At 36.9% G+C, this 72,089-nt stretch overlaps 1 pseudogene; it reads left to right on the forward strand.

Annotated features, from left to right (window-relative positions):
* Positions 1 to 29,826: 29,826 nt before the first annotated feature.
* Positions 29,827 to 30,291, forward strand: LOC147365544 (serine/arginine-rich splicing factor 3 pseudogene; annotated as a pseudogene).
* The last annotated feature ends 41,798 nt before the right edge of the window (positions 30,292 to 72,089 follow it).

Here is a 72,089-nt window from a genome sequence, read left to right on the forward strand (position 1 = left end):
GATTGCTTAAACACATAGTCCCATATGTTGAAATTTCTATATTCCTAAACACTGGCAATTTTTTTTCTGTGTGTCATTATAGGATTAATAATAGCACAAAATACTAAAACAATGTTGTAAATTTTAACACTTCATTATTTAGTAATAAAATCAGTTGCAAATTTTTCATACCAATTTAGAGTATTGAGTAAAAGATGCCTTGCTCACTTGAAAATTCCCACCAATAAGAGCAATGCTTGACTTTGAAAAGGTGCTGAATAAGGAATCAATACATTACATTTGCCTTGATGAATTAAGACGTTATTTTTTGTGTGCAGTAGCTGTAAGTAATTGATTGTCATGTTGCATATGCAGTTGTTCTGTTCCATTACTTATCTCCTATTCTCATACTTATGGCCAGTATCTTCTCTTCCTTAATATTTTCTCTCTCATTCAAAACATAACATTCTTATACCTCAGTTAATAATTATTACCTAAGCTTCTTGGTTTAATATCACTTTCTATGGAGAAGTATGCTTGCTGTATGAATTCTTTTTTTTTTTTTTTATGTATGTATGCATTTTATTTTATTTTTTTTCTTTCTTTCTTTTTTTTTTTTAAACTTTACAATATTGTATTAGTTTTGCCAAATATCGAAATGAATCCGCCACAAGTATACCCGCGTTCCCCATCCTGAACCCTCCTCCCTCCTCCCTCCCCTACCCTCCCTCTGGGTCATCCCAGTGCACCAGCCCCAAGCATCCAGTACTGTGCATCGAACCTGGACTGGCGACTCGTTTCATACATGATATTATACGTGTTTCAATGCTATTCTCCCAAATCTCCCCACCCTCTCCCTCTCGCACAGAGTCCATAAGACTGATCTAAACATTGGTGTCTCTTTTGCTGTCTCGTACACAGGGTTATTGTTACCATCTTTCTAAATTCCATATATATGTGTTAGTATACTGTATTGGTGTTTTTCTTTCTGGCTTACTTCACTCTGTATAATAGGTTCCAGTTTTATCCATCTCATTAGAACTGATTCTAATGTATTCTTTTTAATGGCTGAGTAATACTCCATTGTGTATATGTACCACTGCTTTCTTATCCATTCATCTGCTGATGTGCATCTAGGTTGCTTCCATGTCCTGGCTATTATTAACATTGCTGCGATGAACATTGGGGTACACGTGTCTCTTTCCCTTCTGGTTTCCTCAGTGTGTATGCCCAGCAGTGGGATTGCTGGATCATAAGGCAGTTCTATTTCCAGTTTTTTAAGGAATCTCCACACTGTTCTCCATAGTGGCTGTACTAGTTTGCATTCCCACCAACAGTGTATGAATTCTTTAAACCAACTACTTATGATGGACGATCTGTGGATCTTCTGACTATGGAAAAACCTGGAAAAAGGTTTGCTGCTGATAAAACTATAAAGTAATATTTGTAACAGAAAAAGAACATGAATGGAGAAAAAGAGTAAGCTGTAGTGATATAATTATTCAGGCCACCAAGCATCTCTATTTTAGAAGGAACACTTGCTATCACATTTTTAGAGTGTGCATTTTAAGAAAATGATAAGCAACATCTAAGAACAATGTTACTATGTCATGAATTGTTTAATTTGTATCCTGATCTCTGTGGTAGGCATGTTTTGAGAAGCATACCCAAAGATTAGTACTCTAATTTTAGAAAAAAAAATAATACCTGGTTTTGTTTATTAATGTGAATATTCACATGCTTTTCCTTCAGTTTTGAAAGCTTTCACTTAGCTTCACAAAACATCTCCACAACAAAATATTAGCTTCCATCTTCAAACAAAGGCTTTGATTTTCTGTCTCAGCACTGTTCCTTGATTTCATGGTATTCTAGAATTCATTCCAACTCTCTTTTCCATAACTCTACTAGCCCCACACAACTGCTATTTTCCAATAAGTTCCCATAATTCATCACTTCTACTCTCTTGAGATGTGTATGGCATAAGCCCACTTACAGGAGGAAGCATCACTAAGAACAAAACTAGTGGAGGTGATGGAATTCCAGTTGAGATATTCAAATCCTTAAAGATTTGTTAAGTCTGTTAAAGTGCTGAACTCAATAAGCCAGAAAATTTGGAAAACTCAGCATGGGCCACAGACTGAAAAAGGTCAGTTTTCATTCCAATCCCAAAGAAAGCACTGCAAAAGAATGTTCAAACTACCATATAATTGCACTCAGTCCACACACTAGCAAAGTAATGCTCAACATTCTCCAAGCCAGACTTCAACAATATGTGAACTGTGAAATTCCAGATGTTCAAACTGCATTTAGAAAAGGCAGAGCAACCAGAGATAAAATTGCCAACATCCATTGGATCATTGACAAAGCAAGAAGTTCCAGAAAAACCTCTACTTCTGCTTTATTGACTATGCTAAATGCTTTGTGTGGATCACAACAAACTGTGGAAAATTATTAAAGAGATGGGAATATCAGACCATCTGACCTGCCTCCTGAGAAATCTGTATGCAGCTCAAGAAGCAACATTTAGAAATGGAAATGGAACAACAAAGTGGTTCCAAATCAAGAAAGGAGTACTTCAAGGTTGTATATTGTCACCTGCTTATTTAACTTATATGCACAGTACATCATGCTAAATGCCAGGCTGCATGAAGCACAAGATGGAATGAGGATTGTGGGGAGAAATATCAGTAACCTCAGATATGCAGATGACACCACCCTTATGGGAGAAAGTGAAGAACTAAAGAGACTCTTGATGAAAGTGAAAGAAGAAAGTGAAAAAAAAAAAAAAAACTTTAAGTTCAGCATTCAGAAAACTAAGATCATGATATCTGGTCCCATCACTATATGGCAAATAGATGGGGAAACAATGGAAACAAAGGGTGACTCTGTTTTTCTTTTTTAGGGGGCTCCAAAATCACTGCAGATGGTTACTGCAGCCATGAAATTTAAAAAACAAAACAAACAAAAAAACCAAAAACAAAAAAACACCTTGCTCCTTGGAAAAAAATCTATGGCCAACCTAGACAGCATATTAAAAAGCAGAGTTATCACTTTACCAGCAAAGGTCCATCTAGTCAAGGCTTTGGTTTTTCCAGTAGTCATGTATGGATGTTGGACTATAAAGAAAGCTGAGCATGAAAGAATTGATGCTTTTGAACTTTGGTGCTGGAAAAGACTCTTGAGAATCCCTTGGACTGCAAGGAGATCCCACCAGTCCATCCTAAAGGTAATCAGTCCTGAATATTCATTGGAAAGACTAATGCTGAAGCTGAAGCTCCAATACTTTGGCCACCTGATGCAAAGAACTGACTCATTTGAAAAGACCTTGATATTGGGAAAGATTGAAGATGGAAGGAGAAGGGGCAACAGAGGATGGTTGGATGGCATCACTGACTCGATAGACATGAATTTGAGTAAGCTTTGTGAGTTGGCTGATGGACAGTTGATGATGGACTGGAATGCTGCAGTCCATGGAGTTGCAAAGAGTCAGACATGACTGTGAGACTGAACTGAACTCTCTTGAGACAATTTCCCTCCTTCTGGCTTTCTGACACCAGTCAAACAAAGGCATAACCCTGGTTTAATCCTCTCCTACATCCAAAACTGGCACTATAAAGCCATTTGTTTTCTCGTGATTTGTGTCAATGTAAATCTATCTTCTATAATTTTTAAGTGGTTCAGAAAATTTCTATGTGTCATTTTTGCTTCCTTGCTTATTATCCACAGAAGAACACTTGAAGATTGGCCATATCTTCTTCATATCTTCTCTACTATTTGTTACCCCTCACCCAGAAAATGTCTTATAATGGGATACATTGTAGAATCATAAACATTATATGTGTGTGAGTATATACATACATATATATATATATATATATATATATATATATATATATATATAACAGGAGTAAAAATAGAAATAAAATCTCAAAGTACCCCTTAGGTCCACTCAGGCTTAGTTATGAATATCCATAATATTTATTATATTTAACATTATGCTAAATTGTGATAAATAAAAAATAATAAATGTAGATTATCAAATTGAGGAAAATACTATGTAACACCAGAATTTAATTCTTGTAAATATTTTAAGTGAAGTAGCTACTAGTAATGATCTATGGCAATTTTACAGTTAAAGTTGCATATGGAACTGATTTTATTAGAATATTTAATATATAATTCTTCTTTTCATAAAACTAACTCTAAAGTTAACTCAGAATTCCTGTGATAAATTGAATTTGACTATTTTACATAAGTAAAGAATTTGAAGCATTTATTGACACAAAGATGTTAGCTATTCAAAAATACCATATGTAAAATTGATAGCTAACGGGAATTTGCTCTATGGCTCAGAAAATTCAAACAGGGGCACTTGTATCAAACTATAGGGGTAGGATGGGGAGGGAGATAGGAGGGGATTTCAAAGGGAGAGGATATATGTAGAGCCTGGTGGGCTGCAGTCCATGGGGTCGCTAGGAGTCAGACACGACTAGGCGACTTCACTTCCACTTTTCACTTTCATACATTGGAGAAGGAAATGGCAAACCACTCCTGTGTTCTTGCCTGGAGAATCCCAGGGATGGGGGAGCCTGGTGGGTTGCCATCTCTGGGGTTGCACAGAGTCGGACACAACTGAAGTGACTTAGTAGCAGCATGGCTGATTCATACTGAGGTTTAACAGAAAACAGCAAAATTCTGCAAAACAATTATTCTTCACTACAAGATCAGATCAGATCAGTCCCTCAGTCCTGTCCAACTCTTTGCAACCCCATGAATCGCAGCATGCCAGGCCTTCCTGTACATCACCAACTCCCGGAGTTCACTCAGACTCACGTCCATCGAGTCAGTGATGCCATCCAGCTGTCTCATCCTCTGTCGTCCCCTTCTCCTCCTGCCCCCAATCCCTCCCAGCATCAGAGTCTTTTCCAATGAGTTAACTCTTCGCATGAGGTGGACAAAGTACTGGAGTTTCAGCTTTAGCATCATTCCTTCCAAAGAAATCCCAGGGCTGATCTCCTTCAGAATGGGCTGGTTGGATCTCCTTGCAGTCCAAGGGACTCTCAAGAGTCTTCTCCAACACCACAGTTCAAAAGCATCAATTCTGTGGCGCTCAGCCTTCTTCACAGTCCAGCTCTCACATCCATACATGACCACAGGAAAAACCATAGCCTTAACTAGATGAAACTTTGTTGACAAAGTAATGTCTCTGCCTTTGAATATGCTATCTAGGTTGGTCATAACTTTCCTTCTAAGGAGTAAGCGTCTTTTAATTTCATGGCTGCAGTCACCATCTGTAGTGATTTTGGAGACCAGAAAAATAAAGTCTGACATTGTTTCCACTGTTTTCCCATCTATTTCCCATGAAGTGATGGGACTGGATGCCATGATCTTCGTTTTCTGAATGTTGAGCTTTAAGCCAACTTTTTCACTCTCGACTTTCACTTTCTTCAAGAGGCTTTTTACAATACAAGATACATAAAATAATACAGTTGATTTGATCATAATAATATTCCAAAGAAAATTATGATAGCTTAATTTAGGTCAGGAAGTAACAGTTTGAACTGGACATGGAATAACAGACTGCTTCCAAATAGGAAAAGGAGTACATCAAGTCTGTTTATTTAATTTATATGCAGAGTACATCATGAGAAATGCTGGGCTGGAAAAACACAAGCTGGAATCAAGATTGCTGGGAGAAATATCAATAACCTCAGATATGCAGATGACACCACCCTTATGGCAGAAAGTGAAGAGGAACTAAAAATCCTCTTGATGAAAGTGAAAGAGGAGAGTGAAAAAGTTGGCTTAAAGCTCAATATCCAGAAAACGAAGATCATGGCATCTGGTCCCATCACTTCATTGCAAATAGATGGGGAAACAGTGGAAACAGTGGCTGACTTTATTTGTCTGGGCTCCAAAATCACTGCAGATGGCTATTCCAGCAATGAAATTAATAGACGCTTACTCCTTGGAAGGAAGGTTATCACCAACCTAGACACCATATTAAAAAGCAGAGACATTACTTTGTCAACAATGGTCCGTCTAGTCAAGGCTATAGTTTTTCCAGTAGTCATATATGAATGTGAGAGTTGGACTATAAAGAAAGCTGCACACTAAAGAATTGATGCTTTTGAACTGTGGTGTTGGAGAAGACTCTTGAGAGTCCCTTGGACTGCAAGGAGATCCAACCAGTCCATCGTAAAGGAGATCAGTTCTAGGTGTCCATTGGAAGGACTGATGTTGAAGCTGAAACTCCAATACTTTGGCCACCTCATGCGAAGAGTTGACTCATTGGAAAAGACCCTAATGCTGGGAGGGATTGAAGGCAGGAGGAGAAGGGGATGACAGAGACTGAGATGGCTGGATGGCATCACTGACTCGATGGACATGAGTTTCCGTAAACTCCGGGAGTTGGTGATGGACAGGGAGGCCTGGCGAGCTGCCATTCATGGGGTCGCAAATAGTCGGACACGACTAAGTTACTGAACTAAAGTGAACTGAAGTTTAAAAATGTACAGCTGCATAATAAGTAAAAGAAGAAGAAACCTATACATAAAGTGTTGAACTGGAATGTTAATAAGTGTGATACTTTCTAATAGAAATGCTGTAATTTTGTAAATGTTGAGTGTTAAAGAAAATTCATGGAGATGGTTTTAATGTGTAAACATTTTGTAAATGTGGTACAAATCAGTGCTCTATAAAAATTTTTGATTTCCAAGTTTAATAGGAAATTAAAAATGTTCCAGTTGAGTTAAATCACTCAGTAGTGTCTGCCTCTTTGTGAACCCATGGACTGCAGCATACCAGGCTTCCCTGTCCACCACCAACTGCTGGAGCTTGCTCAAACTCATGTCAGTCACATCGGTGATGCCTTCCAACTATCTCATCCTCTGTCGTCCCCTTCTCCCCCCACCTTCAATCTTTCTCAGCATCAGGGTCTTTTCAGTGAGTCAGCTCATCTCAGGTTGCCAAAGTATTGTTTCAGCTTCAGCATCAGTCCTTCCAATGAATATTCAGGCTTCATCTCCTTTAATATGGATTGGTTGGATCTCCCTGCTGTCCAAGGGACTCTCCAGAGTATTCTCCAACACCACAGTTCAAAAACATCAATTCTTTGGTTCTCAGCTTTCTTTATACCCCAGCTCTCACATCCATACATGACTACTGGAAAAACCATAGCTTTGACTAGATGGACCTTTGTTGGTAAAGTAATAGTTCTGATTTTTAGTATGCTGTCTAGATTGTCCATAGCTCTTCTTCCAAGGAGCGAGTGTCCTTTAATTTCATGGCTGTGGTCACCATCTGCAGTGATTTTGGAGACCAAAAAAATAAATCTCTCACTGTTTCCATTGTTCCCCTGTTTGCCATGAAGTGATTGGAATGGATGCCATGATCTTAGTGTTTTGAATGTTGAGTTTTAAGCCAATTCCCTCACTCTTCTCTCTCATTTTCATCAAGATATTCTTTAGTTCTCCTTTACTTTCTACCATAAGAGTGGTGTCATCTACGTATATGAAGTTATTTATATTTCTCACAACAAACTTAATTCCAGCTTGTGCTTCATCCATTCCAGCATTTTGCATTATGTACTCTGCATATAAGTTAAATAAACAGGGTGACTATATATATATATATATATATATATATATATATATATATATATATATACCCTTGACATACTCCTTCCCCAATTTGGAACCAGTCCATTGTTCCATGCCCGGTTCTAACTGTTGCTTCTTGATCTGCATACAGATTTCTCAGGAGGCAGGTAAGGTGGTCTTGTATTCCCATCTCTTGAAGAATTTTCCACCATATGTTGTGATCCACACAATCAAAGGCTTTGGCAAAATCAATAAAGCAGAAGTGAATGTTTTTCTAGACCTCTTTTGATTTTCCTGTGATCCAATGGAAAATTTTGATTTCCAGTTTCATTGGAGAGTAAAAGGGTTTATTGATATTCAAAAAATTACTACTATTCAACTTTACCAAGAATTGTTCATAATGGAAATTGAATTTAAACAAATTTTGAAGGCACTATAATTCCTGTCTCCTTCATTTGTTTGGGTCAAATCATTCAATATTTTTGTGATTACCTTTCATGATCAATAAAATAAGAATAGAATGATGTTATCTGGATCTTCTTGAATGTCTCATGATAGTGTCATGCAAAATACTGAAGACAATTTGAGCTTTAGGAAAACCAAGGGTTTGCTTTCTTTCCATACTGTAAATTGTTTGGAAAATTTGTTAGATTGGAATATTGAAAATATAATATTCTCAGTGCACATGCATCAAAATTTGTGTTATTTCAATACACCTTAAATCTTTTCTTTGTCACATCAAAATTTGGGGGAATTTCTTTAGAAATTGTCAACAACAGATGCTAAAATTGCTAAACGATCTGTGAAAATCATCACAATGCTTGTGGAAAAGTGAAGTTTTTTTTTGTTGTTTGTTTTTAACTATAAGATTCTTCTCATCTCCTATCTGGTAGTGTAACTTGTTTATGCAAATTATCATCAGTGCCACAATTGGCATAGCATAAAATTATTCTGAAATTATTCTTGAATGAAAAGACAAGGTCAGTAAGTGAGTAAGAACAGAGGGAGAGAGCAAGAAAGAGAGCAAGCTGGCCAGCTACTGTTGAATAACAAATAATTTCCAAACTTACCAACTTAAAAGACAAGCATCTTGCTCACAGGTCTTCAGATCAAAGGGACTTGTTATATATAGGCTTTCCTTGTCTAAGATTAGCATGTCTTTGCTCCTAGATTTAGCTAGGGTGAAAATATACATCATGAGTCTTTTATGTTCAGTTGTCTGTGATTCGTGTCATAAAAATCGCAACACATAAGAGAGTAAATGGAACATACAATACATCTTAGATTCAGAATTAGCCCAGTGTTAATTTCTGTACATGTTCCTTAGGGCAGAGTAAGTCTTATGAAGGACAGAAAGTCAAATGCTAAGAAAGTATGTTCTACAATTATGAAAAACAGTAAGAATTCTGGGTGGGAGATTTGGTAGAGTTAATTTACTGTTTCATAGATTCTGAACATGAGACTAAGAGTGATAAAAACACATTACTACTGATATTATTGTTATTACTACCACTTCTAATATTCTTTCTACTGAAAATGGCAGTGGCAAGAAGCATGTATGTACGAGTAATGAGGGATGACTAGCAAAAAAGTTGGATATATATATATTTTTCCTTCTATGCTGATTATAAAATTAAAAATTCTGTCATAAAACATATTTAATTGAACAAAGTTATAGAGGGCAAGTGTCAAGTTTGGCCTTTGTCCTTCATTTTGAAATCATACAAAAAGAAATTTGATCAGAAAATGTATCAAGAGCTTCCTTAGTCTAGGATATTATTTTTGAAAGTGTTTGGTATGAAAATCCTCCCTTTCCAAACCAGACTGTGTACTTTCTTGAATAATCTCCAAAGAGTGGACTCTTGATGAACATGTCCAGATGTTCTTAACATGAAAGGCATCATGCAGGGGGTTAGTAGGATGAAGGTTGGGTTTATAGCCTCTAAGAGAAAGGTCAGGTCCTTCTGAGGAATGTTTCCAGTAGTCCTTAACTACTTGCTAAAGTGTGAACTAGAGATATCCTTCCCCCAGATTCAGGTAAAAAGTAGTTTATTAAGCTATGTATTCAGTCAGTTCAGTTCAGTTCAGTCCCTCAATCATGTCCGACTCTTTGCGATCTCATGGACTGCAGCATGCCAGGCTTTCCTGTCCATCACCAGCTCCCAGAGTTTACTCAAACTCATGTCCATTGAGTCGGTGATGCCATCCAACCACCTTATCCTCAATCATCTCCTTCTTCTCCCACCTTCAATCTTTCCCAGCATCAGGGTCTTTTCTAATCAGTCAGTTCTTCACATCAGGTGGCCAAAATAATGCTTCAGTATTAGTACTACCAATGAATCCTTTAGGATGGACTGGTTGGATATCCTTGCAGTCCAAGGGACTCTCAAGAGTCTTTTCCACACCACATAACTTTAGTATTAAAGTGGAAAACCAAGAAAATCTTGACACATTTTCTACAGCTACTGGTCATCCATCTAGATTTTTACCCTCTTCAAGGTTCAATACTATATAAATGCTTTTCTGTGACACACTACATCATATACTCAAAGGCTATTTCATCTTCTATTAAGTTTTTCTTGTTTTTTGAAATAAATACATGTTTTAATTTTTTATGCTTATTTGGATGAACAGATATCCTGTTACTTATGTGGTAGGTATGTTTTACTTGGATAAACATAGATAAATGTTCTTTAAATGAATAGACTGGTATCCTGTTAGTTGTGAAGAGTCTCATTGGATATCTTCTTCAATCCAATGAAACTATTCTTATCTAAGTGATTATCTTCATGAAGTTAAGCTGGGACTGTTTAATGTCAACAGAATGTTTTGTTCCACATGTCTACCTAGATTTAACTGTTCCTATGAACGAGTCCCCTTCACAATCACAGCCTTGCCTGGCACAGGCATTTTATAACTCATTGAAGTTATGAGATATAATGTGCAAGGCCACGAATGAGACATGGTGAAGAGTTCTGATAAAACGTGGTATCCAGGAGAAGAAAAGACAATCCACTTCAGTATTCTTGTCTCAAGAACCCCATGAACAGTATGAAAAGGCAAAAAGATATGACACCAGAAGATAAGACCTCCTGGCTGTAATATGCCCAATACACTACTGAGGAAGACTGGAAGACAGGAAGAATGGAGGACAATTACTAACAGTTCCAGAAAGAATGAAGTGGCTGGGCCAAAGCAGAAATGACACTCAGTTGTGGATGTGTCTGGTGATGAAAGTAAAGTCTGATGCTATAAAGAACAATGTTGCATTGAAACATGGAAAGTTAGGTGCATGAGTTAAGGTAAATAGTAATGGACAAACAGGAGACTTTGAAACTGAATATCATCATAGAAATCAATAAACTAAAGTCATTTGGAATAGGAAAATTTAGTTCATACAACCATTTTACCTACTACTGTGAGCAAGAATCCCTTAGAAAGAATGGAGTAGCTCTCATAGTCAACAAGAGTCCAAAATGCAGTACTTGGGTGCTGTCTCAAAAATGACAGTATTATCTCTGTTGATTTCCAGGGCAAACATCACAGTAATCCAAGTCTGTGCCCCAACCACTGATGCACAAGGAGCTCAAGCTGACTGGTTCTATGAAGACATACAACACCTTATAGACTAAGACCAAAAACAGACGTCCTTTTCATCAAAGGGGACCAGAATGCAAAAGCAGGAATTCAAGAGTCACCCAGAATAGCAGTCATGTTTGTCCTTGGAGAGGGCTAAATGAAGCAGGCCAAATGCTAACAGAGTTGTGTCAAGACAACAAGCTGATCATAGCAAACACAATGTCCCAGCAACCAAACAGATGACTCTACAGTGACCATCATATATGGTTAATATTGAAATCACATTGATTATGTTCTTTGAAGCCAAAGATGGAAAATCTCTCTACTATTAGTACAAACAATACCTGGCACTGACTGTGGCTTAGGTCATGAACTCCTTATTGCAAAATTCAGGCTGCAATTGAAGACAGTATGGAAAACCACTAGGCCATTCAGATATGACCTAAAGTAAATCCTTTATAATTAGTAGTGGAGGTGACAAATAGATTTAAGGGATTACATCTGGTAGACAGAGTACATGAAGAACCATGGAAAGCAATTTATAACATTGCACAGGAGACCAAAATCATCCCCAAGAAAAAGAAATGCAAGAAGGCAAAGTGACTGTCTAAGGAGGCTTTACAAAAAGCTGACATAAGAAGAGATGTGAAAGACAAAGGATAAGGGAAAGATACATTCAGCTGAATTAAGAATTTCAGAGAATAGCAAGGAGAAATAAGACCTTCTTAAATGAACAGTGCAAAGAAACAGGCTAGTGGTAAAGAAACTGCCTGTCAATGTAGGAAACTCAGGGATGTGCGTTCAATTCCTGGGTTGGGAAGGTCCCCTGGAGTAGGAAATGGTAACCCATTCCAGTATTCTTGTTTGGAAAATTCCACAGACAGAAAGGATTCTGGCAAGCTACAGTCCATTGGGTCTCAAGAACTGGACATGACTGAGTGACTGAGTGCACACACACATACACACACACACGTAAATAAATAGAGGAAAACAATAGAATGGAAAGGACTAGAGATCTCTTCAAGAAAATTGGAGATATCAAGGGAACACTTCATCCAAGAATCGGCATGATAAAAGACAGAACCAGTAAGGACCTAAAAAATGCAGAAGAGGTTAGTTAAGAAGAGGTGCCTAGAATACACAGAAGAACTATACAGAAAAGGTCATAAAGACCTGGATAACCACAACAGTATGTTCATTCACCCAGAGCTCAACATCCTGGAATGTGAAGTAAAGTGGGCCTTAGGAATTATTTCTGTGAACAAAGCTAGTGGAGGTGATGGGATTCCAGCTGAACTATTTAAAATCCTAAAAGATGATGCTGTTAAAGTGATGCACTCAAAATGTCAGCAAATATGGAAAATTCAGCAGTGGCCATAGAACTGAAAAAGGTCAGTTTTCATTCCAGTCCCAAATAAGGATAATGCCAAAGAATGTTCAAACTATGGCACAATCACACTCATTTAACATGCCAGAAAAATTATGATCAAAATCTTTCAATCTACAGAAGTATGTGAACTGAGAAATCCCAGATTTACAAGCTGAGTTTAGAAAAGACAGAGGAGCCAGAGATGAAATTGCCAACAATTGTCAATCATGGATAAAGCAAAGGAATTCCAGAAAAAAAAAAAAATTACTTCTGTTTCATTGACTATGTTAAAGTCTTGATCACAGTGTTGATTAAAGTGTTGATCACAGCAAACTGTGGAAAATTCTTAAGTTGGGAATACCAGGCCACCTTACCTGTCTCCTGAGCAACGTGTATGAACCTGCTTCTTGCGGTCAACAAACAACAGTTAGAACCAGACATGGAACAATACACTCTTCAAAATTGGAAAAATATAATGACAATGCTGTTTATCATGACCCTGCTTACTTAACTTGTATGCAGAATACATCATACAAAATGCTGTGCTGGATAAATCGCAAGCTGTACTCCAGATTGTAGGGAGAAATATTAACAACATCAGCTATGCAGATTATACTACTCTAATGGCAGAAAGCAAAGAGGTACTAAAGATCCTCTTGATGAAGGTGGAAGAGGAGAGTGAAAAAGATGGCTTGAAAGTCAGCATTCAAAAACCTAAGATCATGATATGAAGCTCCATAACTTCATAGCAAATCGATGGGGGAAAAGTGGAAACAGTGACAGATTCTATTTTCTTGAACTCCAAAATCAGTATGGATCATAGCCATAAAATTAAAAGATGCCTGAATGTTGAAAGGAAAGCTATGGCAAAACTAGACAGCATATTAAAAGCAGGGATATCACTTTGCTAACAAAGGTCTGTATTTTCAAAGCTACAGTTTTCCAGTAGTCAAGTACAGATGTGAGAGTTAGACCATAATAAAGACTGAGGACTGAAGAGCTGATGCTTCTGAGCACTGAAAAATTGATGTTTTTGAATTGTGGTGCTGGAGAAGGCTCTCAAGAGTCCCTTGGACAGGAAGGAAATCAAAAGAATCTATCCCAAAGGAAATGATCCCTGAATATTCATTGGAAGGATTGATGTTGAAGCTGAAGCTCCAATATTTTGGCCACCTGATGCAAAGAATTGACACACTGGTAAAGATCATGATGCTGGGAAAGATTGAAGGCAAAAGCAAAAGATGGCAGCAGACTATTGAATGTTTTGATATCATCACCAATTCAGTGGACATGAATTGTTCTAACTCCAGGAGAAAGTAGAGAACAGAGGAGCCTGGCGTGTTGCAGTCCATGGGATCACAATGAGTCAGACACAACTTAGAGACTGAACAACCACAACAACAGCAATTGAACATTTGTTGATAAAGCAGCTTTTGCACTTTGAATACCTTGTCTACTGTATTCAAAAGCTACATCAATTTAATAAACAGTAAGTGGGCAATACCCTGCAATATTTGCAATAATTATGCTTGATCATAGAACACCTGTAAGAAAACAGTGGCATGAACATCTAATATTTGAATTATCCATGTTCTTCTGGTGCATCCCTGTGACTAAGGTCTTAATTTACACCTTAGATAAATTCAACACGCAACAAAAATACTTCTTATTATATATATATATATTAGCATATTTTTTCAGAGCACATTTAATCATTTCCCCTGCACCAATGTAGTAGTCCAAAATAAACAAAATATTCAAATTCTAGTTAAATTAAGTGATTATTAGGATTTTGGAGGAGGAAAATTCAGTGTGTTATTTTTCCTCACTGTATGAACTGCTTAGACTAATAAGTTTGATTAATAATGCAAGTATGAAGTTACATCTTTCAGGTTATTTTAGCAAAGAAATGAAAGAGCTCACTTTTTAAAGATACTGATAAATTATGAGGGGCAGAAATTGTGGCAGATTTTCCCCTGTGGCACTTAGTCCTTACTTTGAAGAAATATTGCCTCTATTTAAGATTCTAAGTTTTTTGAAGAATAATAACTTTACTCTCAAAAATAATATTTGTATAATGGGATAGTCAAAGCAAATTTGATATATTTTTTTATCTTTCTTTGGCAATTGTTCTGTATTGCAATTATTCAGTTCAAAACAGACTGTAGAGATAGTAGGTAATATTTGATGCTTTATTTTGGAAAAATAAAAACTTAAGGAATTGAGTCCTGTGTTCAAATTATAATTTATTTCACATATTAGGTGAAACCTATGCAGCTTGGGGTGAGAACCCTATTATTTCTTGCCTGCCTCCCACCAACCATTGGAATAAAGTAATCATGTTCCATGGCCACATATGAATAATATTTAGGAAACCTACTGAAGCATAGTTTCAACCTACATATAGTATATTAATTCATTTGGCACCTATCTACATGAGCATACATTTGTTCTTTAAATTTTCTTATCAGAAAAATCAAAACAAAAATGCCTGAGAAAAAACTGACCATGGGTGGAATTTTTTTATAACAATCCTGACTGACTGAACTATCATGTTAACTACTGAATTAAATTGTAAATCTTGAGTAGTTAGCAAGTCAAAGCACTATTTCAAACACAAGGATATATTGAAAATCCATTTTGCTACATATTAAGACACATCAGAGTAAAAACAGACACTAAATAATGTTAAAAATTCTAATTATAAACCAAAAAACAAATGTCATACTATATTCTGACATTGAATACATAATCATTATGTGCCTGCAAGCTTAGTCATGTCTGACTCCTTGCAAAATTTTAGACTGTAGCCTGCCAGGCTCCTCTGTCCATGGGAATGTCCAGATAAGAATACTGGAGTGGGTTGCCTTTTCCTTCTGCAGTAGATCTTCCTGACCTAGTGGTTGAACTTGCATCTCCTGTGTCTCCTGCATTGCAGGCAGATTCTTTACCCTCTGAGTCATCAGGGAAGCCCATTATTATTATAAGATAATGAAAATAAAAGGCATGAAAGGACCATTTGCTGAGTTCAATAAATTGACTCATTAAAAAAAATAAAAATAAAAGTGGATCAAATATATTCAACTATTCAAGTATGATTTACATATATGTCATCTATCATCAGATTATCATTAGTACTAGCTATATGACATAGAGGTGGAGAGAGGTGTGGGGGGTACTATGTATCCATACCTTGTCTACAATTGCTTTAAGTATAATTTCAAGTTAATCTGTTTCATAAACAACTATGTTTATTTGCAAAAACCTTCATAGAATTCAAAATAATTCAGTGTTATATTTGAAAAATATTCTCAACTTACTAAGATTAAACCTATTTTGCTGTTGTTCACTTGCTAAGTTGTGCCCAACTTTTTGTGACCACATGAACAGCAGCAAACCAGACTTCCCTGTCCTTCACTATCTCCTGGAGTTTGCTCAAACTCATGTCCATTGAGTCAGTGATGCCATTCAACCTTCTCATCCTCTGTTGCCCCTTCTCCACTTGCCCTCAGTCTTTACTAGCATCAGGGTATTTTCAAATGAGTCAGCTCTTCCCATCAGGTAGCCAAAGTATTGAGGCTTCATTATAAGCACCAGTCCTTCCAATGAATAATCAGGGTTACTTTCCTTTAAGATTGACTGATTTGATCTTCTTGCTATCCATAGAATTCCCAAGAGTCCTCTTCAGCACCACAGTTCAAAAGCAAAATTCTTCAAGGCTCAGCCTGCTTTATGGTCCAGCTCTCACATCTGTACATGACTACTGGAAAAACCATTGCTTTGACTATATGGACCTTGGTTGGCAGTGATGTGTTTTTTTAATACATTATGTTTGTCATTGCCTTCCTTCCAAGCAGCAAGCGTATTTTGAATTTGTGGATGCTGTCACCATCCACAGTGATTCTGGAGCCCAGGAAAATAAAAACCTATTTTAGATAATCCTAATAATAAATCTTCATCAGGCACTCTATCTATCAGATCTAGGGTGAACTTCCAGATGTTCAAGCTGGTTTTAGAAAAGGCAGAGGAACCAGAGATCAAATGGCCAACATCTGCTGGATCATCGAAAAAGCAAAAGCATTCCAGAAAAACATATATTTCTGTTTTATTGACTATGCCAAAGCCTTTGACTCTGTGGATCACAATAAACTGTGGAAAATTCTGAAAGAAATGGGAATACCAGACCACCTGACCTGCCTCTTGAGAAACCTATACGCAGGAAGCAACAGTTAAAATTGAACATGGAACAACAGACTGGTTCCAAATAGGAAAAGGAGTACGTCAAGGCTGTATATTGTCACCCTGCTTATTTAACTTATATGCAAAGTACATCATGAGAAATGCTGAGCTGGAAGAAGCACAAGCTGGAATCAAGACTTCTGGGAGAAATATCAATAACCTCAGATAAGCAGATGACACCACCCTTATGGCAGAATGTAAAGAGGAATTAAAAAGCCTCTTGATGAAAGTGAAAAAGGAGAGTGAAACAGTTGGCTTAAAGCTCAAACATTTAAAAAACTAAGATCATGGCATCTGGTCCCATCACTTCATGGGAAATAGATGGGGAGACTGTGGAAACGGTGTCAGACTTTATTTTTTGGGGTCCCCAAAATCACTGCAGATGGTGACTTCAGCCATGAAATTAAAAGATGCTTACTCCTTGGAAGGAAAGTTATGACCAACCTAGACGGTATATTGAAAAGCAGAGACATTACTTTGCCAACAAAGGTCCATCTAGTCAAGGCTATAGTTTTTCCAGTGGTCATGTATGGATGTGAGAGTTGAACTGTGAAGAAAGCTGAGCGCTGAAGAATTGATGCTTTTGAACTGTGGTGTTGGAGAAGACTCTTGAGAGTCCCTTGGACTGCAAAGAGATCCAACCAGTCCATTCTAAAGGAGATCACTCCTGGGTGTTCTTTGGAAGGAATGATGCTGAAGCTGAAACTCCAGTACTTTGGCCACCTGATGCGAAGAGTTGACTCATTGGAAAAGACTGTGATGCGGGGAGGGACTGTGGGCAGGAGGAGAAGGGGACGACAGAGGATGAGATGGCTGGATGGCATCACCGACCAGATGGACATGAGTGAACTCTGGGAGCTGGTGATGGACAGGGAAGCCTGGTGTCCTGCAGTTCATGGGGTCGCAAAATTTTGGACACGACTGAGCGACTGAACTGAACTGAATAATATATCTTTGCACATATAATGTACATGTATAGCTCTCTTCTTCTTTGGTAATTACTGTAGTATTTCTCATATTATTATGTTATTCAGGATTGAATTTAATCTGTAGTAACAGAAAACCTATCTCAAATTATTTAAAAAAGAATTGATCATGAATCTCAGGCAATAAAAAATTCAGAGTTTTAAAGTCCAGTGTTATTATCATGAAAACAAGCCATTCACATAACTCTTGCTATTTATCAGGTATTATTTTAAAATTTCTTTACATGTTAATTATTGGTACCAACCAAATACTTACTAACATTATCTCCATTTTGTCAATGAAAATACACAAACAAAAAGAATGTTATTATCTTGCTTAACTTCATACAACTAGTTAGCACTGGGGTTTGGTCTTGAGTACAGGCATCCCTGTGCTGGGATCTGTGCTTTGGACAACTACAGTTAACAGTGGTATCAAGACTTCAGGATCCCACCAGCCTCTGGTGTCATCACCTTTTGTAGATGGTTTTCCTCTTCACAGTCTTAAGACCATCATGCAATACATTGGACACCTGAACACAAGACCTGTGTTCCAGGCAGGAAGTAAAGAGCAGAGTTGTGCTGCTTGTTTGTTGTGGGGAGAACACAAATTAGCCAAGATGGCATGATTGGGCTCTCTTGGCTCTGTGGCCTCTTTCTCTAGTCCCACATTAAAAAAAAAAAAAAAAATGTTTGTGTGAAAGCTGAGATCACTTATAGCACACACATATGCTGTCATGAGTTACTTGCTTGGTCATGGGGTCATGGTTTGTGTGTGGTACACATATGTGAGCTCCACCTAGAGAGCAGCAGCAGTACTGCTGCATCTTGGCTATATCCATTGGGTCAGACAGGAGAAGAGAGGATATAGCATTTCTACAGCTATGGCTTCTGGGTCAGCCAGGAGATAATATTGTTATGGCCACTAAGCCAGCCAGGAGAGAGGTTGTGTTGTATTGGGTTATGTTATGGCTCTTGCCAGGAATAAACAAACATGACTGTAGTTCCTATGGCTCCTCCAGTCTTCTCCCAGCCTCTTAGCTCATGCCTTGCCTACCCTGGGTTCGGTAAACAGTACAGACAGTGAGATACAGTGAGACAACTTATGCTGGGAACAGGATCAGTGATACAGTTGTGATGCTATCAAATAAGTGTTCCAAATTCTCTTTTATTCCAGGGGCTCTCTGTCAATGAAAGGGGATCAGCTCTGTCATCATAACTTATTTAGATCTCTGTTCAGCTAGACATTTTTTTTTCCAGTTTTATAAATCAAGTATGAATTTGGTAGACATTATTTCTTTTTGTCTGAGAAATCTCAATATTTATTAGCCGCCATTAAGGATCCCTCCAGGTCCCTGAAGGAATGATTATCACCTTCATCTTTTATTAGGATATCAAAGTTCATTCAACCGAAGAACAATGCTTTTCTTATCTTTTGCTTCTATTAGTTACTTTAAAGATAAATAGTGACTTCTATTAGTTACTTAAAAGAAAAATAGTTTTACTGAAGTAACAGCTACTCTGTCTCTTCCGCTTATGGATAATAGGAATTGGCATTTTCTCTGATGATTATACTCCTCTTATGAATGATTTCCAACACCTTGAAGAAATGAATATTTCTGGCAAGTCTTGAGGGATGTAGTTTGGTGTGGATAAGCTAGGACATATGATGCAACTGCCTCCAAATTACTTTCTTCATAATTCTTAGGATTCAAACTCTTCAAAAAATACAACTTTGGTGCCTCTCCATACTTTTTTTTTTTTTTTTAGTTTCACTTTTCTTTTTTTTTTTAGTAGTAACTTTTTATTTATTTATTTTTACTTTACAATATTGTATTGGTTTTGCCATACAATTTTAAAATAATTTTGTGATGCACAGAAAGGGCATCAGTCATTTTTTTTTTCAAATAGCACTTAAAATGACTTTTTTGCTCATCTAAATTTTTGAGAGTGTGACACCATGGTACCCATTGCAACTATTTTGTAGGGTCTATAACCACATCTACTTTGTATCTTCTAGAATTAGTGAAAGTGAAATTCACTCAGTCATGTCCAACTCTTTGTGACCCCATGAATTACACAGTATATGGAATTCTCCAGGCCAGAATACTCAAGTGGGTAGCTCTTCCCTTCTCCAGTGGATCTTCCCAACTCTGGGATTAAACCCAGGTCTCCCACATTGCAGGTAAATTTTTACCAGCTGAGCCACAAGAACTTTTATTCAAAAACATCTGTTGAGAGTAGATAATATACTACTCTTTAATATTCTTAGGATATATTAATGATCAAAAGCAATAATGTAAAAGTTTGCAGAGGCAATCCAGAATTTCTAATAACTGAACATTATAGAGAAACTCAGCTATTCTAATTTTTTTTTCTATATTCTTGGTTAGGATCCTTGAAACCATTTCCACAACTCTTCCCTGTTTTCATCTTTTATAACTGAGCAACCTCTCCTAGCTCATTTGATAGGAAATTCTAAGATGTGCTGGGAATGTATTGTAGGTGTATATCTGGAGACTTTCCATTACAGTGTGGTGAATGGAGTGAAAGCTGGCTATACCTTGTGGGAAAATGAGCTCAATCAAGACCCTATGGTAATTTAAGAGCTGAAAACAATAAAGTCATATTCTAGTTTGATAATTATCTTTTCTATCACTGTCATTGCATGTGTGGTTTGTAAAACATACCTGTAGATTTTTAAAAATCTTTCTTTGCCTTTGTCAGAGAAATTAGGGATTTTTGTTGTTGCTGGATTGTTTATTGGTTGTTTATTATTATTATTATTATTTTCCTTTCATGCTCAGGACACTCAGAAAAAATCAAGCTGACCTCAAAATCCTTGAATACCTCTTGCTATTCATTTTGTTCTGTGTCAAATGTTCATTGTTTTGCAAAAGATTTAGGCATTACTTTTTTGGTAACAACAGTAAATTTATCTATTTCCCCACCATAGGCTATGAGTTGGCAAGAGTTTTGTCTATTATTAATTTTGAAGATTTCACATCTGTCATCCTCAACTAGGCCACATAACCAATTTTAGAATATTTCAGTTTCTGTCAAGTTTTTTGGTTGACAGTCCATTTTAGAACAAATTTCTATCTTAATTAGGGTTTTTAGTTGCATACAGAAGAAATTAACTCTTGCTGACTAAGCAGGTAAAAAAAAAAATGTAAAGGATATCAAGGATAGATATGTTTAGAGCTGAAAAGCCAAGATCAAGACTAAGCTACCAGAAAAAGTCTAAAAATGTAATTCTATAGCATTGGCCAAAAAATTCTCAAATTGCTACACATGTCCTATTGTCTGAACTTGGATTTACTAATTATGCTAACGAAAATGCCTCCTCTGTCCCTGAAACTTGGCTTTTTCACCATTAATAACCTTAGATTTGAAAATCTTTTGCTACAAACACCAGTCACATTGAATCCAGAAGACATTTCCTTCCTAGTTGGGTCCTCCTAATTTACAATTTGAGCAAGTGATTGATATAGAAATTATATAGCTTACATGACCCAACTGTACATCAAGGCTGTATATTGTCACCCTGCTTATTTAACTTCTATGCAGAGTACATCATGAGAAACGCTGGACTGGAAGAAGCACAAGCTGGAATCAAGATTGCTGGGAGAAATGTCAATAACTTCAGATATGCAGATGACACCACCCTTATGGCAGAAAGTAAAGAGGAACTAAAAAGCCTTTTGATGAAAGTGAAAGTGGAGAGTGAAAAAGTTGGCTTAAAGCTCAACATTCAGAAAACGAAGATCATGGCATCTGGTCCCATCACTTCATGGGAAATAGATGGGGAAACAGTGGAAACAGTGTCAGACTTTATATTTTTGGGCTCCAAAATCACTGCAGATGGTGACTGCAGCCATGAAATTAAAAGACACTTACTCTTTGGAAGAAAAGTTATGACCAACCTAGATAGCATATTCAAAAGTGGAGACATTACTTTGCCAACAAAGGTCCGCCTAGTTAAGGCTATGGGTTTTTTTCCTGTAGTCATGTATGAATGTGAAAGTTGGACTGTGAAGAAAGCTGAGCACCGAAGAATTGATGGTTTTGAACTGTGGTGTTGGAGAAGACTCCTGAGGGTCCCTTGGACTGCCAGGAGATCCAACCAGTCCGTTCTGAAGGAGATCAGCCCTGGGTGTTCTTTGGAGGGAATGATGCTAAAGCTGAAGCTCCAGTACTTTGGTCACCTGATGCGAAGAGTTGACTCATTGGAAAAGACTCTGATGCTGTAAGGGATTGGGGTCAGGAGGAAAAGGGGACGGAAGAGGATAAGATGGCTGGATGGCATCACTGACTTGGTGGAGGTGAGTTTGAGTGAACTCCAGGAGTTGGTGATGGACAGGGAGGCCTGCCGTGCTGCGATTCATGGGGTGGCGAAAAGTCGGACACGACTGAGCGACTGAACTGAACTGAACTGATGACCCGACTAGCTTCAGTTGCAGCTAATAAAGATCCCTAGTTTTTTTTTTTTTTTTTTTCTGGCTTCCTTTTTAAGAAATAGGATTAATAAATATGGAAACATGGCAAACAGAGAAAGAATGTTGAAAATGCATAATGTAGGTCCTCTGCACCTCTGAAGACTTGGACTGGTGACAACTTTCCTGCAATCTCTAGAAAAGAAAACTGGGACCTTTCATGGTCTTCACACAGCTACCTGCCTGGGCTCCTACACCAAGACTCCACCAGACTGCATGCTCTAATGGTCTCCTGTCACTGACACTGGGCCTCTCCCTCTCACACATTACTGGTTGCTGATGGCCTAATGCCCAACCCTTATTCTAGAGCTTGAACTGCTGCATGTTGGCAATATTAGACAAGCTCCAACCTGACTGTATAAATCATAATGTTTGCTATCATGTGGGTAAAACCGAATCTTCTCCCCTGAATCTCTTCTAAGTTTGTATTTCCGTGTAGACTTCCTTATATCTTATGGTTGTTTTTTAATTATAATTTGTAATTTTTATATTACTTTTATCTGATTAAATTCTGTGATTTCTGTGTCCCAATTATTATCAGTCAGGAACAGTAAGAGTCCAGCAGGAGATTGGGCTGAAGTCATAAACATTTCACACAAGAATGCACATTTGGTTCATTTATTCATTCATTACCAAAAAAACAACTTCCATGGGATTTAAAAATGCTAATTATAAAACATGTTCCTGTTTTGATTCTCTATCTTTGCTGTCTGATAGTTATAACTAGTCACATGTAGCTATTAAAATTTAAATTAATATTAAATAAAATTTAAAATTCAGTTCATATGTCATTCTAGTAACATTTCAAGTGTTCAGCAGCTACATGTAGTCATACATTGGACTGAGAATATTTCCATCTTTGTAGAGATCTCTATGGAAAATAGCTGACTTATAGTTGGCAGATCTTTTTTTTTAATTAGAAGATAATTACTTTACAATATTGTCATGGTTTCAGCCACACATCAACATGAAGTAGCCATAGATATACATATATATTTATGTATATCCCCTCCCTCCTGAACCTCTCTCCCAACTCCTACTCCATCCCATCCCCTTTAGGTTGTCATTGAGCACCAGATTTGGGTTCCCTGCATCATACAACAAATTTCCACTGGCTATCTATTTTACATATAGTAATGTATATGTTTAAATGCTATTCTCTGAAATCATCCCATCTTCTCCTTCCCCCACTATTTCCAAAAGTATGTTCTTTGTGTCTGTGTCTCCTTTGCTGTCCTGCAATATCAGTACTATCTTTCCAGATTCCATGCTTATGCATTAATTTTATTTGACTGTGTCTTTCTGACTTACTTCACTCTGTATAATAAGCTCTAGGTTCATCCACCTCATTAGAACTGACCCAAATGTGTTTCTTTTTATAGCTGAGTAATATTCCATTGTATATATGTACCACAACTTCTTTATCCATTCATCTGTTGATGGACATCTAGGTTACTTCCATGTGCTACCTGCTGTAAATAGTGCTGCAATGAACATTTGGATACATGTATCTTTCAGTTCTGGTTTCATATGGTACTTTTATTCCTAGTTTTTAAAGGAATCTCCATACTGTTCTCCATAGTGGTTGTATCATTTTTATTCCTACCAATGGTGCAAGAGGGCTCCATTTTCTCCACACCCTCTCCAGCATTTATTTTCTACAGACTTTTTGATGATAGCCATCCTGATCAGTGTGATATGATACTTCATTGTGGTTTTGATTTGCATTTCTCTGATAATAAATGATGTTCAGCATCTTGTCATGGTGCTTATTAGTCATCTGTATGCCTTCTCTGGAGAAATATCTGTTTGGGTCTTCTGCCTGCTTTTTTATTAGGTTGTTTGTTTTTCTACTATTGAGTTGAATAAATTATTTGTATATATTTGGAGATTAATTATTTGTCATTTGTTTCATTTGCTAATATTTTCTCCCATTCTGAGGGTTGTCTTTTCATTTAGTTTGTACTTTCTTTCATTGTGCAAAAGTTTTTTTTAAGTTTAGTTAGATATGGTTTGTTTATTTTTGCTTTTATTTCCATTACTGTAGGAAATGGGTCATAGAAGACCTAGCTGTGATTTATGTCATAGAGTGTCCTACCTATGTTTTCCTCTAAGAGCTTTATAGTTTATAGTCTTACATGGAGGTCTTTAATCTATTCAGTCTTTTTTTTTTTTTTTTATGGTGTTAGAAAGAGTCCAAATTATATTCCTTTACACGTAGCTGAAAGTTTTCCCACAGCCATTAATTGAAGAGATTGTCTCTTCTCCATTATATATATTTGCCTCCTTTGTCAAAGATAAGGTGCCCATAGGAGCATGAGTTTATCTCTGGATGCTTATATGTGTATGAGTACATTTTTGGACTTTCTATCTTGTTCCATTGATCTATATTTCTTTTTATTCTTTGTGTGTGTGTGTGTGTGTGCACCAGTTACATACTGTCTTGATTGCTGGAGCTTTGTGGTATATTCTGAAGCCAGGAAGGTTGATTCTTCCAGCCCTATTCTTCTTTCTCAACATTTCTTTGACTATTCAGGGTCTTTTTTAAGTTCAGTAGTTCAGTTAAGTTGCTCAGTCCTGTCTGACTCTTTGTGACCCCATGTACTACAGCACACCAGACCTCCCTGTCCATCATGAAATCCAAGAGTTTACTCAAACTCATGTCCATTGAGTCGGTGATGCCATCCAACCATCTCATCCTCTGTCATCCCCTTCTCCTCCCACCTTCAACCTTTCCCAGCATTGGGGTCTTTTCAAATGAGTCAGCACTTTGCATCAGGCAGCTAAAGTGTTGGAGTTTCAGCCTCAACATCAGTCCTTTCAATGAACACCCAGGACTGATCTCCTTTAGGATGGACTGGTTGGATCTCCTTGCATTCCAAGGGGCTCTCAAGAGTCTTCTCCAACACCACAGTTCAAAAACAGCAATTCTTCAGCACTCAGCTTTCTTTATAGTCCAACTTTCATATCCATATATGACTACTGGAAAAACCATAGCCTTGACTAGATGAACATATATTGGCAAAGTAGTGTCTCTGTTTTTAATATGCTGTCTAGGTTGGTCATAGCTTTTCTTCCAAGGAATAAATGTCTTTTAATCTCATAGCTGCAGTCATCATCTGAAGTGATTTTGGAGCCTAAAAGAATAAACTCTGTCACTGTTTCCACTGTTTCCCCATCTATTTGCCATGGAGTGATGGGCCTGGATGCCATGATCTTAATTTTCTGAATGTTGAGCTTTAAGCCAACTTTTTCACTCTCCTCTTTCACTTTCATCAAGAGGCTCTTTAGCTCTTCTTCCCTTTCTGCCATAAGGTTGGTGTCATCTGCATATCTGAGTTAATTGACATTTCCCCCGGCAATCTTTATTGTAGCTTGTGCTTTATCCAACCCAGCGTTTCTCATGATGTACTCCACATAAAAGTTAAATAAGCAGGGTGAAAATATATAGCCTTGATGTACTCTTTTTCCTACTTGGAGCCAATCTGTTGTTCCATGTCCAGTTCTAACTGTTGGTCTTGATCTGCATATAGATTTTTCAAGAGGCAGATCAGATGGTCTGGTATTCCCATTTCTTGAAGAATTTTCCACAATTTGTTGTGATCCAGAAAAAGGTTTTGCCATAATCATTAAAGCAGAAATAGATGTTTTTTTTTTTTTTTTTCTGGAAGTCTCTTGCTTTGGTAATTTGATCTCTGGTTCCTCTGCCTTTTCTAAAATCAACTTGAGCATCTGGAAGTTCACAGTTCACATATTGTTGAAGCCTGGCTTGGATAATTTTGAGCATAACTTTACTAGTGTGTGAGATGAGTGCAATTGTGCAGTAATTTGAGCATTCTTTGGTGTTGCCTTTCTTTGGGATTGGAATAAAAACTGACCTTTTCCAGTCCCGTGGCCACTGCTGAGTTTTCCAAATTTGCTTTCATATTTTGTTCACCATTTTCACAGCATCACCTTTTAGGATTTGAAATAGCTCAACTGGAATTCCATCACTTCCACTAACTTTGTTCATAGTGCTGCTTCCTAAGGCTCCCTTACCTTCACATTCCAGGATGTCTGGCTCTAGGTGAGTCATCACGTCATCATGATCATCTGGGTCATGAAGATCTTTTTTGTACAGTTCTTCTTTGTATTATTATCACCTCTTCTTAATATCTTCTGCTACTGTTAGGTCCATACTATTTCTGTCCTTTATTGAGCCCATTTTTGCATGAAATTTTCCTTCAGTTCAGTTCAGTCGCTCAGTCCTGTCCGACTCTTTGCGACCCCGTGAATTGCAGGACGCCAGGTCTCCCTGTCCATCACCAACTCCCAGAGTTCACTCAGACTCACATCCATTGAGTTGGTGATGCCATCCAGCCATCTCATTCTCTGTCGTCCCCTTCTCCTCCTGCCCCCAATCCCTCCCAGCATCAGGGTCTTTTCCAATGAGTCTACTCTTTGCATCAGGTGGCCAAAGTAATGGAGTTTCAGTTTTAGCATTATTCCTTCCAAAGAACACCCAGGAGTGATTTCCTTTAGAATGGACTGGTTGGATCTCCTTGCAGTCCAAGGGACACCCAAGAGTCTTCTCCAACACTTAAGTTCAAAAGCATCAATTCTTCGTCGCTCAGGTTTCTTCACAGTCCAACTCTCACATCCATACATGACTACTGGAAAAACCATAGCCTTGACTAGACGTTGTTCCCTTGGTATCTCTAATTTTCTTGAAGAGATCTCTAGTGTTTCCCATTCTATTGTTTTCCTCTATTTCTTTGCACTGATCACTGAGGAAGGCTTTCTTTTCTTTCCTTGCTCTTCTTTGGAACTCTGTATTTAAATGGGTATATCATTCCTTTTATCCTTTTCTTTTCATGTCTCTTCTTTTCACAGCTATTTGTAAGGCCTCCCCAGACAGCCGTTTTGCTTTTGCGATGTTCTTGGTGCCTTTCTCCTGTACAATGTCTTGAACGTCCTTCCAAAGTTCATCAGGCACTCTGTCTATCAGATCTAGTCCCTTAAATCTATTTCTCCCTTCAACTATATAATCATAAGTAATTTGATTTAGGTCATATCTGAATGGTCTAGTGGTTTTCCCTACTTTTTCAATTTAAGTCTGAATTTGGCAGTAAGGAGTTCATGATCTTAGCCATAGTCAGCTCCCAGTATTGTTTTTGCTGACTGTATAGACCTTTTCCACCTTTGGCTGCAAAGAATATAATTAATCTGATTTTGGTGCTGACCATGTGTTGATGTCCTTTTGTAGAGTCTTCTCTTGTGTTGTTGGAAGAGGGTGTTTGCTATGACCAGTGTGTTCTCTTGGCAAAATTCTGTTAGCCTTTGCCCTGTTTCATTCTGTTTTCCAGGGCCAGTTTTGCCTGGTACTCCAGGTGTTTCTTGACTGCCTACTTTTGCATTCCAGTCCTCTATAATGAAAAGGACATATTTTTGGTGTGTTAGTTCTAAAAGGTCTTATATGTTCATGGAACTGTTCAACTTCAGCTTCTTCAGTATTACTGGTCTGTGCATAGACTTGGATTACCATGATATTGAATGGTTTGACTTTGACACAAACAGATCATTCTGTCGTTTTTGAGATTGCTTTCAAGTACTGCATTTTGGACTCTTTTGTTGACTATGATGGTTACTCCATGGATTATTGTCCACAGTAGTAGATATAATGGTCATCTGAGTTAAATTCACCCATCTCAGTCCATTTTAGTTTGCTGATTCCTATGATGTTGATGCTCACTCTTGCTATCTCCTGTTTGACCCCTTCAAATGTGCCTTGATTAATGGACCTAACATTCCAGGTTCCTAAGCAATATTGTTGTTTACAACTTTGGACTTTGCTTCCATTACCAGTCACATCCACAGCTGGTAGTTGTTTTTAGGGTCTTTTCTATTTCCATTCAAATTATGGAATTATTTGTTTTACCTCTATGAAAAATACCATTGGTGGTTCAATATGGATTACATTGAATATATAAAAATGCTTTGGGAAATATAATCATTTTCACTGTAGTAACATGCCATATCTTTCCGTCTTTTTGTGTCATCTTCGATTTCTTTCATTAATGTCTTATGCTTTTTCTGCAAACAGACTTTTTGTTTCTTTAGGTAAATATTTTCCTCATTCCTAAGTATTTTATTGTTTTTGTTACAATGATGAATGGGATTGCTTCCTTAATTTCTCTTATTGATTTTTGTTATTGCATAGGAATGCAAAGGATTTATGTGTACTAATTTTCCATCCTGTGACTTTACTATATTAACTGATTAGTTCTACTATTTTTTTATGCCATCTTTATGGTTTTCTATATAGAGAATCATGTCATCTCTCAACAGTGAGAGTTCTAACTTTTCTTTCCAATTAGGATTCCTTTTATTTCTTTTTCTTCTCTGACTGCTTTGGCTAGGATTTCCAAAACTATGTTGAACTATAGTGGCAAAAGTGGACACCCTTGTCTTATTCCTAATTGTAGAGGTAACACTTTCAGTTTTTCGCCATTGAGGATAATATTTGTTGTGGGTCTCTACTTGTTTTTGTGGATCTCTATTTGTTGTTGTGGTCTCTATTCTGTAGAGTTATGTTCCTTCTATGCCTTCTGTCCTCCATTGAGGATAATATTTGTTGTGGGTTTGTCATATATGGCCTTGTGGGTTTGACATATATGTCATACATGTGGTCTCTATTCTGTAGAGTTATGTTCCTTCTATGCCTACTTTCTGGAGAGTTTTTGTCGTAATTGTGTATTGAATTTTGTCAAAGACAAAATTCTCTGCATTTATTGAAATGATTATGTTATTTTTATCTTTCAACTAGTCAGTATGGTGTATCACACTGATTGATTTGTGTGTATTGAAGAATTTTTGCATCCCTGAGATAAATACCACTTGATCTTGATTCATGATATTTTTAATGTATTGTTGGATTCAGTTTGCTAAAATTTTGTTGAGTACTTTTGCATCTGAATTCATCAGTGTTATTGGCCTATAATTTTCTTTTTTTTTGTGGCATCTTTGACTAGTTTTGGTAGGGTGATGGTGGCCTCATAGATGAGTTTGGAAACTTTCCTTCTTTCTTAGGCAATTTTCTAGAAGAGTTTGAGCATGATAGATGTTAGCTCTTTTCTAAAATTTTGGTAGAATTTGCCTGTGAAGTTATTTGGCCCTTGGCTTTCTTTTGAGGGATGATTCTTGATTATTGTTTCTCAACTGCACATGAAACATTTTCTAGGATAGATTACATCTTGGGCCCACAATTCAAGCCTCAGTAATTTTATAAAAAACTGAAATCATTTTAAAAATATTTTCTGAACACAGCACTGCAAGATTAGATAACAACTATAAGAATTAAAAACTATTAAGAAAAACAAAAACACAAGCACATGGAGACTAAACAACATGATTATGAATAACCAACAGATCATTAAGAAAAGTAAAATATGCCTAGGAATAAATGACAATGAAGGGATGACAACTCAAAACCTATGGGGTCCTCCATTTTGTGGATGCCAGGTATGCGAGAGCATCTGGGAGTTTGAGGAGGGAGAGGACCAGGAAGACCTAAGGTTTTATGGATTTGAACCTCCACATTTCTAACCCAAGATTTCAAAATGCATCATGATTCCTGTCCTTTGGACTGTAAAGTTTATGTAGATAATCTTGGAAACAATGGTAACAAGACATAATTAGAATGAGATTTTGGCTATTATGGACCACTCTGAAGTGTGTGCTTTGCTAGAAACCTCCCAGGTTTGCTTTTGTTGCATTTGAAGATCCCCGAAATGCAGCTGATGCTGTCCAAGAGCTAGATGGAAGAATCCTAGGTGGCTGCCAAGTTAAGAGTGGAATTGTCAAATGGTGAAAAGAGAAGTCAAAATCGTTGCCCAACTCCTTCTTGGGGTCATCACTCTTGAGATGGTTATTGGAGGAGTCCCCCACGTCGACGCAGATATCCAAGTTGGAGAAGCTCCTCCCACAGCTGGAGCAGGTCCCTTTCTAGAGATAGGAAAAGAGAGAGATCACTGCCCTGGGAGAGAAATCACAAGCACTCCCAATCTTTCTCTAGGTCTCAGTAGGTCAAATGAAAGGTAATAGAAGACCAGTTTGCAAGAGGAGTGGTGTACAGGGAATAAATTCATCTGACAGAAATATGTAATGAAAATTCATGTTTGTTTGTTTGTTTGTTTGCTTTTTGAGACTTCATAAGCTTAATGCATTTTGAAAATGTTTTAGCTGTTCACATTTGTTTGTTGGAACAGTGACACACAAAGGTGTAATTTTCTATGGCTTGAAATGGATCAGATGAGGCATGTAATATCAATAATTATTACTTTACAATGTTCCCTCAAGTAAAACTGAATTTGCTTTGAAATTTAGTCTTGCATAGACTGATAATAAACCTCTAACTCCTGACCAGCTAAAGTTGATGTTTAACATTATGGAAACAAAAACTGGCAAAAATTGGAAGATTTTTTCAACATAGCTGGGATATGGTATGCAGCTGTTGTTCAGCAGATTTTAAAAGCTGCTGTGAACACAAAGCCAGCCAGAAAAATTAAAACTGCACCCTTAAGCTAGATTAAAGGTTTTAAAGTTCCACTAGTCTTCACACTGGACAAAAGATTGTACAGTTTGTGTAGAATCTAAGAAGTTTCAAGGAAGTTAGTTTACCTTTGCTTTGGGTTTTACATTCCTTTTGTGATTGCTGTGTATGAATACATAGCTCTTGGTAATTTTCTTTATTTGGAATTTTGAGTTTACTCAAGTTACCAAATGTCCTTCCATTTTAAGGGTGCATTGTAGAGCTGGACTGAGTTACTGTGAAAGATTCTTTTTTCATGCTATCATTTGTAATATATTTTGTGAGAGTCCTTGGTATTAAAGTTTTGGTTACAAATTGTTGTTTAACCTGTAAACCTGTTTTTCCTTGCAAAACTAAAATCTGAGCTTGATACCAAGTCCAGGTGTAAATCTCTTATTGGAAGCCATACTTATATTTTCATATAAAGTGCTTTTGAAAATAAAATATAAGTATAATTGTAATAGCTGAACCCACTATTACCATAGTTCTTGTCCCATAGAAGGCAGTTGGTTACACAAATCTTATTTTTTTAAGAAACACATTTGAGGCTCTTGAAGTGAATGGACTTTCTGGTTGTCCATCTAAGTGATGATATGTTTTTAGGAGCCAAAGCCAGTTTAAAGTCCATGATATTCAGTGACCAGCATTTTATAGTATAGCCACTTGATATATTATAATCCAAAGTTGCCAGTTTTAAAAAATATATATATCATTAGCATGAAAACGTTCCACAGAGTTTTAAAACTTGGTTCCATTTTATATAATTTGAGGTGTTGCAAGGAGATTCTAAATTGATCCATCATTATGTGAAGTTCACTATATTAGTTCAAATGTAACAGTGCAGAATTGAAATATGGAGGCATGCATAATCATCCTTAGATATCTAGAGGAGCTGTAATTTCAAATTTCTGTGCAATTCAATTAAATCACAAGGTTACATTGGTTACATTAAAAAAAAAGAAGACCAAACAAACAAACAAACAAAGAAACTATGGGATGCCATAAAAGCAGTGTTAAGAAGGAAGTTTTTAGCAATATAAGCCTACCTCAAGAAACAAGAGAGATGTCAAATAAACAACCTAACCTTACACTTAAAGCAACTAGAAAAAGAAGAACAAAAAATACTCAAAGTTTGTAGAAGGAAAGAAATCATAAAGATCAGAGAAGAAATAAATGAAAAAGAAATGAAGGAGAAAATAACAAAGATAACTAAAACTTAAAGCTGGTTCTTTGAGAAGATAAACAACATTGATGAACATTGTCAATGACGAACAACATTGACAACATTGAACTGAACATTGTTCAGTTCAGTTCAGTTCAGTCACTCAGTCATGTGCGACTCTTTGCAACCCCATGAATTGCAGGACGCCAGGTCTCCCTGACCATCATCAACTCCCAGAGTTCACTCAGACTCACATCCATCGAGTTGGTGATGCCATCCAGCCATCTCATCCTCTGTCATCCCCTTCTTCTCCTGCCCCGAATCCCTCCCAGCATCATAGTCTTTTCCAATGAGTCAACTCTTCGCATGAGGTGGCCAAAGTACTGGAGTTTCAGCTTTAGCATCATTCCTTCCAAAGAAATCCCAGGGCTGATCTCCTTCAGAATGGACTGGTTGGATCTCCTTGCAGTCCAAGGGACTCTCAAGAGTCTTCTCCAACACCACAGTTCAAAAGCATCAATTCTTCAGTGCTCAGCTTTCTTCACAGTCCTACTCTCACATCCGTACATGACGACTGGAAAAACCATAGCCTTGACTAGGCGGACCTTTGTTGGTAAAGTGATGTCTCTGCTTTTGAATATGCTATCTAGGTTGGTCATAACTTTCCTTCCAAGGAGTAAGCGTCTTTTAATTTCATGGCTGCAATCACCATCTGCAGTGATTTTGAAGCCCCCCCAAAATAAAGTCTGACACTGTTTCCCCATCTATTTCCCATGAAATGATGGGACCAGGTGCTATGATCTTCGTTTTCTGAATGTTGAGCTTTAAGCCAACTTTTTCACTCTCCTCTTTCACTTTCATCAAGAGGCTTTTTAGCCAGACTCATTAAGAAACAAGGAAGAATAGATAAGTTAAAACAGACAACACAGAAATACAAGGGATCATAAAAGTCTATGAGCAAGTATATGCCAATAAAATGGACAACATGGAAGAAATTGATGAATTTTTAGAAAAGTATAACCTTCCAAAACTGAACCAGGAAGAAACAGAAAATATGAACAGACCAATCACAAACACGGCAGTTAAAAATTTTAAAGTATCATTTCCACTATTAAATAGAGGTTGTTGTTGTTTAGTTGCTAAGTTACATCCAAGTCTTTTGTGACCCCATTGACTGTAGCCCACCAGGCTTCTCTGTCCATGAGTTTTCCCAAGCAAGAATTCTAGGTTAGGCTGTCATTTTCTTCTCCAGGGAATCTTCTTGACTCATTAATTGAACCTGTGTCTTCTACAATGGCCAGCAGGTTCTTAATCACTGAGCCACAAGGGAAACCCATAAGGTAGAAAATATTTTATTTTACAATTCTACTTTAAAAATATTCACACATTTTAATTCAATTTTTCCACTACCAGGAAAATGATGAGAACATTTTTGAATTGTTCATGGAAATATGTTTTCAAATATATATTATTTTATAATATATACAAACATTTTAAAATCTAAATGAATCTGAATGGAAGGCTGCTTTAAAAAATTATGGTCAAATACAGTTGATGAAGTTATGAAGTTACTAAATCAATTTAATTGCATATTTGATTATAACATGGATTATACTTGTGGCATATAAATATGAAAATGCTTGTTGTTAAATAATATTATAAAAATTAATAAACAGAAACCTCAACCAAATGGAATCTGGTGACCAGCATGGGGAGTTCTCACACTGTGATGATAACAGAAACCCAAGAGAAAGAAGAAAGACTCCTCTCCTTTCCAGGCAAACATTCAGCCAATGAAAAGCCATGGACTCTTTGTTACTATAACTTCCCATCTCACTTTTCCCTGATAAAATAATACTCCTTCCCTTATCATGCAGGAACTTGCATGTGGCTTACCATGGTTGCTGACCCCACAATGAAAGTCTCTGCTCATCCCAAATAAACCTACATTTGCTAGAGAAATATCTGGCAGCCTCTTTGTTTTTAGTCAACATTTTAGTGGTCTGTACAGGGATCAGTAAGGACTTCCACAAGATCTAGGGCTGGTGTGTAAACAGATGTAGTACTCACAACTGTGTCTATTAAGCTTATTGCTTTTCTCACATATCCTGGAGTTTGAAAGTGCACCTTTCTCCAGGATCCAAGCTTACAACCTCTGCATTTGAAGTTTCCAGTCTTTATACCAGATTTTATTATGGTTTTGCCTTTCTGGTTAAAATCTGCTCTGTATGTGCTACTCATTTGGCACATTGGTCTGACTTTGAAACTGGGTTATTTTACTTGAAACTGACTGAGGTGCCCTGTTCCTATGGGGACAGGGGTTGCTTCAGTAAAGCTGTGCTGCTTTTGCAGACTATTTATTCCTTTAGGAGTCCTGTGGAAAATGTCTGGGAAGCCTTTGGACAGGCTCCTTCATGACCAAGCTATTTCCTTAGAACTGACTGGCATGAGGTCTGCAGGCTGAGTTGCAAGCTGTTTGAATTAAGCACTTTGCATTGTAAGCTATTTGAGCTGAAAAATAATATTTTACTTTATTAAAAAAATCTCTTAGAAATGGAGTTCCAATCATCTAAATATTTTGAAGATGCTACACATACATATACAGATACTCCAACAACTTTTGCATTTAAAAAACCATGGTTCTTCCTCATGTGCCTTTCTAACTAAATGGAGCCATCTGATCAAAAGTAATTTATAATGTAAATGACCATTATGAAGAACTTTTAAAATTCCCAAACTTTAACTACAATATCTCAAAAATTTCAAGAACTGAGTGGAATGCTTACTTACATTGGCATTTTTGAAACTTTCAGATACTGTCAGGAGTTTAAAATAATTTATAAATGAAATACAATTTTAAGATTCACTGAGCCAAATGAACAATTGAATAAGATAAAATGAGTCCTAAAGGCTCGGATTATTCTTCCTTGGCTTCTATGTGTCATGCTCTGGCTCTGACACCATTTCCTCCTTCCCTTCTGTGTTGCCTACACTTCCTCTACACCCTCAGCACCTCAGTCTTTACTGAATCTTTTTCTCTGAAATTCTCCCCACTCCCTTTTCCTCTGAGTTTATCATAATCTGTCCATTTAAAAATTAAGCCTTCTGAGGAACTAGAGATAAACACTTAATTTCTTATCTTCCCTGGACTAAAGCTGAACTGGGAGTCATAGTCAATGATTTTCCCAAAGTAACCAACGATAGTCATAGATTTGCTGGGAAATGCAATATAGCCATTCAAATATATCAACAATACTTCTCTGGCATATATCAGAAAATGTACACGCTTTTCAGTGAAAACCAGGCTCAAAAGTGGAAAAGAGACATTAATTGGGGAAATCCTGAAAGATCTGTGGAATTATAACTTGGAAATAAGCCTGTTAACTACTTACCATATGATCAGACTCAAGCAACCAGTAGGTGATTTCATAGGGCAATTCTTAGGCTTTTTCCAAAGCCTGTCTATTTTAACAAAATTTAAGCTTGCACATGAAGATATGATGAACCTGTTCATAAATATTACAATCAACTTCAGATTGTTTTTAAGAGAAATTCCAGTCTTCAGAAATTCCTTTCACTCAAGTGGCTTTGAACTCATTTTTAGTAATGGCTGAATCAGGACCTTTCCCTTCTATTAAAAAGGATTTGGATAAAGTAATAAACTACTTTTACTTCAGATTTAGTTTGACAAATTATATTTCTCCAGCTCCAAGGAAAATTTCCAAAATCTGATCTTCAACTCCAGCAAATCAAAGTTCTTAAATGAAATTGAAATTGTCCTAGTCTCTGCTATTATTGTGAGGAGCAGGACATTGAAAAGAGATTGTTACAAATTCAAACATTATAGGCACCTTCAGCCCTCTAGCAAACCTTTCAAATAGTGTTCTCCCAATTCTCAGTTATGAGCTTCAAAGAGATACAGGGGGTCTTCCTAATTTTCCCTCTTAATCAGCGTGGAGAAACCTTTCTCCAGACTGGGGATGAATGTCTAATTGACAATAAAACTACAGTCTTGGTGTTCAACCCCACTGCTATAGAACAGCCCCTGCCTCAAAGTTCAAATAGTATGGATCTCTAATTAACCCAAGATAATTCTGTCTCTGAAACTATACCATTTTGATTAGACCCTTTAGAATTACACATGCTTTTCTTCTTAGTTCTTCCATCCCTACCCTCTTACTAGACTAAGATTTCTTAGAGAAATATCATGTCTGTATTTCTTTTTACCAAAAATGGAAATGATTTTAGAATTTGAGAGTAGTCATCAGAGTAAGCAACCAGGTGGATTAAATTATCTTTTGAAATATATCAATGGAACAAAATAGAAAGCCCAGAGATAAATCCACGCACCTATGGACACCTTATCTTTGACAAAGGAGGCAAGAATATACAATGGATTAAAGACAATCTGTTTAACAAGTGGTGCTGTGGAAACTGGTCAACCACTTGTAAAAGAATGAAACTAGAACACTTTCTAACACCATACACAAAAATAAACTCAAAATTGATTAAAGATTTAAAAGTTAAGACCAGAAACTTTAAAACTTCTAGAGGAGAACATAGGCAAAGCATTCTCCGACATAGATCTTTTGACAACTTTCATTTGTTCCATCTCTGACTATATTAGAACAAATTCTGGATACATTGATCTTTTGTTCCTATTGAATCAGCTACCACCCTCCTTACAGGAAAAATCTCCAGCTGATATTGGCAAAATTCACAGCATACCTCCCATCAAGATTCAACTAGATCTGTCAAAATATGTTGCCAGAATTAATCAATATCTTAGAACTAGATAAGCCCTTCAAGTCATAAAGCCCATAACAGAAGATCACAAGTCTCAAGGTTTCATTACACCTTATACACTTCCTTGTAATACTTCTATTTTACTAGTGAGGAAAAAATAATAATAATAAGGGCCAAAGGTGAAGGTTTGTCCAGGATGTCTGAGCAGTAAACATTGAAAATCCTCAAAGCCCTATTGTTCCTAAGCATCATGCATTCCTAACATCCATTATCATCTGAAACAAATTCTTTACTGTAATTAATTTATGCATTTTATTTATTATTATTTCAGTTGATAAAGCTGACTTTCTTTTGGAAAGAAGAACAATTCATCTGGACCTCCAAAATACTGAAGGCTGATCTCTTACATTATAGATTTCCCTCAGTTTTATAATTTGTTGTGATATATAGAGAATTTGGTTCTTTGCTTTCATACTCACAAGAAAAATCCTCCCCACAGGAAGATAGTATACATTTGATAAAGCTTTTAGTCTTAAAGGGACAGAAGGTTGACAAAAGAAGATTGCACTTCGACCAAAAACAGATTTGATATCCAGGGTACCTGATATTAAAACAGAGGATACCCCTAGATCTGGACAGATAGCATAGTTCCCTAGGCTTCCCAAAACCCAAGACTAAGAGTTAGGTTTTAGGCTTTCTTGGGATAAATGGCCCCTACCAAAACTGGCTCCCAGATTTTTCTTTTTATGGCCAAATCTTTGTATGTTTTACTAAAAAATACAAAACAGCTCCAACTCAATTTTAAGGGACAAATTGGATGACAAAATCTTAAGGGAGACTTTGATGAAACATCTTCCCTCAGACATCCCATTGTCAGGTTCGCTTTTCAGCTTAGTTTATACAAAGGAAGAGAATGTCCTTGGGGGTAGTCACCTGAAGATACACATGGACTACCATCAACCCATAGGATATTATAGCCAGCAACTGAACCCTGTGGCATGGGGATTCCCCTTTACTTTAGAACCATTATGACCACTAACCTTCTGGTTAAGCTATCAAGAAAACAAAATCATTGTGGGACCCTCTTTAAACATCTTTGTACCTTAGGTAGCAGAAGTTCCTGAAATCTCATTGCACTGAACATTTCTCATCCAGCTGTCTTTCCTCCTCTGAAGCCATTTTGCTAACTGCTCCTTGAATAACCCTTGTATATTGTAAAAACCTTAACCCTACTACTCTTCTCTGTTCTGCCACCAACAAAGTCTGTCATAACTGCTGAATGCAGATGGATCACCTTCTGACTCCTCATGATGATACACAGGAAATTCCTCTTGGTAGCAGTGACTTATTGTGGATCACTGATGTTTCTTATTTAAAAGCTGCTAATGGTAAATATTGTGTTGGGTATGTCATTGAAGCTCCTTTTGATGTTGTTGAAAAAGGTCCTTTACCTATTGCTATTTTGGCCCAATAGACTGAATTGTATATTCTTGATTGGGACTTGTACTTTAACCAAGGACAAAACTACCAGTATTTATGCTGATAGTATATATGCTTTTGGAGTAGTTCATGACTTTGTAATGTATTAATTAAAGCAACATAGCTGTTTTTACTTCCAAAGGAAATAATATTTAAAATGTCTGCTATGTTCAGGAATTATTGAATACAGTACTTTTATCTTCCACTTTCATTATTATTAACATTCTGATACATTCTAGACTCTTGACCCTGGAAGCTAAGACTACTGAGCTTGTTGACACTTCCACAGATAGAGGCCTTAAAGAGACCAACTGTAGATCAACTTCTATCATAGTCCAAAGGGCTGATTCCCCAAACTGTAATTTATAAAAACTCTCTAGAGAAACCCAATAATTGACCTCAGGAAAGAAATAAACAAGATTGAAAATTCAAGAACTGCTTATTTGATAAAAAGAGAAAGCTGTAGTTTGAATCAAATAACAACCCATTTATACCAGAAACTCCAAAATTCCCATTCCTCACAATTGTACATGCATTAAACTATTGTTCTACTGACAAACAATAGCTTTCATAGATCAATATTTGTGGGAAAACATTAACAAAGATGCAAAAAGTGCTTACCTCTTTGTTCTATTTGTCTCAATTACAGCCCAGGGAAGCTTGTTCACACTGCTCCTGGAAATTTTAAACAGTCTAATGGGCAATTTGAGGTTTGGCAAGTGGATTTCATATAACTTCCTCTTTATGTGGATATAAATAGGTTCAGCCATCATATGTATGTTTTTACACTGGACTGAAGCTTCCGCTTGCAGACAAACTCCTTCATCTTCTGTGGATAAAGTCCTTTTACAAAATATCATCCATCCTTGGGGAACTCCTCTTGAACTTCATAGTGATGAAGGAAGTCATTTTATTGGCCAGATGCTTTGACAAATCTGTGCTGTTTAGCTAGTTTTACACAATTTTGCTCAGCTTCCCATCCTCAAACCTCTGGCTTTTTTTAACACATTAACAGCATTATTAGGATTCAGTTGACTAAAAGTGCAGAGATCTTCCAAATACTTTGGCCAAAAGCATTACCATATAATCTTTCTTATAATTTTATGAGAATTTGTAATCTCTCATTCTTTGAGCTAGTCACGGAACACAAAATGCCCTTGGCTTCTGCTTCTGTTGATCCACAACTGATAAAAGGACACCTACTTCATTACTGCAAAGGGCTAATCACTTCTATCGTAAATAACCATGTTTTGGTAGAGCTATATTTTCAGGGTATACCCTCAGGAAAGGAAGACCTTAACCATCACATTTAGCAACCTGGAGATTTCTCCTATTAGAAAAGACACTCCCAGAAAAAGTTTCTTCGGTATTGCTGGAATGGCTCCAATTAGGTACTACTAACTAATTCCCGTGCCATGAAATCCAGGGAATAGATTCTTTGATTCTCATGACTCACCTAAACAAAGTACAAAACCCCATCTGAACCTGCACATCATTCGGTGATCTGAAATTAAAGGTTTCCTGGAACTGAATCAGATGCATCTGATGACACTTTTCCCAGGGCCGTTCAAAGTTTATCACCAAATTTTCATGGTGCTGTAATGCTTCAGTGATCTCCAGGGTCTATGCCCTGGATAACATATCAATTTAAGATGATAAGTACTGAGAGTGCTCCCTCTATACCTCTTGTTACTCCCATGTGACCTCAATAAGTTTCCAGTGTTTGCACTTCCTACATGAGATGCTACAAGAAGCATAAAAAGTGTCTGAAACCAGAAAAGATGGCTCTTGATCGGTGATGTTTTCAGAGAAACACCTCAATCAAAAAGGGGAAATGTAAAATATTTAATAAAAATCTCAAATACAACCAGAAGCCTAGCAGGGGGAGCTTTCATGCCCTCATGTTCTTTCAACTGTAAGAACTTTCCTCTTTGCAAAGATTCAGCCAAAGAAAAATCTTTGACTGCTGTTTACAGAAGCCCTCTTCTAAAGTGTTCTGCACCTACCACATAGGAACTTGTAGGTGGCTCACTATGGTTGCAGATCCTGAATGATAATGTTCTGGTGACCCCAGATAAACCCATCTTTTCAGGAGAATTATCTGGCTATCTCTTTGTCTTACATCAACAGTACATACATGGCACTATATGTACATACCAGTGCTGGTACTCAATCGCTTCAGTCGTGTCTGACTCTTTGTGACCCCATTGACTGTAGCCAACCAGGCTCCTCTGCCCATGGGATTTTCAAGGGAAGAATACTGGAGTGGGGTGTCATGTCCACATTCAGGGGATCTTCCTGATCCAGGGATTGAACCCTTGTCTGCTACATCTCTTGCATCACAGGCAGATTCTTTACTGCTGAGCCAGGGGGGAAGCCCATATGTACACACTAGAGTGTATGTTACAAAATATTGTGCTGAACATAATAATAATTTTAACTAAGTATCTATCTATCTATCTCCTTAAATGAGAGACCAGAAGGATAAGCATTAAAATATTTAGAATGGTATGCCTCTGTCGTTGAAATAAATGTAATTTTAAAGGCTTTTTAATTGCACATTTAAAGTGTTTTCCCATTAAACATGCACTACTTCTGAAACAATTATATATTTTTTTCTAAAATCTAGTTATTCTAATGGGATTGAGTTTGAAATTATAAACTATAAATGTTTGTTTCCCCATTGAAAAAAATGCTTATTAAATATTTTATGTGTTTGCACTTGTTCCAGTTAATTTTAGCTTCAGGAGTAAATCCACCTCACAAAGGTAGGTGTCACCTATAGACAGTCCCCTGGGTAAAATAGTAACTTGTAAATGACAACAAAATTTAGTGAAGAGAAGCTTGTTACAGTTTATTAACTCACAAATCACAAACAAAATAAAGTGCTTTATGGACTATTGTAATGAATTTTATGATATTTTATGCATAACCTTGGATTAATAGCTGCTCCTTTTTCTTAAGACATGTGTTTACCCTTCTGGGTTGAATTTCTCTTGCAATACATCATTTGAACACTCTCTAGACCAGTCTGACCACTTCTTTCATTTAAGCTGCCTTGTCTTCTTATATCTACACAATTAAACTCTTTGTTCCTTTTATCCTTTCCATTATTGTCATTAATAACACTAGAAACTCCCATTTTCATTTTCTCAGATAATTGAATTGGTGAATTATTTTCACATTAAACTTGATTCTTTTAATGACCCTTCCCTTTAATGCAGCTTTCAACCTCAATGCCTTTTATCTCTTTCCACAATTAAACTGGACATGATTTCTTAGAATCTTGAGAGTGGAGGTTTGGAAAAGTACCACTGCCTCCCACGAGGTCAGTGAAGCTTAATGCACTTTATTTTTGCTAGTAAATTTCTAATTGTTTTATACTTTCTTAAGAACCTTAAATTAACAAATAAAAGGATTTTTTCAGCTCTTTGCACACTTACGTGATCCTGCAGCAATCTGTGGTAAATTAACACACAACTGAAAAAAAAAATCAATGTCCCCATGTGAATCAGAGAATTTCAAATTTTATAACAGTTTTAAAATGATTAAATTGTTATAGGTACTTTTAAATTGTTTAATATGCAAATATATTAACTTTAAATTATCATATTTTATTCCCTACACATTCATCAATATTTTCATTTTACAGGCATGCCTCTGATATATTTCTGTTTCTGTTAAGACCACTGCATTAAAGCAAATATCACACTTATTTTTATTGTTATTTCCCAGTGCATATAAAATGTCCTCTTCATGGATCACAGCCTTGTCATGGTGAAGGGGCTTGTGTAACTCAATGAAGCTGTGAACCATGCTGTGCAGAGCCACCCAAGATGGACAAGTCATGGTGAAGGGTTCTGAAAAAATATGGTCACTGGAGGAGGAAATGGGAAGCCACTCCAATATTCTTTCCAGAAAAACACAATGAACAGTATGAAAAGTCAAAAATACATGACATCAGAAGATAACCTCCCCACGCCCAACCCCAACAATTAGAATATGTCCAATATACTACTGGGGAAGAGTAGAGGGTAATGACTAGTAGCTCCAAAAACAATAAAGTGGTTGGGCCAAAGAAGAAATGATGCTAGATTGTGGATGTCTGGTGATGAAAGCAAAGTCTGATGCTGTAAAGAGCGATATTGCACAGGATAGTTAGATAGCATTACTGACTCAATGATCATGAATCTGAGCAAACTCCAGGAGATAGTGAAGGACAGGGGAAACTAGCATGCAGTAGCCCATGTAGTCACAAAGAGTTGGACACAACTGAAAAACAACAACATAAAAAGTTTTCTTCATACTATACTGTAGTCAACTGAGTGTGCATTAACTTTATGCCCAAAAAAGGAGGAGGGGAGTGGAAGGAAGCAGTGTAGTTACCTTAATTAAATAATGTTTTATTGCTAAAACTTTCTAACCATCACCTGAAACCTCAGCAAGCTGTAATTTTTTTGCTGATAAATGTTTTTGCCTCAATATGTTGGCTGTTGACTGATCAGGATGGTGATTTCTGAAGGTTGAGGTGGCTTTGGCAATTTCTTAAAATAAGCAAAAATGAAGTTTTCTGCATTGATTGACTATTTCTACTATGAACAATTTCTCTGTAGAATGCAATGCTGCTTGCTAGCACTTTACCCACAATAGAACTTCTTTTGTAATTGAAGTCAATCCCCTTAAACCCTGCTTTATCAACTAAGTATATGTAAAATGGGCTTCCCAGATGACACTAGTGGTAGAGAATTCACCCACCAATGTAGAAGATTAAGAGATGCAAGTTAAATCCCTGGATCAGGAAGATCCCCTGAGAAGGGCATGGCAACCCACTCCAGCATTCTTGCCTGGAGAATCCCATGGACAAAGGAGCCTGGCCTGCTATGGTCCATTGGGTTGCAAACAGTTGGACACAACTGAAGTAACTTAGCATACATATGTAATATTGTCAATCTTTTTTTTTGTCATTTCAACAATCTTCACAGCATATTCACTAGAAGTAGATTCCAATTCAATAAACCACTTTTGTTGTTGTTGTTGATCTAAATAAAGCAACTCCTCATCCATTCAAATTTTGTCATGATGTATACTAATTCAGTCACCTTTTCAGGCTCCACTTTTAATTCTAATTCTTTTACTAGTTCCATATCACTTATATTTACTTCTTCCACTGAAGTTTGAACTCCTCAAAGTCTTCCAGGAGGGTTGTAATCAACTTCATCCAAATTATTTTTAATGTTACTATTTTGACCTCTTTTCAAGAATCAAGAATGTTCTTAATGGGATCTAGAATGATGAATCTTTTCTGGAAAAATTTCAATAGACTTTGCCTAGATCTATCATAGGGGTCACTATCTATGGCAGCTATAACCTTATAAAATATATCCCTCAAATAACAAGACTTGAAATTTGAAATTACTTTGTGTCCTATGGCCTGCAGTATGGATTTATGTTAACAGGCTTGAAAACAATCTGAGTTTTGTTATGCATCTCCATCAGAGTTCTATGGTGACTGGGCACATTATCAAATGAACAGTAACATTTTACAATAAGTCATTTTTTTCTATTAACAGTATATTTAAAATATTCAGTAAAACAAGTTGTAAATAGATATACGATCATCCAAGTTTTCCTGTTACATTTATAGAGCATAGGCAAAGTGGATTATCATAATTCTTATGAGTCCTGGGATTTTCAGATGGTGAATGAGCACTAGCTTCAACTTATTGTCACTGGCTGCATTAGCTCCTAACAAGAGACTCAGCTTGTCCCTTGAAGCTTTGAAGCCAGGCACTGACCTCTTCTTTAGCTCTGGCTATCCTAGATGATAACTTATAATTTAAAGTTGCTTTATCTGCATTGAAAATCTACTGTTAAGTGTAGCCACCTTTGAGATTTTCCTTATCTGGAACTGGATAACATGCTGTCTCTTCTACATCAGCCCTTCTGCTTCACCTTGCACTCCTATGTTATGGAGATGATGATTTTTCTTAAATCTCATGAATCAAACTCTGCTGGATTCAAACTTCTCTTCAGCAACTTCCTCATTTTTCTCAGCCTTCATAGAATGGAAGAGAATTAGGGTCTTTTTCTGAATTGGTCTTTGGTATAAAGGGAATGTTGTGACTGGTTTGATCGCTTGAGACACATGAATCTTTCTCCATATCAACAATAAACCTATTTCACTTTCTTACCATTTTTGTGTTCACTGAAGTTACACTTTTAACTTCCTTCAAGAACTTTTCATTTGCATTTATAATGTGGCTGTTTGGTACAAGAGTCCTAGTCTTTCAGCCAACTCAGCTTTTGACATACCATCCTCACAAACCTTAATCATTTCCAGCATTTGATTTAAATGAAGAGATGTGTAACCCTTCCTTTCACTTGGACACTTAGAGGTCTTTGTAGGGTCACTAATTGGCTTAATTTCAGTGTTGTGTCTCAGGGGGTAGGAATGCCCAAGGAGAAGGAGACAGACTGGGAAATAGCCAGGAGATGGAACAATCAGAATGCATGCTTAATTTATTGTTTGCCATCTTACAGGGATATGTTTTGCAGTGCCCCAAAATATTGACAATAATAACATTAAAGATCACTGATTGCAGACAACATAACAAGTATAATAGTGATACAATTTTGAAATATGTTAAGAATTATTAAAATGTGACACAGACATTGGAAGTGAGCAAATGGTGTTGGTAAAAGGTTGCCAATAGACTTGATCAAGAAAGGATTGCCATATACCTTCAATGTTGTAAAATATATAGTTCATTCAACATGTAATAAAGAGCAGCACATTAAAAAAAAGAAAAAAACAAGATCTGCCTGAATGTAGATGCTAATTTGAATAATTCTCAGTAAATAGTTGGCTTTCAACATGTAGATTTCAGGTATTGGCTCATTAAGCGTTAGGATTTTTTAAGGCAGTTTTTGGTGCAGCTACTGTTTTCAACCTCTGTGTGCTACACATATCCTAGTTTGAGCATTTGATTCAAAATAAATAATGATAGCTCATCATGTGAAAATAAGAAAACTGAACTCAAGTTACTTTCATTCCACATGAGCATTTAAAATTTTTAAATATGTTTGCAAACTAGATTTCTGTAAAAGAACAAAAAATGTGGTTTGTAATTTTTAAAATAAATGCAAATTAAGCTCATATAAGAAATATCTTGTTCTATTTGAGCAAAATATATCAATTGAAATACATTTTTTAAAATTCTAATTGCTTAAAACAAAGGAATATTGCAAGAAAACAATGATTATTAATAATTATTATATGTTTTAATTTATCATATAAAAGTGAGAGGTATTAAAAATGATTTGCTCAGGCTGTCGTGTTTACTAGGGAGGCACTAAGGCATAACTCATTCAGAAGTTTGATGTAAGTAATGTAAGTAAAATAGTGTGGATGAAATGTGGGATGAATATCCCGGTTTAGTAGGAAATGAGATTGTTAAAGTAGGGAGAGGGTATAAATTGATATTGCATCCAGCCCATAACTTAGCAAGTCTTTTCATTGACTGATTGGCTGTTTCATTTTACTTATTCATTCCTTCAGTGGTTATTTATTGAGTCTGTATTATAGTTTAGGCTTTTACCTCAGAACTGAGAATACAGATATGAGCGAAAAATACTCAGGGCCTATGTGCACAATTCATGAAGCTTAATTATCAAAATTATACATGAGAGAATTTGATAAACCATGTAGTCAAAACTACTAACTGCATAGATATCCAGTGCAACTAATAAAAGCACCCTTATTGATCTACTGGCAAGCTTAAAACATATATATATATATATATATTTTATATATATATATATATGTTTTATATATATATATTATATCAGATCAGATCAGATCAGTCGCTCAGTCATGTCTGACTCTTTACGACCCCATGAATCGCAGCACTCCAGGCCTCCCTGTCCATCACCAACTCCAGGAGTTCACTCAGACTCACATCTATCGAGTCAGTGATGCCATCCAGCCATCTCATCCTCTGTCGTCCCCTTCTCCTCCTGCCCTCAATCCCTCCCAGCATCACAGTCTTTTCCAATGAGTCAGTTCTTTGCATGAGGTGGCCAAAGTACTGGAGTTTCAGGTTTAGCATCATTCCCTCAAAAGAAATCCCAGGGCTGATCTTCAGAATGGACTGGTTGGATCTCCTTGCAGTCCAAGGGACTCTCAAGAGTCTTCTCCAACACCACAGTTCAAAAGCATCAATTCTTCGGCGCTCAGCCTTCTTCACAGTCCAACTCTTACATCTATACATGACCACAGGAAAAACAATAGCCTTGACTAGATGAAACTTTGTTGGCAAAGTAATGTCTCTGCTTTTGAATATGCTATCTAGGTTGGTCATAACTTTCCTTCCAAGGAGGAAGCACCTTTTAATTTCATGGCTGCAGTCACCATCTGCAGTGAACTTGGAGCCCAAAAAAATAAAGTCTGACACTGTTTCCACTTTTTCCCCATCTATTTCCCATGAAGTGATGGGACCAGATGTCATGATCTTCGTTTTCTGAATGTTGAGGTTTAAGCCAATTTTTTCACTCTCCACTTTCACTTTCATCAAGAGGCTTTTGAGTTCCTCTTCACTTTCTGCCATAAGAGTGGTGTCGTCTGCATATCTGAGATTATTGATATTTCTCCCGGCAATCTTGATTCCAGCTTGTGTTTCTTCCAGTCCAGCATTTCTCATGATGTACTCTCCATATAAGTTAAATAAACAGGGTGGCAATATACAGCCTTGATGTACTCCTTTTCCTATTTGGAACCAGTCTGTTGTTCCATGTCAAGTTCTAACTGTTGCTTCCTGACCTGCATACAAATTTCTCATGGGTTAGGTCAGGTGGTCTGGTATGCCCATCTCTTGAAGAATTTTCCACAGTTTATTGTGATCCACACAGTCAAAGGCTGTGGCATAGTCAATAGAGCAGAAATAGATGTTTTTCTGGAACTCTCTTAAGTTTTTCATGATCCAGCGGATGTTGGCAATTTGATCTCTGGTTCCTCTGCCTTTCCTAAAATCAGCTTGAACATCAGGAAGTTCACGGTTCATATTGCTGAAGCCTGGCTTGGAGAATTTTGAGCATTACTTTACTAGCGTGTGAGATGAGTGCAATTGTGGGGTAGTTTGAGCATTCTTTGGCATTGCCTTTCTTTGGGATTGGAATGCAAACTGACCTTTTCCAGCCCTGTGGCCACTGCTGAGTTTTCCAAATTTGCTGGCATATTGAGTGCAGCACTTTCACAGCATCATCTTTCAGGATTTGGAATAGCTCAACTGGAATTCTATCACCTCCACTACCTTTGTTAAAAGTGATGCTTTCTACGGCCCACTTGACTTCACATTCCAGGATGTCTGGCTCTATGTCAGTGATCACCCCCTTATGATTATCTGAGTCGTGAAGGTCTTTTTTGTACACTTCTTCTGTGTATTCTTGCCATCTCTTCTTAATATCTTCTGCTTTTGTTAGCTCCATACCATTTCTGTCCTTTAATCGAGCCCATCTTTGCATGAAATGTTCCTTTGGTATCTCTGATTTTCTTGAAGTGATCTCTAGTCTTTCCCATTCTGTTGTTTTCCTCTATTATATTAGTAATCACAGAGTAGCAGCAAATCTACTATATGGTTAGTAGTTTTTCCCCATGTCAACTGTTCAAAGGCAGGTCTATGTTTAAAAAAGACAATGAATTAAATTCTAAGTTCAGTTCAGTCCTTCAGTTGTGTCCAACTCTTTGAGACCCCATGGACTGCATTGTCTAAATTAGAATATATTTCACATCTAAATATCTAGGTTGACTGTGCCCTTTGTCTTGTCATTAGTAAAACTGGTTTGAAACCTGTCAAATCACCTCAGTGATATAATTACATTTGGGACATTGTTTCTGTCTGATTATGTTTTCTCATAGCTATGGTATTGAAACATCAAATAATTTATACACAAATCTTCAAAATGATATCACATTAAATTGTGTGACTCTGTTGTTTAAATTTTATATAAACCATTTCAAACTTGAAAAGAAATTTCTGGGCAATGTAATTATTTTCATTCTCAATGAATGGCCATAACTAACCTAAAATATTAAGTCTTAATTGAGATAAAGTTTGGGCAACTACCTGGGTCACCATTCTATTATGATGACTTCTGTGCTCTGTCGCTTCAGTCATGTCCAACTCTCCACAACCCTGTGACCTGCATACCACCAGGCTCCCCTGCTCATGGAATTCTCCAGGCAATTGGAGTGGGTTGCCATTTCCTTCTACATGATGACTTCTAGAGAACAGGTTTTCCTAGTCATCATTTATTTTATCATTTCTTTAAATTGATCCTGAACACTTACACAGTCTTCCCAGTAAAACAATATTGTCTTTAAATATTCTGACACTAGTATAGAAAGCACACCATGATTATGCATAATGGGAAAAAGGCAAGCACATTTTTAAATTTATGTGACTACTTATAAGAATTTATTTATTTATTTTTTTTTTGCCAAATAATATTGTGTGCATAACAGAAATTGTCTAAACTCAGATTATCTGACTATGGATTTCTTCAGATTCATGTGTCTCTAGCTGTACCTTCACATGGACTAATATCTTTCAAATATTAAAATATTGTATGTCCCAATAAAGGACAGAAACAGGAAAGACCTAATAGAAACAGAAGAGATCAAGAAGATATGAAAAGCATACACAGAAGAACTGTTCAAAAAATATCTCATTTACCCAGATAACAATGATGACGTGGTCACTCACCCAGAGTCAGACTCTCTGGACTGTGAAGTCAAGTGGGCCTTAGGAAGCACCGCTATCAATAAAGCTAGTGGAGGTAATGGAATTCCAGTAGAGCTATTTAAAATCCCAAAAGATGAGGCTATCAAAGTCCTGTTCTCATTATGTCAGTGAATCTAGAAAACACAGCAGTGGTCACAGGACTAGAAAAGATCAAACCTCAACCCAATTCCCAAGAAAGGATGTACTAAAGAATGTTCAAACCACTGGACAATTGCTCTTATCTCCCATGCTGGTAAAGTTATGCTCAAAATCCTACATGCTAGGTTTCAGCATTATGTGAATCAAGAATTTCCTGAAGTCCAAGCTGGGTTTAGAAAAGGCAGAGGAACCAGAGATCAAACTGTCAATTTTTGTTGGATCATGGAGAAAGCAAAGGAATTCCAGAAAACAAACAAACAAACACACACACAAACAAAACATTTACCTCTATTACATTGACTATGCTAAAGCCTTTGACAGTGTGAGTCATAACAAACTGTGGAAAACTCTTAAAGAAGTGGGTATACCAGATCATCTTTCCTGTCTCCTAAGAAACCTATGCATAGGTCAAGAAGCAACAGTTAGAACCCTTTATGGAACAACTGACTGGTTCAGGATTGAGAAAGGAGTACAACAAGGCTGTTTATTGTCACCTTGTTTATTTAACTTATACACTGGACATATCATGAGAAATGCCAGGCTGGATGAGTTACAAGCTGGAATAAAGATTGGCAGGAGAAACTTCAACAACGTCAAACCTGTGGATGATACCATTCTAATGAGAGAAAGTGAAGAGGAACTAAAGAACCTCTTGATGAGGGTAAAGGAGGAGAGTGAAAAAGCCAGCTTAAAACTAAATATTAAAAAAACAAAAACAAAAAAACTAAGATCAAGGTGTCTGGCCTCATCACTTCATGACAAACGGAAGGGGAAAAGGTGGAAGTGGTGACAGATTTCCTCTTCTCAGGCTCTAAAATCACTGCAGATGGTGATTACCCCCATTCAATAAGAAGACAATTGCTTCTTGGCAGGAAAGCTGTGATGAACTTAGACATTGTGTTAAACAGCAAAGACATCACTTTTCAGATAAAGGCCTTATAGTAAATTCTGTGGTCTTTCCAGTAGTCATGTATGGCTGTGAGAGCTGGACTGTAGAGAAGGCACAGTGATGAAGGATTGATGCTTTCAAACTGTGGTGCTGCAGAAGTCTCATGAGAGTCCCTTGGACAGCAAGGAGTCAAAACCAATCAATCTTAAAGGAAATCAACTCTGAATGCTCATTGGAAGAACTGATTTGAAGCTGAAGCTCCATTATTTCGATCACCTGATGTGAATAGCCTACTCATTGGAAATGACCTTGATGCTGGGAAAGATTGAAGGCAGAAGAAGAGGGTGACAGAGAATGAGATGATTGGATGCCATCACCAATGGAAAGAACATGAACTTGGGCAAATTCTATGATATGGTGATGGACAGGAAGACCTGCAGTCCATGGGGTCGCAAAGAGTCAGGCAAAACTGGGTGACTGAACAACTGCTCCAAAACCTCACTTTTTTGCAATTTCAGACCAAGCCCTGTACACATCACATTTATGAACATCTTTGTGAAACTATGACTAAAAGCAGTCTCCAAAGTTCTCGAATTATTACCTAATGATTTCCACTAGAGACATGAGTAAGAAGCAGTCAAGTTGATTTTCCTCTTTCTCAATCAAGTTGGCTTCGTTTGGTCAGTGAATTTCCCAGACTGACTGTTCAATGATTTGAGGTAAGGATAGGGCTTTATTGTTGAATTTCATCTTTGAGAAAAGCAGTAATTGACTTACTGTGTGTCAGACATTTGAGCTAAACCTGGAGTTAAGAATCTTCAATGGAAAGTACTCTCAAGCATCTGTTTTCTTTCTCCCTCCATGATATGAGCCTGAATTACTCAATTTGTACTTGAAGTCCACTACATACTTTTGCACCATCTAAACTACACATTATGAAATTGTTGGAGAAATTAAGAAAAATGAACGGACAATTTGTGAATTAAAATCCATAGAAGTCAGCTGCACACACAAAACTACCCTGCTACTATGGCCCAGTAAGTTGCTTTCTTATTTTATTTCATGATGTATATTTTTCCCCTAAATCTTCCAAATCTTACTTTCCCTTATTCTCATTGAAGCCTTTATCTTTTTACTGAGAGAATAGAAGCACTTGACTGGAAATCATCACTCTTCCCATGAAAATAATCTTTCAAATCATCTGTTTGTAAATTGCATTTCTGTCTGTGACCCTGTGAAAAATGGCCAGCTCCTTACAAAGTCCAAAAGCAAGTGATGCCAAGACAAATTAAATGTCTGATGACATGAAATATTTGTTTTTAAAATGCTTTTTTTTTTTTCAGATAACTGTATTTGGCATGCAGCTTATGTATTGCTTTCTTTGTCTAACTCATTTTTTAGATGTTGGACTCTGTATAATTACTAAAAACAATAAGCTAATAATTTGTTTTAATATGAATTTGAATGAAACTTGCCTAAACTTTAAATTTTTTTTTTTTTTTTTTTGCTGAAAAAGAGAGGGACAAAAGCTAAAATTTTAGGGCATTGTTGCTGCTGTTGTTTAGTTGCTAAGTCATGTCAGACTCTTTGGGATCCCATGGACTGTAGTCTACCAAGGCTCCTCTGTCCATGGAATTTCCAAGGTAAGAATGGAGTGGGTTTCCATTTCCTTCTGGAGCAGATCTTTCTGACCCAGGGACTGAGCCTGCCTCTCCTGCTTGACAGGTGGATTCTTACCACTGAGCCACCAGGGAAATATAAATTTCAGGGCATAACCTTGCACTTGTAGGAAAGTACATCATATATGTCACACTGAACATTAGATTATCCAATTCAAAAATGTTTACTTTAGAAATTTATGTTAGTATTCATGCTGTTTAATTGGTAATAGTGACAAAAAGATTGAGCATTGTTCTTTTTACCAAGTCATCTATTTATTTAAGATTAAATTAATGCTCAAGAGGAAGGAGCTTCTTAAAGTGAATTTATAATGTTCCTTCGTCAGTTATAAACTGAAAGTTCTTTAGTCTTGGGTTGATATTTTAAGGTATGTTCCCTTGGAACTTTTTGCTAGAGGCAGTGTACATGAATATAGCCTTCTCTGGGGAACAATTCAGCAATATGGATTTGAACTCTTAGAAATACTCCTATTTGTTAACTCAATAGTTCCACTTCTGAGACTCTATCTTAAGAAACAATCCTAAATGTCAAAAAAAAAAAAACGGTTTGAAGTGCAATCTCATTGAAAGTAACCAAAAATGTACAAGCAAAACATTGAAAGCAATTATAAGTGGTTGACTATAGGGCAAAAAAAAAAAAAAATAAAATAAAATAAATAAATAAAAGTACATCTCTTCCATACTCTGATTTTTGTGAGTATATATTTGCTTATTGGCATATATGAATATATACATACACACATATTTTTTATAAAATAAAACAAAACACCTAACTTATAAACTTGCTCTAAAGCTTCAGCCTTAAAAGAAATTAAGCCAGAAACCCAAAATAAGTACTAACAACTCTAGTGAAGAATTTGGTGAACCACAGTGTGGGGACCCAAAGAAGGGACTGAGAACCCCCAGGGAATTTGCCTTGAAGGCCAGTGGGATTTGATTACAGAACTTCTCAGGACTGGGGAAGCAGATTCTTAGAGGGCACAACAAAACCTTGTGTGCACCAGGACCCAGGAAAGGAAAAAGGATCCCACTCAAGAGATTGAATCAGATTGAGTCAGACTTGCCTGTGAGTGTCCCCAAGTCTCCAGCAGAGCCATGAGTTGACAGTGGCCTGTTACAGGGTCAGGGGCACTGACTAAAACAGTCCTGGGAGCCACAATGTGCTGGCATAAGTTCTTTTGGAGGAGGTTGACTTTACTGCCATTATCCCTACTATAGTTTGGCCTCAGGTCAAACTACAGGGAGGGAACACAGTCCCACCCATCAGGAGAAAATTGGATTAAAGACTTACTGAGTGTACACATGTTCCCCATCCTGAACCACCCTCCCACCTCCCTCCCCATACCATCCCTCTGGGTCATCCCAATGCACCAGCCACAAGCTTCCTGTATCCTGCATTGAACCTGGACTGGCGATTCACTTCTTATATGATATTATACATGTTTTAATGGCATTCTCCCAAATCACTCCCCCCTCCCTCTCTGCATGTTGATGTATGGCAAAACCAATACAATATTGTAAAGTAAAATAATAATAATAATAATTTAAAAAATACATAAAGAAAAACTATACTGGGTGGTGGGGGGGGGATGACTTACTGAGCATGGCCTAGTTTTCCCCACAGCCAGTCCCTCTCATCAGGAAGCTTCTTTGTGGAAGCTTCTTATCCTCATCCATCAAAGGGCAGTCAGTTCAGTTGTTCAGTCATGTCGAAATTTGCATCTCCATGGACTGCTGCACACCAGGCTTCCCTGTCCATCACCAGCTCTTGGAGCTTGCTCAAACACATGTCCATTGAGTTTGTGATGCCATCCAACCATCTCATCCTCTGTCGCCCACTTTTCCTTCTGCCTTCAGTCTTTCCTAGCATCAGGGTCGTTTCCAATGACTCAATTATTCACATCAGGTGGCCAAAGAATCTGAATTTCAGCTTCAGCATCAGTCCTTCCAATGAATATTCAGGACTGATTTCCTTTAGGATTGACTGGTTGGATCTCCTTGCAGTCCAAGGGACTCTCAAGAGTGTTCTCCAATACCGCAGTTCAAAAGCATCAATTCTTTGGCGCTCAGCTTTCTTTATGGCCCAATTTTTACATCCATATATGGCTACTGGAAAAACCATAGCCTTGACTAGATGGACCTTTGTTGGCAAAGTAATGTCTCTGCTTTTGAATATGCTGTCTAGTGGTCATAGCTATTCTTCCAAGAAGCAAGCGTCTTAATTTCATGGCTGCAATCACCATCTGCAGTGATTTTGGAGCCCCCCAAAATAAAATCTGTCACTCTTTCCCCATCTATTTGCCATGAAGTGATGGGATTGGATGCCATGATCTTCATTTTTTGAATGTTGAGTTTTAAGCCAGCTTTTTCATGCTCTTCTTTCACTTTCATCAAGAGGCTCTTTAGCTCTTCTTTACTTTCCTCATAAGGGTGGTGTCATCTGCGTATCTGAGGTTATTGACATTTCTCCCCACAATCTTGATCCCAACTTGTGCTTCATCCACCCTGGCATTTCCCATGATGTACTCCACATATAAGTTAAATAAATGATGACAATATACAGCCTTTATGTCCTCCTTTTCCTATTTGGTACCAGTCTCTTGTTTCATGTCTGGTTCTAACTCTTGCTTCTTGATCTGCGTACAGATTTTTCAAGAGGCAAGTAAAATGTGGTCCACTGAAGAAGGGAATGGCAAACCACTTCAGTATTCTTGCCTTGAGAGCTCCATAAACAGTATGAAAAGGCATCAGAGTGCAGACAGAATGAAAATCACAGTCACAGAAAACTTACCAAACTGATCACATGGATCACAGCCTTGTTTAACTCAATGAAACTATGAGCCATACCATGTAGACATGTCGCCATGCCATGTAGGCACACCCAAGACAAAGGAGTAATGGATGAAAGTTCTGAACTAACTTGGTCCATGGAAAAAGGGAATGGCAAATCACTTCAGTATTCTTGTCTTGAAAACTCATGAAGAATAGTGTGTCACAATTGTTAAAATATTTATCCTTGAGACCTCAGTTTCCAGTAGATAGGTATCATGTATCCCTAAGCCATAAATCCAATTTAGTAAAAAATAATTGATGGTCACTGAAAGAGTTCAAGTTTGATTTATTGGTTATATTTCCTCAAGCTTAATTCCCTTTTATGTACATTATGTAAAATGCTTTAGTTGTTTTGCTATAATCATATAATAATCAATAAGGGAATACATAACTGTGAAATCTTTAAAAAGTAATGAATTTTGTTTTATACTAATAAAAATTTGAATTTGTGAGTTTGAATAATGTCGGGTTAATAACTTTTCATCAGAAGTGCATTAAAAAATAGCGTTACCAGAAAATTTATTTGATAAATATGGTAATATTTATCATATTTCACTATAAAAACAGGAAAACTGGTAAATACAGAAAACCAACTGAAATATACCAGATTTATTTTTAATTAGCCATCATAATGATGAATACCAAATGAGTAAACGTTTGTTAACATGTATATTTTTTATACAGTGGATTATAAGAATTACGTTTGACATTGTCTCATTAAAAAGAAAAAAAAGGAAACATTTTATAATGAATTTGATCAAAAAAGACTAGAATTAGAAGTGGTCAATGTTATTAACAGTATATAACATAGGGCTGTGGATTAAATGCCTGGGCTGTGCATTTTATGTTTTCTCATCAGTTAAGTAATTTTAAATCAGTAAAAGTAATATATGAAGTAGTAAATTTCCACCGTGTGTTATGATAATCCAGCAGGAAAGAGTTCTGAGTGCTACCCTGACTATCCATACAAGCGTCTGGATGCCTTACTTAAGTCTTTGCCAGGTAGAGACAAGAGACACTGTCTACCTTACAACCTGCTGATGCTGTTACATTCTGGATGGAGGAATAATGTTTTTGATCATGTTTTCTGGCAGAGGAATAAGGGTAAATTTGAAGGAGCCACCCTAATGAGTCAAGGACCTTGTGGTGATGCCAAATTGAAAGATTTGGCAAGGTTTTTCTCATAGTACGTCAGAGCAAAGATCCATTAAAAAAAAAAAACAAAACAGGAAAATTATACAAACATTGTAGCATATAGTTCTATGCATAAGTTTAGAATCAGCCAGAGAAATGGCACTGCAGTAAAGTAATATTTGGATTGAACAATTTCTCCAAAAGGCTTGTAACTGGATTAAATATATATATATATATATATATATATATATATATATATATATATATAGTGTTATATTTTAATCTCTTTCTTAAGGAATGCTTACTGGCTTTGAAATATTTTTTCTTCAAATATATAACACTAAAGCATGCTAATTTTAAGAATTCATGTATTTTCATGGAAGATATTAAACTCTGGGTTGTCCTGTGAAAGCACTTCATGTTTTTTTTTTTTTTTTTTTCTTTTTTCTTTTCTTTTTAATTATATGGAGTGAGATAAAAGGAAACAATTTTATTCAGGAAAAGACAAAATGCACATTTTTTATGTAGATATCATTGATATACAATTTTGCATTTAAAACATGTGTGATGATAAAGCAGCTATTAGTTTTCTGAAATACGATCATTTATTTAAGGTAAAGAAATCCCTAGCTATTGAAGCACTGTTTATAGGGGATTGTATGCATCAATCCCCTATAAATATTGTATTTATACAATAGGGATTGTATAAATCACAATAGATTAGCAATAAGTGGGCTACCAGGGTATAAAAACATTAACATTGTAAGTAATGTTGTCTCCAATCTCCAATAACATATTAAAGCACATTTGGAAAGAGGATGATCATGTTCAGCAATATATCTCCATTTAAAATTTTGTGACAGATTCAGTCATATACTTCCAACTCTGAAAATTTTAATAAGAATCAGAATATACCAAAGTAAAACTCAGTTATATTCTTGTGTCAGATCATTTATTTCATGACATGATTCTGTGAAAGCAAACAATGTAAATATTAGCCTGAAACATAAAAATAATGATAGCCATGGGAAAACAACTCTATTTTCTAAATGAGGAAATTATATGATGAGAACATCATGTTTTTAGAGGTATAAGAATACAGCCTAATGCTATTGCTTATGTCACACCAGAAAACAACAATTCTATCACAAATATGATTAAGGTCTTTATTCTTCACATGGGATCCTGAGGCCAAGTGACTCAGACAGTCAAACCCATCACCTGCAGTTGATTTAACAAGGACAATACTAATAAAGGACTTACATTCATACTGCTCACTTTAAATACATGTCTCTAGAGGAACTCACAGGCAGAACTGGATTGATAAATATTTCAAATAGCCTTTATCTAGTAGTTCTGAGAGTTTCTTATTGACAATATCAAGGGCTTTAGGGATGTGCTCTGAATAATAAATGTGCAAATACAGTTATAGAAAGGTCTTTGAAGGACAATGCTTTTTAATTTAATAGATGGGTTATAGGATGAGGTAGTGAGCAGTTAGCCAGGGAATCTAACTCTGATGAAAGAGTGCCAACTCTATGACTCAGAATGTTACTTATAAGTTATTTAGAATATTCTGAGAAGTGATCCAAACATAGAAATACCTGAAATGTCAACGTTGACCCCATTTACATAAATCATATGCCATGAGTCTCTGGATCTTAATGCATACTCCAACAACACATACGCTGAGACCTTCTGGAGGGAATAGACACTAGCATCTGATTGAAAGGATATAATTTCACATAGTTGGATGCTCATTTTAACAAAACTTGATGCATTGGCCCTGAAAGGTTTTAGAAAAAGCAGGAGAAAAAATATAACAAAATCGAATTAACTTACAACCTTTATTAGCAACATATTGCAAAATCATGGTATAGTATAAGTTTGGGGAAAAAATTTCCTCTCATTACTTAATCTTCCAACTTATTTAATCAGCCAACTGTCAACTCAAACAGGCTTATGGAATTCTTCATGACAAGGCTCTGTGTTTGGAAATGAATGAAGAGTTTGGTGATGACCACCTACTGAAGACAAATGGGAATATTTCAGGTTACCACCTAAGTTTTAGAAATAAGAAAAGCTGCTTAACTTGATAAAGCCACATTCTGTGCTTTCCTTTGAAATGTGTGCTTGAATGTGTGTTTCACCAGCTTTTTTCAACAGGAATTTTTTTTCTGAAATAAGTACAGTTGAACTTTGAACAATTCACTGATCTCTGCAGTCAAAAATCCATGTATAATATGCAGTTGGCCCTTCATATCTGTGTCTCTGTATCTGAGTATTAAAACAATTATGGACCATTAATATATATTAATGAAATAATAATATAAATATGAATCATAGATATAAATAAAATTGATGTAATCAAGGCAAGACTGGAAACTTATTCTCTTAATATAAAACAAATCAAATTATGTCTACAAACAGGTTGGGCATTTTAATTGAGAAAAAAATCTTCTATCATTCTAAAAGACAGTGGAATATTTCCAGTGTGGTCTCTTTCCATCCAAAATCAGCTCTACTGACAGTTATATGGGACTATTCTCCTAACAATTCTAATATACCTCAGGTCTTGAAAAATCTATACTTGCTAATTTTTAATGTTAATGAATGTCAATATTAATCACACATTTTGCTGGCAATCTGTTCTCAAGACATTCTTTTCTCAGTCATTGTCTAAAGTACTTGGGGAGACACGAAAATGGTTTTGAGCAAGACCTTAGTTCTCCCAAGGGGTACCAACTGAGTTCTCCAATACCCAATACTTCTAGGCCTAAAGTGCCATCAAACCCATGTTGAAGCCTTGGTCAATCAAAATGGCATCAGAATTTTGAGTTCCTGAATGGCATATGCTTGTGTAGTGTTGTTCAGATGATGACTAACACACTTCTGTATCCTCACGTGTGGCCTGGATCTCAAAGTGAGGTTAGTTGTGCCCACAGTGGTGCAAGCAGAATTCTTAGCTATTTCATTCTCTCTCTCTTTATCTGTGTGTGTGTGTGTGTGTGTGTGTGTGTGTGTGTGTGTGTGTGTGTATATATATATATATATATATATATATATATATATATATAATGTGTGTGTGTGTGTAGCTAATAGAGTTTTGCCAAGAGAACACACTTGTCATAGCAAACACCCTCTTCCAATAACACGAGAAGAATCTACACATGGACATCACCAGTGGCTAACAACAAAATCAGAATGATTATATTCTTTGCAGCCAAACATGGAGAACCTCTATACAGTCAGCAAAAACAAGACTGGGAGGTAGACTGTGGCTCAGATCATAAACTCCTTATTGCCAAATTCAGACGTAAATTGAAGAAAGTAGGGAAAACCACTAAACCATTTAGGTATGACCTAAATCAAATTCTTTATAGATTATACAGTGGAAGTGAGAAATAGATTTAAGGGACAAGATATCATAGACAAGTTCCTGATGAACTATAGACAGAGACTCGTGACTTTGTACAGAAGACACGGATCAAGACCATCCCCAAGAAAAAGAAATGCAAAAAACGAAATAGCTGTCTGAGGAGGCCTTATAAATAGCTGTGAAAAGAAGAGAAGCAAAAAGCAAAGGAGAAAAAGAAAAATATACCCATTTGGATGCAGAGTTCCGAAGAATAGCAAGGAGAGATAAGAAAGCCTTCCTCTGTGATCAACGCAAAGAAGTACAGGAAAATAATAGAATGGAAAAGACTGGAGATCTCTTCAAGAAAATTAGAGCTATCAAGGGAGAATTTCAAGCAAAGATGGGCTCGATAAAGGACAGAAATTGTATGGACCTAATAGAAGCAGAAGATATTAAGAAGAGGTGGCAAAAGTACACAGAAGAACTGTACAAAAAAGATCTTCAAGACCGAGATAATCACGATGGTGTGATCACTCACCTAGAGCCAGACATCCTGGAATGTGAAGTCAAGGGGGCCTTAGGAAGCATCACTATGAACAAAGCTAGTGGAGGTGATAGAATTCCAGTAGAGCTATTTCAAATCCTGAGATGATGCTGTGAAAGTGCTTCACTCAATATGCCAGCAAATTTGGAAAACTCAGCAGTGGCCACAGCACTGGAAAAGGTCAGTTTTATTCCAATCCCAAAGAAAGGCAATGCCAAAGAATGCTAAAACCACCACACAATTGCACTCATCTCACACGCTAGTAAAGTAATGCTCAAAATTCTCCAAGCCAGGCTTCAGCAATATGTGAACTGTGAACTTCCTGATGTTCAAGCTGGTTTTAGAAAAGGCAGAGGAACCAGAGATCAAATTGCCAACATCCGCTGGATCATGGAAAAAGCAAGCGAGTTCCAGAAAAATATCTATTTCTGCTTTATTGACTATCCCAAAGCCTTTGACTGTGTGCATCACAATAAACTGTGGAAAATTCTGAAAGAGATGGGAATACCAGACCACCTGACCTGCCTCTTGAGAAATCTGTATGCAGGTCAGGAAGCAACAGTTAGAACTGGACATGGAACAACAGACTGGTCCAAAATAGGAAAAGGAGTGGATCAAGGCTGTCTGTTGTCATCCTGCTTATTTAACTTATATGCAGAGTACATCATGACAAATGCTGGGCTGAAGGAAGGATTAGCTGGAATCAAGATTGCCGGGAGAAATATCAATAACCTGAAATATGCAGATGACACCACTCTTATGGCAGAAAGTGAAGAAAACTAAAGAGCCTCTTGATGAAAGTGAAAGAGGAAAGTTAAAAATTTGGCTTAAAGCTCAACATCCAGAAAACTAAGATCATGGCATCTGGTCCCATCACTTTGTGGCAAATAGATGGGGAAGCAGTGGAAACAGTGGCTGACTTTATTTTTCTGGGCTCCAAAATCACTCAGATGGTGTTTGCATCCATTAAACTAAAAGATGCTTACTACTTGTCAGGAAAGTTATGACCAAACTAGACAGCATATTAAAAAGCAGAGACATTACTTTCCCCAAAAAGGTCCATCTAGTCAAGGCTATGTTTTTTCCTGTAGTATGTATAGTTGTGAGTGTTGGACCATAAAGAAAGCTGAGTGCCGAAAAACTGATGTTTTTGAACTGTGGTGTTGGGGAAGACTCTTGAGAGTCCCTTGGACTGCAATGAGATTCAACCAGTGCATCCTAAAGGAAATCAGTCGATGATGCCATCCAACCCTCTCATCCTCTGTTGTCCCCTTCTCCTCCTGCCCTCAACCTTTCCCAGCATCAGGGTCTCTTCAAAGGAGTCAGTACTTCGCATCAGGTGGCCAAAGTACTGGAGTTTCAGATTCAGCAATAGTCCTTCCAATGAATATTCAGGACTGATTTCCTTTAGGATGCACTGGTTGGATCTTATTGCAGTCCAAGGGACTCTCAAAAGTCTTCTCCAACATCACACAGTTCAAAAGCATCAATTCTTCAGTGCTCAGCTTTCTTTATAGTCCAACTCTCACATTCATTCATGACTACTGGAAAAACGGTAGCCTTATCTAGACAGACCTTTGTTGGCAAAATAATGTCTCTGCTTTTTAATATGCTGTCTAGGTTGGTCACAACTTTTTTTTTTTCCAAGGAGTAAGCATCTCTTAATTTCATGGCTTCAGTCACTATCTGCAGTGATTTTGGAGCCAAATAAATAAATTATCTCACTTTTTCCACTGTTTTCCCATCTATTTGCCATGAAGTGATGGGGCCAGATGCTATGATCTTAGTTTTCTGAATGTTGATGGACAAACTCCAAGCACCCAATTCACAACTCTCTGGATCATGGGTGCTGGGAGCCAGTACGGGAGTTCCCACCCATGACAAGGTCATGCGGGAGAGCCCTGAAAGGCAAGGCGAGTCAGGGCTCGAGGACCCCCCACTGGATCTGCCTGAGCATCTATCCCAAAACCAGATTCTCTCTGTTTTACTATTTTAAGACTTTCACCAAGTTCTCTGACATTCAGTTCAGTTGCTCAGTTGTGTCCGACTCTTTGAGACCCCAAGAATTGCAGCACACGAGGCCTCCCTGTCCATCACCAACTCCCAGAGTTCACCCAGACTCACATCCATCGAGTTAGTGATGCCATCCAGCCATCTCATCCTCTGTCATTACCTTCTTTTCCTGTCCCCAATCCCTCCCAGCATCAGAGTCTTTTCCAATGAGTCAACTCTTCGCATGAGGTGGCCAAAGTACTGGAGTTTCAGCTTCAGCATAATTCCTTCCAAAGAAATCCCAGGGCTGATCTCCTTCAGAATGGACTGGCTGGATCTCCTTGCAGTCCAAGGGACTCTCAAGAGTCTTCTCCAACACCACACTTCAAAAGCATCAATTCTTCGGCGCTCAGCCTTCTTCACAGTCCAACTCTCACATCCATACATGACCACAGGAAAAACCATAGCCTTGACTAGACGTACCTTTGTTGGCAAAGTAATGTCTCTGCTTTTGAATATGCTATCTAGGTTGGTCATAACTTTCCTTCCAAGGAGGATCTTCAAAAATTCTGTTTTTCATCTACAAAAGTAGATTCCCTATCTCTTCCTCTTTTTTTTTTTTTTTTTTGTGTTTGGTGGTCATTTATCCTGTTCCTTTATCTTCTGGGTATTCCTCTGTCTCTTCATCTTGTTTAAATTGCTGAGTTTGGAGTGTCCTTTCTGTATTCTGGCAGTTTGTGGAGTTCTCTTTATTGTGACATTTCTTTGCTGTGTGTGGGTTTGTATAGGTGGTTTGTCAAGGTTTCTTGGTTAGGGAAGCTTGTGTTGGTGTTCTGGTGGGTGGAGCTGTATTTCTTCTCTCTGGAGTGCAATGAAGTGTCCAGTAATGAATTATGAGATGTCTATGGTTTTGGGGTGACTTTGGGCAGCCTGTATCTTGGAGCTCAGGTCTGTGTTCTTGTGTTGCTGGAGAATTTTCTTGGTATGTCTTGCCCTGGAACTTGTTGGCCCTTGTGTGGTGCTTGGTTTCAGTGTAGGTGTGGAGGCGTTTGATGAGCTTCTGTCAATTAATGTTCCCTGGAGTCAGGAGTTCCCTGGAGTTATGGTTTGGACTTAAGTCTTCTGATTCCAGTTATTGGTCTTATTTTTACAGTAGTTTCAAAACTTATTCTTCTATACAGCACCATTGATGAAAAATCTCCTTTTGAAAGCCAAAAGCTGTTTCTTTGAGAGGATAAATAAAATTGACAAACCATTAGCCAGACTCATCAAGAAACAAAGGGAGAAAAATCAAATCAATAAAATTAGAAATGAAAATGGAGAGATCACAACAGAAAACACAGAAATACAAAGGATCATAAGAGACTACTATCAACAATTATATGCCAATAAAATGGACAACATGGAAGAAATGGACAAATTATTAGAAAAGTACATATTTCCAAAACTGGACCAGGAAGAAATAGAAAATCTTAACAGACCCATCACAAGCACGGAAATTGAAACTGTAATCAAAAATCTTCCAGCAAACAAAAGCCCTGGTCCAGATGGCTTCACAGCTGAATTCTACCAAAAATTTAGAGAAGAGCTAACACCTATCCTACTTAAACTCTTCCAGAAAATTGCAGAGGAAGGTAAACTTCCAAACTCATTCTTTGAGGCCACCATCACCCTAATACCAAAACCTGACACAGATGCCACAAAAAAAGAAAACTACAGGCCAATATCACTGATGAACATAGATGCAAAAATCCTTAACAAAATTCTAGCAATCAGAATCCAACAACACATTAAAAAGATCATACACCATGACCAAGTGGGCTTTATCCCAGGGATGCAAGGATTCTTCAATATCCGCAAATCAATCAATGTAATACACCACATTAACAAATTGAAAAATAAAAATCATATGATTATCTCAATAGATGCAGAGAAAGCCTTTGACAAAATTCAACATCCATTTATGATAAAAACTTTCCAGAAATCAGGAATAGAAGGAACATACCTCAACATAATAAAAGCTATATATGACAAACCCACAGCAAACATTATCCTCAATGGTGAAAAATTGAAAGCATTTCCTCTAAAGTCAGGAACAAGACAAGGGTGCCCACTTTCACCATTACTATTCAACAGAGTTTCAGAAGTTTTGGCCACAGCAATCAGAGCAGAAAAAGAAATAAAAGGAATCCAGGTTGGAAAAGAAGAAGTAAAACTCTCACTGTTTGCAGATGACATAATCCTCTACATAGAAAACCCTAAAGACTCCACCAGAAAATTACTAGAACTAATCAATGATTATAGTAAAGTTGCATGATATAAAATCAACACACAGAAATCCGTTGCATTCCTATACACTAATAATGAGAAAACAGAAAGAGAAATTAAGGAAACCATTCCATTCACCATTGCAACGAAAATAATAAAATACTTAGGAATATATCTACCTAAAGAAACTAAAGACCTATATATAGAAAACTATAAAACACTGGTGAAAGAAATCAAAGAGGACACTAATAGATGGAGAAATATATCATGTTCATGGATTGGAAGAATCAATATAGTGAGAATCAGTATACTACTGAAAGCAATTAATAGATTCAATGCAATCCCTATCAAGCTACCAACAGTATTCTTCACAGAGCTAGAACAAATAATTTCACAATTTGTATGGAAATACAAAAAACCTCGAATAGCCAAAGCGATCTTGAGAAAGAAGAATGGAACTGGAGGAATCAACCTGCCTGACTTCAGGCTCTACTACAAAGCCACAGCCATCAAAACAGTATGGTACTGGCACAAAGACAGAAATATAGATCAATGGAACAAAATAGAAAGCCCAGAGATAAATCCACGCACATATGGACACCTTATCTTTGACAAAGGAGGCAAGAATATACAATGGATTAAAGACAATCTCTTTAACAAGTGGTGCTGGGAAAACTGATCAACCACTTGTAAAAGAATGAAACTAGACCACTTTCTAACACCATACACAAAAATAAACTCAAAATGGATTAAAGATCTAAATGTAAGACCAGAAACTATAAAACTCCTAGAGGAGAACATAGGCAAAACATTCTCTGACATACATCACAGCAGGATCCTCTATCACCCACCTCCCAGAATATCAGAAATAAAAGCAAGAATAAACCAATGGGACCTAATTAAAATTAAAAGTTTCTGCACAACAAAGGAAACTATAAGCAAGGTGAAAAGACAGCCTTCAGAATGGGAGAAAATAATAGCAAATGAAGCAACTGACAAACAACTAATCTCAAAAAAATACAAACAACTCCTATAGCTCAATTCCAGAAAAATAAATGACACAATCAAAAAATGGGCCAAAGAACTAAATAGACATTTCTCCAAAGAAGACATACAGACATACAGATGGCTAACAAACACATGAAAAGATGCTCAACATCACTTATTATCAGAGAAATGCAAATCAAAACCACTGTGAGGTACCGTTTCACGCCAGTCAGAATGGCTGTGATCCAAAAGTCTACAAGCAATAAATGCTGGAGAGGGTGTGGAGAAAAGGGAACCCTCTTACACTGTTGGTGGGAATGAAAACTAGTACAGCCATTATGGAGAACAGTGTGGAGACTCCTTAAAAAACTGAATATAGAACTGCCTTATGATCCAGCAATCCCACTGCTGGGCATACACACTGAGGAAACCAGAAGGGAAAGAGACACTTGTACCCCAATGTTCATTGCAGCACTGTTTATACTAGCCAGGACATGGAAGCAACCTAGATGTCCATCAGCAGATGAACGGATAAGAAAGCTGTGGTACATATACACTGTGAAGTATTACTCTGCCATTAAAAAAAATATATTTGAATCAGTTCTAATGAGGTGGATGAAACTGGAGCCTATTATACAGAGTGAAGTAAGCCAGAAAGAAACACATCAATACAGTATACTAACACATATATATGGAATTTAGAAAGATGGTAACGATAACCCCGTATACGAGACAGCAAAAGAGACACTGATGTATAGAACAGTCTTTTGGACTCTGTGGGAGAGGGAGAGGGTGGGATGATTTGGGAGAATGGCATTGAAATATGTATAATATCATATATCAAACGAGTCGCCAGTCCAGATTCGATGCTGGATACTGAATGCTTGGGGCTGGTGTACTAGGACGACCCAGAGGGATGGTATGGGGAGGGAGGAGGGAGGAGGGTTCAGGATGGGGAACACATGTATGCCTGTGGCAGATTCACTTTGATATATGGCAGAACCAACGCATATATATGGAATTTAGAAAGATGGTAACAATAACCCGGTGTACGAGACAGCAAAAGAGACACTGATGTATAGAACAATCTTATGGACTCTGTGGGAGAGGGAGAGGGTGGGAAGATTTGGGAGAATGACACTGAAACATATAAAATATCATGTAAGAAACGAGCTGCCAGTCCAGGTTCGATGCACGATACTGGATGCTTGGGGCTAGTGCACTGGGACGACCCAGAGGGATGGTATGGGGAGGGAGGAGGGACGAGGGTTCAGAATGGGGAACACATGTATACCTGTGGCGGATTCATTTTGATATTTGGCAAAACTAATACAATTATGTAAAGTTTAAAAATAAAATAAAATTAAAAAAAAATACAGATGGATTTCAAAGGAAAAAAAAAAATAAAGCTGTGGTACATATACACAATGGAGTATTACTCTGCCATTAAAAAGAATTTATTTGAGTCAGTTCTAATGAGGTGGATGACACTGGCGCCTATTATACGGAGTGAAGTAAGCCAGAAAGAAACACACCAATACAGTACACTAACGCATATGGAATTTAGAAAGATGGTAATGATAACCCCGTATACGAGACAGCAAAAGAGACACTGATGTATAGAACAGTCTTTTGGACTCTGTGGGAGAGGGAGAGGGTGGGATGATTTGGGAGAATGGCATTGAAATATGTGTAATATCATATATCAAACGAGTCGCCAGTCCAGATTCGATGCAGGATACTGAATGCTTGGGGCTGGTGTACTAGGACGACCCAGAGGGATGGTATGGTGAGGGAGGAGGGAGGAGGGTTCAGGATGGGGAACACATGTATGCCTGTGGCGGATTCACTTTGATATATGGCAGAAACAATACAATATTGTAAAGTGTAAAAATAAAATAAAATTTAAAAAAATAAATTAATTAAAAAAAAAAAAAAGAAATTGTTAGAATAGAATTAGTAGAAGATTTCATTGTTGAGCCAGTGCTTGCTGCCAAGTTTCCACATCCCCTGTATTGTATCCTTGGAAGTGTTTTAATTAATATAGTTGATGTATAGAAAAAATAAGTAGTGGCCTTGGTGTTAACAACCTTAGACCCTTACAGTAATAAATTCTTTCCTTTGTTGTAAGCCCACTGCACCTTTACCCTATAGGAATGCAACTTTATCTAACACCTTCGGAGGATGGCCCCAACCTTAAAATAATTACTCTTAGAGAAAATAAGTCTTATGGTTGACAAACCTTTATCAGAGTCATAAAATTTTAACAGGCCTTCTGGCCAGAAGATGATGTAAATACCTAAAGCATTTGTATATGATAAGTTTCCAGAAAGGAAAGCCTGGTCTTGATAAGGATCAAAGACTGCTGACTTTCCATCATTTCACACCCCCTATTATCCTCTATGCACAACTTAAGGTGTATAAGCTCCCTTTGAAAACAAAGCTACGGACTTTGCTCAAAGCTTGGTCTCCCCGTGTCGTTCTTTCTTGCTTCCTCTTCTCTCCTTTTCTTTTCTGTTCTTCCTTCAGGACATATAATTGGAGCGCAGGGTCCTCGGGGACCACTTACTTGCCTGGGCTTCTAAGACCCACTCGAGAAGGTGCCTAAGGTGGGGCACCTTCAGCGATTCGAGAGGGCGCCTTCGGCCTCTGTGGTCAGAGCAAACCTGATGTCACGGGTTTTATTGACTTTCCGGGTAAACCAGTTATAATGAGCCTCTAATCTCTCTGCTTTGCTATCCTTTTCACCAACACCATCCTCCCGAAGGAATCCCTGGATCCAACAGGGGCTGGACCCTGGTACATGGGCATACGTCTCTCTTACACAAAAGCTTTCTGAAAATTAACTAGTTTCAAGAACTACCCTTTCTCAGAATACTGAACAGGAATAACCATATTTGAATCCCAGTCAAGTATTTGACTGAAGTTGGGCATTATTTCTCCTAGTATATTGCTACTTGGAGCATAAGAATATATGTCTTAATATTGGAAATGTAGTTCATCATTCACTGAAATAATAGATAATTCACACATCAACCAAACACACTGTAATTATACAGTAGTACAGTTTTTTAGGTCAGAGCCTTTACATTTGATTCCCAGTAAGGTGGGGGAGCCTGGTGGACTGCCATCAATGGGGTCACACAGAGTCAGACACGACTGAAGCGACTTAGCAGCAAGGTAACTTTGGGGAAGTTATTTAAATCTTCTTGCTTTCAGTTTCTTTATCCTGAGAATGGGGTTAATAATTGAAATATAATTTGGAGAAGTTTTTGTTAGTAGAAACAGCACAAGGTAAATACTCAGTAAGCAATAATTATTATTTAAAAAGTGGTAACAAATTGCTTTGTTGCATTATGAACAAATTTCTGTCCTCCAGAATCTTCATGCATTTTAATGTAGTTTGCAATTTTGACTCACCTGTCTTAAAAGATAGACAGTAAATCATAAATTATATATATAAATACATTAGTAAACTATGTCACATAAGTCATAAATAAATTTTTTGTGACTTAGTAGAATAATGCATACATGTGTTAACCCACAGATATATTTATATTTATATTAAATCAGACAAATCACTTAAGAACAAATGTTTTATAATTTGATTTTGTAGCAGCAAAAAAGTCTATATGTGTCTATAAATATTCTCTCTCTCTCTCTATATATATATATAAATAATTATATAGCAGTGGTACTAGCTGCTAAAAGAATTTCTTGATTGTTTTTATTTTCTAGCCTCTCTTTATTGACTGAATTCTGTCAGTAATGCAGGTAATTAAAAATAATAAAGCTGTTATAAAAAACCTTATTCTATTATAAAAAGATATCTAAGAATATTTTAGAGCTGAAAAAATTTTGTACTAGCTTTTTCATTTTCATTTTTAAATGCATGTGAAGAAAGAAATTACCTTGTTATAAAAATTTCAGTTAAATAGGAATAAAGTTATTTAAATAGTAAATTTGCATTTTACATTAAATATGGTAATATAGGCTGCACCTATGATTTGAGTCTTTTAAAAGTGAGGTGTTGAGTTATTTTTAAATGTACAAAGCAAAAATAAAAGTTCTCATAAACATATTGATGGTTTTATAATTCACATTTACAGTAATTTATTATGCTTTTAAATAGCATGACCTCTTAATTACTTTTTATTTCATATATTTCATATCAAGTGATTTATGCCTTCCCTAAACATATATGAGTGGAGGAATTTTTAACCTACAACTAAACTTACTTATTACTAAATATCCTTTTTAAAAATGTAGAAAACTAAAAATAAATAAATAAATAAATAAATGATAATGATTATACACTTGGGATTTTAAGAAACTCTCAAAAATACCAACTCTTATTGTGCACAACAAGTTAGGGCAATGTTTTTAATTTTGAGAGGATAAACATACTCTGTTTGATTTCTTCTGGATCATAAAATAATCTGACTTTCACACTCATTTGTTTGACAATTTCTATAGTCATCTTATAATAGATTTATAAACACGTACAAAAGGGGTACAAGATCATAAAAATACAATACTCACTACTTTTGTTCTTAGTTGAAATGAGAGCAATAATACAGAATGATTGCAGATTTACTTTGCAACAGTGTCCTTTGAATAGATTTTATAAGAACTACCAAGAAAAATGACTTATCGTGTACTACTGTTTGTGGGGATAGTTTTCTACCATTGTTTCATATGTGACTCATTTCCAGAATCAGGTATTCATGATATTTTCAATAATTATCCTCTTCAAATAAAAGATGAGACAGAACTACCTGAACAAGAAATTTAAACAGATTTTATTTCCATAAGATTCAAAAGTATAATTCTATTGCATATAACCAGATAAAATTGATTACACTTTATTTCTTGATTAAAAGCACAAAGTGATATTTATTTGATTCTATAATCTATATTAATAACCTAATGATTCAGATTTGGATTAGTACCCCAAATTTAATTTACATGAAACTCAGCTTTCTTCTCCCAGGTACCAACTCACCAAAACCAATCAAATGGCTCAAGCCCAACACCTAGGTCTGGTCTTTATTAAGGTCTCTCCATGCCCCACATGATCAAGTGAAAGTGAATGTGAAATTGCTCAGTCCAGTCCGATTCTTTGTGACCTCATGGACTATACAGTCTATGGAATTCTCCAGGCCAGAATACTGGAGAGGGTAGCCTTTCCCTTCTCCAGGGTATCTTTCCAACCCAGGGATTGAACCCAAGTCTCTCTCATTGTAGGCAGATTCTTTACTAACTGAGCCATAAGAGACGCCCAGGAATACTGGAGTGAGCAGTAAGCCATCAGCAAGTTCTGCTTATTTTAACACCAACATATATCCTGTCTGTCCACTTCTACTTCTGCTGTCACCACCCTAATCCAAGCCATCAAAGCTGTGTCATTTTGAACCATCTGAAATAGCCCTCTGCCTCCTTTCCCTGCTTGTTTTTTTTTTTTTTTTTCCTTTTATTTTAATCTAAAATTATTTAAACTAAACAGTCACTCATTTCTCCCAACCTCCATTACCTGCCTCTGGCAACCACCAATCTATTATCTGTATCCATGAGCTGGGTTATCTATTTATTTATTTTTAAGATTTCACATATAACAAGATCACTTCATAATTTTTAGCCTAATGCCTACATGGTCCCCTGCTACTGTTTTTGTTTCTTTATAATTTGTTCCCAGGATGACATTCTCAAAGATCATACAATTTCCTTGCTTAAAATCCTTCAGTAGCTCACTCGGAGCAATCACATTTAGAATAAAATCTAAGCCACAGTCATCTCTTTTATGTCCCTCCTCTCTCTAGCCCATTGCTCTCTGCCTCTGAAAAGTTGGACTTTGTAGTTCCTATTACTCAGATCAGTCTGTCAGGTTGGTTTATTTCTTTTCCTCAGTTCTTGTTTCATCACAACAAAATTATTGAGTGATGAACTAAACAGTGTAGAACAACAGTCAAGTTACAGCTCAGTTCAGCTCAAGTAGACAGACAGATCTTTTAATAGTCAGACACTACCAGAGGAGTCCTCCTCATACTTCCTATCTATCCCTCTTGGCTTCCCCCATTTATACTTTCAGTCTCCTCCTTTTGATTATGCCCAGTGCAAAGTAGAGCGTGTTGTTTGGTCTTTCAGTCATGTCTGACTCTCTGGGATCCCATGCACCGTAGCCTGCCAGGCTCCCCTGTGCATGGAATTTTCCCAGCAAGATTACTGGAGTGGGTTGTCATTTCCTCCTCCAGGGTACATTCCCAACCAAGGGTTCAAACCTGAGTCTCCTACTTGGCAGGCAGATTCTTTACCACTGAGCCACAGGGGAAGCCCAATACATACACATCCCAACTCCTGAAATATACATCCTCGGCTAGAGTGGACTGATGGCCCATCTTAACTAGCCACCCTGATCCTGTGCCTTTTATTTTTTTTCCCACCAACCAGGAAATTGTCAGCCCAGATTATCTTAAGCATCTTTGTCATCTTTAAGCGGGAGAAAAATTCAGAGACAAGACAGACACCATTTTTTTTTCCCACCAGTTTACTGTAGTCTCTTTACCTGCCATTTAAATTTCTATGGTTTTAGTTACCCTTAGCCAACTGCAGTCTGAAGAATATTAAATTGAAAATTCTAGAAATAAGCAATTCATGAATTTTGAATTGTGCACCATTCTAAGTAATGTGATGACATCTCATGCTATTCCACTCTGTCTTTCCTGGGGTCCTCAACCATCAGCAATGTCCTGGCTCAATGATCCAAGATCACATGAAGCAGATGGTTCTTCTGGTGTGTGATCAGAAGGTCAGTAAGTAGTAGCCTAATGCTACTTCATAATGCCTACATCATTCACCTAACATCTTCTCATCATGTAAGTGTTTTACCATTTCAAACCATCACAAGTAGGGTGAATTAAGTATAACAAAATATTTTAAGAGAAAGAGAAAGAGACCACATCACAAAGTTTTTATTACAGTATATTGCTATAATTGCTCTAATTTATTATTGATTTTTGTTGTTCATCTCTTACTGTTCCTAATTTATAAATTAAACTTTATTGTAGTTATATATGTACAGGAAAAAAAAACACTATATGTAAGTTTCCATACTAAATGTGGTTTCAGGTATCCACTGAGGTCTTGAAACTTCATAGAAAAAGGGGTCAACTGTATATGCCAAATGCTTCAGTCAGTCAGTTCAGTTGTTCAGTCATGTCTGACTCTTTGCGACCCCATGGACTGCAGCACACCAGGTTTCCCTGTTCATCACCAACTCTCAGAGCTT

Source organism: Bos grunniens, chromosome 9, assembly GCF_055505025.1.
Source record: "Bos grunniens cultivar Pamir isolate PY7600 chromosome 9, Bosgru_T2T1.0, whole genome shotgun sequence".
Lineage (NCBI taxonomy): Eukaryota > Metazoa > Chordata > Mammalia > Artiodactyla > Bovidae > Bos > Bos grunniens.